The sequence below is a fragment of the Protopterus annectens genome, chromosome 1.part1, assembly GCF_019279795.1.
Source record: "Protopterus annectens isolate FY-2018-M chromosome 1.part1, PAN1.0, whole genome shotgun sequence".
Taxonomy (NCBI): domain Eukaryota; kingdom Metazoa; phylum Chordata; order Ceratodontiformes; family Protopteridae; genus Protopterus; species Protopterus annectens.
This window is the reverse complement of record NC_056726.1, coordinates 1,148,816,312-1,148,888,400: the sequence shown is the minus strand read 5'-3', so window position 1 is coordinate 1,148,888,400 and position 72,089 is coordinate 1,148,816,312.

Genomic DNA, 72,089 nt, shown 5'->3' with positions numbered 1-72,089 from the left:
TGGCATCTGTTGTTTGTCAATGTCAGGACTTATTGAAGGCTGTCTATGTATTCATTGACCACATCGAGTTTGCACTCATCTGCATACTTGGTCAGTCAGAGGCTCTTGACGTTTGATTTGATGTCAGAGAAGTAGATGTCAAAAGTGAGAGGCCCCAGCACCAATTTCTCTAGTCACTGCTAGTGACTGGCCTTCATGTTGAGGTGCATTTCCCTATCTCAACATCTTCTGTTCTATTAATCAGCTCACTGCTTATCCATCAGGTGACATATGGGTTTATGTCTACTTTTGAAAGTTTATCTGCAATGCCTGATTGAGGTATACCTTGACCAGCTGTATGAAAAAGTAAATAATTAGGTAGTATGCAGTGTTTTGCCTCATCAATAGCTTCTGTAACCTTCTCAAAGAAGTCCACTAGGTTAAGTAGGCATGTCTGCCTTTAACCAAATTGAACAAGGTAGGACCTAGTGACTGTAGGTGTCATATGTCACTATTTACCAGATCTATGATAATTCTTCCCATGGCCTTGAATATGAGACTAGTCAGACTTATGGGTCTGTAATTTCCTGGGTCCATTGAAGAACCCAGTATGTGCAGAGGGGTAACCATTGCTGTCCTCCATTTGTGCATTGAAGACTGCCTGGAGCCAATGGAAAGCAGAGTGGTCTGTCTACCATATCATCCCAGGCAGACAAATACTGTACCGTCTTGAAGTGCCATCAAAAACTAAACCAAGTATAACAGTTAATTATCTTCTCTTGGTATTGAGGCATCATCCTTGGAGAAGGTAGAATGTTGCTTAATGTTACGCTCATACTGGAATGGGAGACAGAGTCCGAGGTTTCTATCGTGTCTTCCTTCACATAGTCTAGGAAGGTGCATCTCAGGTCATTTACACAACATGGACTATGATGGAATCCTACTGGCACTTATGGTGCAATGACTTAAGTACATGCATGATCTGGTGGGTCCTGGACCCTGAAGGACAGCTGATCATGACTCTCTTCTTGTTTAGCCTGGTAAGTGAGACATCTGTGTCTCACATTAGACTCTTCTATGATTAAAATATTGTGTTTTGTTGTGTTGTGTGGTAGCTTGCCATTTGGGCTTAGAGGTTGAGGCAGCTTGTGATGATGCTATCTGTGTCTTGGTGCATGTTGTCTTAGCAGATATCTCTACATTTTGCTGAGGATACTTATTTTGTATGATACTATGGGATGCCTTTGAGGATCTATGTGTCTGCTGTAGTGGGTATGCTGTGTGTACGATACTGACAACCTATTTGGTGTTATTTATACTGGCAAATAAGAGCCTTGCCTCTATATCTTTCACATACCACATTGCTTGCTTTAGAATAAGCTGGTTGTCAGTAAGCACAAGACAAATTTACATTTTCTTGAACACCCACATCTAGCAGCATGCCTCAGATATAGCAGGAAAATGCAAGTCCAGAGTTATAGATCCTTAATTTATGCTTTATTACTTGTGGATGGTATAAGTGGGGTTAACAGCTGGCTATTAGGCTGTTACTTGTACCTGCAGGGCTGCCTCCTTAGCATGAAATGCAGTTGCTTTTTATGCAGTTAGGTAACAAGTAATTTTCTGAGGTAGTATTTCATAGGGAACATTTTAATTCAAAATATTTCTGGTTAAACTGGGCAGTATAAGGCATCTGACAAATTTAAACTCAACTAAATCATAGGTTCATAGGTCCATAATTAAGTACTAGGCTATCTGCCCATGGGCATTTATAAGCCTAGTAACAGAGTGATGGCTTTCGCCTCCCCATTAGATTAGTAACCTGGGCCTCTGTCAACAGGGCTCCTGAAGTGATCCCAGGGTAGAACTTATGATTACCCATCCACTCATCAAGATTTCTCTTGAAAAGCATCAGAGAGGAGCTCTGTCAAATATGGATTGGGATTCTATTTGAGAGTGAGGGAGGGGGGGGGGGTCACTGGGACAGGAATCTATCCCTCCAGCATGTCCTGTTTATTGTTGTACATAGGTTCAAGTCATTAGGATGAGTGTTTCTGAGGGATCTCGTTTTTTTGAGGTGAAGCATGTCCGTTAGTTCAGGGTTTGACATGGCCCTATAGGTCAGGCATAGGTCACCTCTGAGCAGACGGTAAGCAACTGAGAAGAGCTGGAGCTTTTTTAGTCGTGCTTCATAGGGTAATTGTTTAAGGCCCTTAATCCTCTTGGTGAGGTACTTCTGTGGTCTTTCTAGTTGTTGCAGGTGTCTAGTGAGGTATATCCCAAATGGGGCATTGTACTCTATTATGGGCCTAATGACTGAGGAGTAAAGGGGCACAATCACCTCCTTGGATCTGGATGAGAAACCCTTTGTGATCAGGTGTGCCACATAGAAGGATTTCCTGACTGTTTTGACTATGTGGTTATCAAAGGAGAGCATGCTATCTACTTGGGTACCCATGTCCCTAATTACTTCTTCTGTACTTAGTGGATTCCCATCTATGTGGTAGTTTGTAGGTACTTTGTTTTTCCCAAATGAGATTACTATGCATTTTTTGGCATTTAGCTTGAGGCTGTGACTTTGACACCAGGTGTTTGTCTCTGTGAGACCCTTTTGCAGGATGTCTGTGTCAGCTGGAGAGTCAACTATTGCACCCAATTTACAGTCATCTGTGAACTTGGTTAGCCACAATCCCTCCACCTTTGCCTGTACTTCAGAGAAATATATACCGAACAGGAGGGTCCCAGGACTGAGCCCTGTGGGACTCCGCTTGTGACTGGTTTAGAGTCAGACATGGCGCCTGCCACTCTTACCGTGTGGGCTCTGTCTGAGAGCCAATTGGCAACCCATCTCATAACATAGGGGTTAATATTTAAGCTGGTGAGTTTTTCTATGATTCCTGAGTGTGGGATGGTGTTGAACGCCTTAGCGAGGTCCAGATATGCTGTGTGGACCACCTTCCCTTCATCTATGGCCTTGGTGACTGTTTTGAAGAAGTCAACCAAGTTCAGGAGGCAAGATCTGCCTTTAACAAAGCCGAACTGGGAGGGGTCCAGTGTCTGGAGGTTCCCAATGTCCCTGTTAATGAACTCCATGATAATGCGTTCCATGGCTTTGCAGACCAAGCTAGTCAAGCTTATAGGGCAATATTTCCCAGGGTCAGTTGTGGCTCCACCTTTGTGGAGTGGTACGACTGTTGCTGTACGCCATTCTTTGGGTACATAGCCTGTAGAGAGGCTGAGTTTGAATAGTGATTTGAGATGGGGGTTTAGTTCATTTTGAAGCTCGTGTAAGACACAACCTGGGATAGCATCTGTTCCCATTGATGCTGTGTTTTTGGCCTTTGCAAGGGCTGTCTTTACTTGTGTGTCTGAGATATCTGGAGTGCCACATTCTTCTGGGATGGGTGCTAGCCCCTTTGGTGGAGATGGGGGGGGGGTGAAGTTTGCACTGAGCTTGTCAGCCAGGATGTTGGCAATGTTGGTTGGTTCATTGTATTTTTGGCCATTATGCACTAGCTCGGAGCATATCTGAGAGTTTGCCCCTAGACTCTTGACATAGTTAAAGAAGGCCTTGTGGTTACCCTTAGAGTCATTGGCTATTTTTCTTTTGAAGTTGGCCCTGGATGATTTAATGAGGGAGCGCAGTTTTTTACTGATGTTAATCAGAGATGCCTTCTTAGTTTGGGATTTTGTTCTATCTTGCAGGAGTTTCCTCCTTCTGTTGTAAAGTTTATTTATGGTCGGGGTCCACCAGACTGGCTTCCTCTTTTTTGAGGAGTTGGTCTTGGTTTTACTTGGGATGGCTTGGTCCATGCATTCTTGAAGGTGTTCATAGAATGCACTTGTAAAGGATTCTGCTGATGGGTCATCATTTTCCATTTGATTGGGAGCTTTGAAACTTCCCACCTCAGTCTTGAGGAGTGTGAAGTTGGCTTTAGAGAAGTTTTTACCTTGATTTCCTTGACTGGGGGGGGGTTGGGATGTGGATGTCCAGTGTGATTAGTTTGTGATCTGATCTTTCCAATGACGAGTTTACCTCAGGTGTGGAACATAGGTTCCCCATGTTGGTGATGACCAGGTCCAGTATGTTGTCACCTCTTGTGGGAGTGGTGACCAGCTGTTCAAGGGCATTTGAGTTTATAAACTCAAGGAAGCATTGGGTTAGGGCGTTTGAGCTTGAGTAGTTTTCCCAGTCAATGTTTGGATAGTTGAAGTCACCCAGTAGCATGGTGTTGGGTAGAATCTTCATACTTTCTAATGTTCTCAGGAATGCTGCGTGAGGGTCCTGAGACAAGGTGGGAGATCTGTAGCAAGCCATAAATTGAACAGTCAATTTACCCGCTGTCAATTGCACTTGGATGGTCTCAGATTCCGCGTGCTGTGCTACTAACCTGGAGTTGTGGGTGCTCTTGATGAATATGGACACACCCCCTCGTTTTTTGTTCCGGTCCTGGTTTTGGGACCTAAAGGTATGGTAGGAGTTATAGCCTGGTAGTGCTGGGGTGCTCTCTGGAGCCTTGAACCAGGTTTCTGTCACTGCACATACGTCGATTTCTTCCATACTAAGGAGAGCCTTGAGTACGTGCATTTTGAGGTTTAGACTTCTGGCATTGAGCAGCATTACCCTCAGTTTTTGTTTATTATTGTTGTTTATGGAGGCGTGTTTGTCTTTTGAGCCTTGCCTAAAAAAGGCAGTATTGGGGAAGCAAGAGTCTTGGCCAGTATTTGAAAGCCCAGGGGCAACAGGTGCAAGCCGTCTCTGGCAAAGCAACGTGGCTTGTCAAGCATGTCGTCCCAGGCTGACAAGTACTGGATCCCATTTGAATGACACCAGTAGTTTAACCAATTGTTGAAACTGACAATTTTTTCTTTGTATGCTGGCATCATTTTGGGTGAGGGCAGGATGCTACTCAGACTCAGAGTCATACCAGCCTGGGCTACATGGTCAGAGAGCTCCTACATGAGTCTTTTCATGTAGTCCAGGGAGCTACATCTCAGGTCATTTACGCCAACATGTACACTGACAGAGTCATATTTGTACTTGTTGTGGAGTGACCTGACTGCATGTGTTATGTGGCGGATTCTGGCACCCGACAGGCAGCTTACGGTAACCTTCTCCTTGTTCAGTCTAATGAGTGGGACGTCTGTGTGCCTGATGATAGAATCACTGATTACTAGTGTGTTATTTAGCCTTAGGGGAGGTTTCTGCTTGGCACACTGACATTGTGATGTATGTGTTAGCTGGTTTCTGTTGTGGGGTGGGGGTTGCTTGGGTGTATGCTTAGGAGGTCTCTGTTGTTTAGGCAGGTTCTTATTTAGAGCCTCCAAGTATGTTTTTGCGTGTTTCTGAGAGTTGTTTTCTGGTGCAGCTATGGCTGGTCTATGTGAGTCTGGTAATGGGGTGCTAGTGTTGTCCTTCTCCTTGTGACTGGTTGATCCAGTCATGGGTTGAGAGAGCTTAGCCTCCAGTTTGGCTGTGTAGCTGCATCTCTCACATATGTTTGTGTTGGTTGGGAGGAGGAGGGGGTTGTCTGTGTACATGAGGCAATTGTAACATTGCCTCAGGATGCCCAGATTCACTAGCTGGACTGGAGAGCACATCTGAAGCTGTCCCTTGAACATGCCTGCATAGATGGTTGGGACTGTATTGCTGATTGGATGAGTAAAAAGCCTTATACTTCCTGAGTATAGGGCTGAAGTGCAAGTTGTAACCTAGTGCTAGTTTTAGTGAGTTTTAGTAAGTGCCAGTCTTAAATTGCCTTATTTCTAGTGCTGGGTTGAAGTGTTTCAAGTTTCAAGGGAAAAACTGAAGTGCAGACTTTGTGGAGCCTGGAATAGTTTAACCGCAGCTAAACAGCGCTGCGCGGTGTGCAAAACCACGCTAAGCGGTTTTCATACCAGGGAGATCAGAATGGATAGAAATTAGCCCAAAATGGCCAATGAGCTACAAGTTGCTGGGCTGGGACCACTCCTACAGGGACAGATAGGCTACTCAGAGTTCCCTCTCTCACAGTGAACAAGGAGGCCACCTAACTATCCAAGTATGATATGGGCAACACAGGAACCTTTACCACTGTCCTGGATTCAGCAAAGCCTGAAAACTGGACTAGACTAGTTCAGAAAGGTGGGAAAACAAGGATTTTTTTTTTCATAAATAAATCAAAACTGAGTATTTTAATGCCCAAAACAATCAGCATCAAACTCAGTTTTCAGCAATTTTATCAAATGTCCCTTACCCTGGTGAATAGCTCAAAGGGAGACCCATTGCAAAATGATGTTTATATGTTTACTGTGAGCTGTCAATTTGTGGGGAAAGGGATCATCACAATCATCATCATCATAATCATCATCAATCCCCTTTTTACCATTTTCTACATGGGTTTGGGGTGTTGTGTCAACCGCCACCCTCCTACCTTCTTTGACAGTTGTACCTGATTGTCACAAGTCTTATATCACACAGTCTATCAACCACTTTATTGGATATATTTAATTCCTCTTGTCTTCTTCCTGTCTCCCAAATCTTCTTCAAACTGTATTTTGCTTTCTTGTACATGTGCCGAAACCACTGTAATCTGTTTTATTTGAACATCTCTGCAACTGGCACTACTTTGGCTTCTGTTCTGATGTTATAATTTCTTCATCTGTCCCACAGTGTTTATACTACCACCTGTCTTGGGCATGTTATCTTCATCTAGCTTCCTCAATTGCTCTGTCATAACTGCCCAGATTTATGTCCCATATCGAAGTAATGATCTCATCTCTGTTTTGTACACCTTACTTTTCAGCTTCTTTTGCATTCAGTTGACTGCAGGGCATCTGGGTCTAGCTTTAATATCCTCATTCAGATTTCCCTTCTCCTCAGTTACTTCCCAGATGCCTGAAGGTATTAACCTGTTTAAAAATGTTCCCCTTTATCTCAATAGTTACTTCCTTCTGCTGATTTCTCCCATTTGTTGCCATGACAGCTCTCTTCTCTGTGGTCAGTTTCATCCCCACATAATTTCAGTTTTCTTTCTGTTACATTCCATTCTTCTATTATTTGCTCAAATTCCTGTTCAAAGTCTACCTGTAATGCCACATTATCTGTGTACAACAGCTTTGTTGATCTGTCCCTATCTGATCTGTTTCTTAATATAAATGAGTACCGGTAAAAACATCAGTGAGCTTAGAGCTGAACTCTAAAGCACAACCACTCTTACTGGAACTTCCTCTGTGATTTTAAACAATGTTTATATTTGTGCCATTGTCTCACACACTTACCCCTAATATAACACTAAAAAAAAACTTTGGCCTTAAACCCTTGATTTTGCTACAGCTGCATGTCACACACAAAGTGCTTCAATACTTCATTCATGACCACAAATACAGTATCAGCATTCATTTCAGAATGCTGGTATCACCCTACCTCACAGTCAGCATCTTGAGATCACACTCTTTAATGCCTTTACACCCCAGGCAGCTGCCCTCTTTGCCCCACTCTAGCTACATCTCTGGTATCAACGTATTTTGTTATAAAAAGAATGTTAATGTGTGAATGTGTCTACATGAAAAAGTTTAATGATGCAGTTAGGAGAAAGGGATGCAATCTCTTATTTTTGAGGCTATTTCATCGAAGCTGAAAAGTGCCACCGTGTCCTCTACATTAGGCATTCCAACTGTATTTTAGCAGATACCCCTAGACATAGACAGTCAAAATGTATCAGCCTTCATCATGCTGACTAGAAAGTTTTGTTTCAAAAGATTGACGTTTGGAATAAAATCAGCACCAGAAATATTTCAGTGTGATATGAGTAATCTGCAGAAAGGACATGGAAATTCTGCTGTTGTCATGGGTGACATACTACTGTATGATCCAGATAAAGAGACACATGATTTGAGAATGAAGGAAGCACTTCAAACTACTAAAAAAACTGAGATTTGAAGATCAATTGAGACAAATGCAGTTCTGGAAAGTCTGAAATCCCAATATCTTGTTAACAGCATAACTGATAATGGAATCAGCCCAAATTCAAGCTAGGCTAAAACCATATCAGAACTGAAAAGAACTACATACGTAACTGTCAGGCTCTATGCATGATAACTTTATTTATTTTATTTATTTTTTATTTTACATTTATTTACCTGGAGAGTCCGACTGGGCATAAAACCCTTTTTCAGTGGAGGCCAGGGGAGAAAAGCTCCATTGTTACTAAACTATTTTGTTAGTAGAAAGAAAATTGTATAATACAATAAAGAAAAAAATAGTAACAGACATTCATAACGGTAAAAAGACGAGAACAGAATAAATTGGTCAAGTGGGAGACAAGACCAGTCATCTTATATAACAATACTTCTAGAAGACAGTTCTTACAGTAGTAGCAGGTAGTGACATTGTATACAACGAGAGTGCAATTATGATGCTTAGTCTTATATACAGGTAGCACAGAAAACTGAAGACTTAATATCTGATAGATATTAACAGTAAGAAAGAAAAAAAAATATTAGGTAGTCATATGACTTAAATTCAATGCTCATTACATATGCAATTAAAATTTTAAAATCAGCTAGCTCAATTGTTTGGGCTACCCATGCCCAGTACATGTACAAGTCCAGGAACTGGTGAGGTGGGTTTTAATGTGATGCTTGAAATTTTTTAAACTAGTTATAGTTCTAATTTCAAGTGGTAAGGCATTCCACAGTTTAGCAATGTAGTAGGAGTATAGAGAGTCACCTGAGATATTTTTACTCCTGGTTACTTCAATTAGAGCTTTATTAGTGGATCTTAATGGATGGGTACTTATATGGGGATTGAGGAGGCCTTGTAGAGCTGGTGTTTTATTCGGTGTACAGTACATTTGGTGGGTGGTACAGAGGTGCATGAGAATGAGTTAGTAGGGTAGTTCTAACCAAGATAGTGGTCTTAGGGCCTTACAATGATGGGTTCTAGGAGGACAGCTAGTGGCAAATTTAGCTATCTTATTATAGCAGGCATTTAGCTTGCTTAGGTCTGATTTGGAGAGGTTGCTAAGGATGGGTGAGGCGTATAGTAAAGTTGACAGAAGATGAGTTCTGGCTGTGGTTATTCTAGAGTTTGTGGTTAGGTAGTATCTGCATCTGTATAAGGTACCTATTTTCTTGTGTACTTTTTTTACAGTCTGGGCAATGTGTAAGTCAAACTTCAGATTTTGATCAATAACACCAAGAAGTTGGGTGGATGGTGCTGGTTTGATCAAAGTCTTATTACTGGATTTGATGTTGAAGTAAGTGGATTGGGTTTTGAATTTAGTGGAGTGGAAGAGCATGAGTTTAGTTTTATTTGGGTTCAAAATTAATTGGGCATCTGATAACCATGATTCAATAGCACTGAAGGATGGTTGGGTTAAATTCTGTAGTTCAGGTAGAGCTGTGGCAGAACATATGACAGTGGAATAATCTGCATACTGTATAAGGGTGGCTAGAGTTGTAGCATTATGGAGATTATTTGTAAACAGGTTAAAAAGGAGGGGACCAAGAAAAGACCTTTGAGGCATGCTGGTAGTAAGGAAGAAAGAGCTTTGTTCCACCATACCGCTTGTTGATGATCTATGAGGTAGTACTAAATCCAGGCTAGAGTGAAGTAGCTTAGGTTCAGTTTGGACAAGGCAGTCAGCAGTTTGTTATGAGACACTGTATTTAAGGCTTTTGATAAGTCTAAAAAGATTGCTAATACTAGCTCACCTTTATTTCTAAGTTGACTGATGGTGTTAGTGAATCTAATAAGGGCTGTGGTAGTACTATGGTAGGGGTGAAAGCCATGCTGAGTATTTGTAAGTAATTTATTGTCTAGGAGATGGTTAAGTATTTGGGTGTGAACACACCTTTCAAGGATTTTTGATAGAGGGGATAGGATTGCTATGGGCCGATAGAGAATTCGGTGGAGGGACCTCTTTTGTGTAGGGGTATGATGTGAGCAATTTTCCAGAGACCGGGTATGCATTGCTCAGATGTGGAATGGCTATTTAGTAGGGAAATGGGATAGTTGATGGCTTCAGTTGCTATTTTTAAGTATGTTGAGGTTAGGTTGTCAGCTGCCAGGGTTGTGGGTTTTAGCCTGAGCAAGTATTTGTGTATGTTATGGGTTGGGACTGGTTTTAAGGAGAATGTGTAGTTACTATCAAATAGAGAGATTAGATTGATGGGCAGTGATGGGAAGTTTTGGATAGTAAGGATTTTGATGAAGTCAATGAAGTATTTCTTAAACTGGGTAGCAATACATTCTAGGGGATTACTTGCTGTTGGTTGAGGGGTCTTAGTTTGACCTGGTCGTAGTATTTTATTTAAAGTGGTCCAGAATTTTTGAGGATTATTTTGGCATTTAGCTTCTAAGCTAGTATAGTGAGTCTTCCTATCAAGTCTTATTTGGGTTTTGGCTTTGTTTCTTAGCTGGAGATACTTCTTGTGAGTAACTATTGATTTTTTTGTGGGTCCATTCATGCCACACTTTATCCTTCTTTTAGGACTGTTTTTGTCTGTTTAGAGAGCCAAGGAGAGTAATTAGATTTTGCTCATATTGTCCTAATAGGAGGCATGTTATTTAAGATATTTAAAAATGTGGTGTTAAAGTAGTCGACTGCACTGTCCACGGATAAAGTTTTGAGGGGTTTCCAGTTCCAGAGCTTAAGGGATGTTATGAAATCTTGAGGCCTGAAATTTTTGGTGTTGTGAATTTGGTAAGTAGATGTTTTTTGTAGGATTTACTTGATAACGTATAATGTATGTTGGGAGGTGGTCACTGAGTGAATTGGGGAGTGTAGCAGAACTATAGAAAAGTGTGGAGTAGTTAGTGAGAATCCAGTCAAGGATAATTTCCTTTGTAGTAGTTTTATCAAACCTTGTTGTTTGAATTAATTGGGTAAAGCCGTAGAGGTTGATATGGGTGGTAGGGTGGTCAGAGTTGCAGGAGTACCAGTTAATATTAAATTCCCCTAGTATAATGGTCCCTTATGGGAGGTTATTGGATGACCATTGTAGGATGGTTTCAAGTTTGTCTATGTTGTTGCCAGGAGGAATATATATACCTATGATGTTGATATTTTTATTTTGGTTGAGTTTTATTTTAGCCAAGAGTATTTCTAAGTTGGAGATATTGGGGTGGGGTGTTTAAGGTTAACTCTCTCTAATGTAAGATGGTTTTTGAAGTGCAGGGCTATACCACTACCCTTTTTTGTTTTCATATCTTGCCTGAGAATGCTATAGCCAGTGGGAAGAATTTAATTATCAAGGATATCTGGTTTGAACCAGGTTTCTCTCAGAAGGACTATGTCAGGGGAATATAGAAATAGGCTTGTATGAAGTTCCTGTATTTTGTTTAAAATGCTTCTTATGTTTAAGTTTATTATGAGTAGATCATTACTATTTCTGTGGATATTAAGAGAGTGGTTTTGAGCACTGATTGTGTTGTCCTGAAAGGGTGAGGGTCTGGGGTTGAGGTGAATGCCTCCACTAAGACTGAGTAGGATGGCTGTTAAGTAGTTGTTCTTTAGGTATTTGAGTATTAGTTTATTGTATTGCATGGTTACCTGTAGGTAGTATATTGGGGGAACCATTTGAGGGGCAGAGATCTAAAGCTGTGTAGTTGTAGATAGCTGGGTTAATGGCAAATTTAATTGGTTTAACTTTGAATGGATTATATAGGTGATGGAAGTAAGTGTGCTGGGTGTACCTTAAGTTTGTGTGATAGGATGTAAGGTAGGACAAGGTGTTAAGAGTGAACAGTGCTACACAATGAAGGATGAGCATGGTGTAGTAGAAAGTCAGTGAGTATGGTAAGAATGAGGTGGGTGGGTATTGGTTGGCAAGTGTATTTTGGTTGAATAAAGTGTGATGGAGTAAGGAGAGGTGATTATGGAAGTGAAAACAAGGTGGGATATGATCTTAATTAACTAGAGAATGTGTCTAAGGTGTGTCCTATGAGTGGATAATTGGTGAGGAGTGCTGAGGAATTTTAATTGGGTGAGAGAAGCAGTGGCTGTGGTTGGCTAGGAATAAATATAATTGATTAGAGGCTTGGTGGGAATGGAGATAGGGTAGGGAAGCGAGTCAGGTAGCACTCAGGAGAAATTGAGCAGCAAATGCTACAAAAACAATATATAGACTGGATTTCAGCTGCATCCTTTCTGGGTAGATACCTAGTTTGAAGGAGACAAAAAGTGGAAGTTTAAGTACCTTTTTGCCTCTATTTTACAAGTGGCCAATTCCAGTGTATCTACTGGGTTACCTTTTTTTTTTGCCTAGAGATTTATCTTGGTTTACTGATAACTAAAAAGAAAAAAATTAACTGGGGAATGTATTTACAGCTGATGGTTGGGAGCAGCTGCTGTCATTAGCCTTGGGTAGAGCCAGTTAATTCTGCTTCAGACCAGGTACTTTCTACAGTAGCAGGCTAAGAGGGAAATGTAGCATGTTTGTACCAGACATGCCCACAGTGCTATGTCCACTGAAAGATTTGTTCAAAATGATGTACCCTGAACATGATGAAATGCCTAAGTCCTAACCTTTAGTAAAGATGAACAAACACTCTTGTCTGCTCCAGTACTCATGCACAATGTCATCATAACAGCCACCACAGTCACTGAACACAAATAAATCCAGGTCCAGGAGGAAAACTAAACCAGTTTAATATTTCGCAAACACAGAAATCACAGTAACGCAATCAACTTCACGTTTTCGTCTTCAACTTTATCAGCTATAACAACCATAATAAAACACATCCATTTTATGCTTCCCCACACAAACACAAATTCAAAAGCACCAATCAGATTCCACCTGCCTTAATTGTTTCTTAAAGAAACTTTTGTTTAAATACACAACACTTAAAAAGGCAGTAAACAAATAACATAGACAGTGGATTAAATATAAAAATCCATAAAAGGCTGTACAGTCTTTTGATTTTGTTAAATTTTTTTTTTTTTAAAAATGTTAAAAACATTAAATAAACCATTATACAAAATAAGCTAATATCAGTTCAGTGAGACCTACATAGTAGGTGCTGTTGGTGTGGTGTCTAGCACCATCTGGTGGTGTTTCTTAAAAACTAAACCCTTAAACAATATGTTTTTTGTCATCAGATAAGGTAACAAAATGAAGCTGTTTCATTACTTAAATATAATATTCACTAACCAAAATGTAATCATAAAACTAAAAAACATGTGTGTTTAAAGTTTTGCAGCTCTTAGTTTTAAGACTGGTGCTAAAGACACCATATCTATATTACACCCATAACTATATTACTACCCGCTACCATAAAAAGTTTAACCCAACAACCTTTTCAAACACTCTAAAAGCAATAAGCTGGAACTGCCTAAAGACATGATCCTTAGATAATGCAGTTGCCCACTTCAGCTCAACATTCTTAAAACTACTAGACTCCCACGCCCCTTTAAGGACAAAGAGAATAAAAACTAATTCCGCCCCGTGGCTTACCAAAAACACACTAGTAACCATGCGTCATAGAGATAAACCCTGGGCACTCTATCAGAAAAACAAGACCCCCCCAACGCCACATTGAATACAAAACTCTATGAAATAAAGTAAAAAAGCGTATTATCTCCGATCGGCAAAATTACTTCTCTACACTCCAAAATAATAATAAAACAAACCCTCAGAAATTCTGAAAAGGTATCTCTACCCTCCTTAACCCCAGCAAACCACACACCCCTACCCCTGACCCAAATACCCCTGATCTAGACTTAGCTACTTAATTTAATTCCTTTTTTATTGAATCCATTGGCAAACTAACCTCCTCATTCTCAAGTTCTACCTCATTCACTAATACACCCCCACCCTCCCCTGCTAACAATCTACCCTGCACTACTGCTCCTTCCTCCTTCCTAGCTACTAACTCTCTATCCTCCACCTCTTCCCCTACTCTCACTTCCACATCATCTTCACAACCCACTAATGCTCCCTCTGCCCACTCACCTCTATTCTTATTAAAACCTATACCTACCTCCACCATAAAGAAACTCCTTCTGAAATTGAAGCCATGCACTAACGCACCTGATAACATCCCCTCTTACTTTCTAAGCATAGCTGCAGAAGCAATTGCCTATCCCATAAGCATTTTAATCAACCACTCCATCCAAGAATGTACAGTACCCCAAATCTGAAAACAATCCTTTATCATACCTCTGCATAAAGGTGGCAACAATTGCAATATTAACAACTTCCGACCCATTGCTATCCTGTCCCCCATTTCTAAACTTCTAGAAAAGTGTGTCCAACTTCAACTCTTACCTCATCTCTTAGATAATAACCTTCTAACTCCCACACAACATGGCTTTAGACCAAATCATAGCACCATGACAGCCCTCCTCTCCTTTCTTGAAACTGTAAATAAAGCTTGTGACTCTGGCAAAATTGTCTCTACCCTACTACTTGACCTCTCTAAGAACTTTGACACTATCTCACATAGCCTGCTCTTAACTAAACTCTCCAAACTTAACCTATCTCCCTCCTCTTTGAACTGGTTCTCCAGCTACTTATCCAATAGATACCAAGCAGTAAAATGGAAAAAGGCAACCTCTTCTTTTCTTAGTACCCCCACCGGAGTTCCCCAAGGCTCCATACTAGGTCCTCTTCTTTTCAATATATTTATAAATGATTTCCGTAAATCTATTCCATTCTCTAATATTATCCAATACGCAGATGATTCTACCATTATCTGCTCTGCCACATCTACCCCTATACTCCTAAAGCTTACACAAGAAGCTTTTTCAATCACTGAGCAATGGATGAAAATTAACCACCTAGCACTCAATGCTTCCAAAACTAAATTAATGGTAGTTACCCCCTCTAAAGTTACTCCTTTCGATATAAATACATTCCTGATTACTAGTCAAAATAACTCAATTCTGGAACTGGTGTCAGAAGCCAAGTTACTGGGGGTCCAGATTGACAACCAACTTAATTTTAACTCCCACCTACAATTAAATATCAAAAAAACCCATCAAAAACTAGGTATGCTCTACCGACAAAATCAGTACCTTACAACCACCTCTAAAATCACCCTCTCTTCTTCCTTTCTTATTCCATCCCTTCTCTATGGAGCACCACTCTTAACTAACCTTCAGTCCTCTCTAAAAAAACAACTTTCCTCTTGCTACAACAAAATCGCCACGTTCGCTAACAGCCATAGATCCACCACCCACCACTGTTCCTCTCTCCAAAAACTTAACTGGCTGGAACTATCCAGTCATCTCAGCTATACTCAGCTAACTCTTGCCCACAAGCTCATTTTCAACCCCTCTCTCTGTCCCTCCCTGTCTGCTGCCTTTAAGATGCACCTACCTGATAGAGTTCTAAGGTCCAACAATCAAAACCTATTAGAAGTGCATAAACCAACTCGTCCCCCAGGCAAAAACCTATTATCCTACAACCTAGCACGGCTTTGGAACTCACTACCTCCATCCATTCGCACCACCTCTAACCATTGTATGTTTAAAAAATCTCTTCACGTACATCTAGTGTCCCAATGGGAATGCTCTTGCTCCCACCCATCATAACTAAAAATGGCATTTTTTATCTTCCTTTATCTCTCATGCTCTTCAGCAACCTTTCCTTATTATATCCCATAACTCACATTATTTTTCCCTGGTATCTGCAAAGAATATATTTGACTGCACCTTCTAAAACTCATGCTTCTTACAAAATAACTTCTATGTATCCTATGCAATATTACTTTTCACAGACTATAACACCTCCAAGTTTCATCACTAATCATTATTGTTCTAAATGTTTCCAGAACTTTGAAACTAAATGCTTGTATCTTTTACATTGTATAATTACTGTATCTGTATATTAGTACTGTATGTTTTATATTGTATAATTATCAGTAGTAATCTATTGTATGTACCTAGCTGTATGTTTGTTTGTCTCTGGAGCTTTTCTCCCCAGGACTCCATTGAAAACGGGTTCTTTTTGGCCCAATGGACTATCCTGGTTAACCAACTGCAATAAATAAATAAATAAATAAATAAATAAATAAATAAATAAATATCATTAAGCCCCACATTTCTACTTGCATCTAAAACCACTTGCCAGTATAACTCACGATATTCTATAAGGGTTTCCCACATGCCTCCCCTAGGATTCGTGGGTACTACCTCCAATGCAAAGAATTGATATCCTGCAGTTCCACATTTCAAAGCATGTTTACATAATGCATTTGTTTCGTTCTTAACTCTGATATCATATACATGCTCGTAAATTCTCTGCTTGAGCTTCCTTTCGCTTTTACCTATATAGAATGCATCACACTTTTTGCAAGTGGCAATGTAAATTATACCTTTGCTGTCACAATTTACAAAGGTGTTCAAAAAAATCTTTTTACCCCTGGCTTGCAGATAGAGATAATCCCCACAAGCTAAGTATGTACAATAACTGCATCTGCCACACTTAAATACCCCTTTTTTTGATTTGTTATTCTTGTTCCTGAACTCAGCATTAAAGCCATTTTCCAGCATATTCTTAATGGTCATTCCCTTTCTATAAGTGAAAGTTAATTCGTTTTCAAAGATGTAATCTAAATCAGATATTGCAGAAAAGTTATTCCACTCTCTCGTAAAAATATTTCTAATGAATGCTGACTGTCCATCAAAGGTAGTAACAAGACCTGCCCCATATTGATCGATAGTCTGCTTTTCTGGTGTTTCTGGTTTAATAGTGATAACCTTACCTAATATAGGGGCAAAAGTATCCTCCCTTTTGATGTTAACTTCTTCAAAAATGTTGTCGAATAATTCCTGTGGATACCCTCTGCTGATAAATAATCCCCTAAGATAGTTGACCTCTTCCAAAAATATTTGGTTATCAGATGTCATCCTACTTAAACGCACTAGCTGCCCCTTCACCACACCCTTCTTTTGGTGGGGTGGATGGCAACTAGTGTAGTGTAGGTAAGAGTTGGAAAATGTGTCCTTTCTATGTACCCATGATGTAAATGCGCCATCCATATTACCTATACAGACGTCGAGGTATCTCAATTCCTGATGATCAAAATGTTGTGTAAACTTCAAAAAACTTGTGGTCGTGTTGACATAGTTAAAAAGTTTGAAAAAATCATCTTGATCTCCATACCAGAGAAAACACAAATCATCAAGGAATCTGGTGTACAAGGCCCATTGATTGCAAAAAGAAGAGTTGAGTAGAAATTTGTTCTCCAAATACACCATAATTATATTGGCATAACTCGAGGCACAATGGGCCCCCATGGCCACACCTTTTTCCTGTTTGAAATACTCACCCTGAAAGTATAAGAAATTGTTCTTTAACACAATTTCCATCAGGGTGAGTATATTCCTAAAATCTTTTTGCTCCAACTTCTGACTGTCGACAAGCATTTCTTCAAACCAAAGTAAACCTACCTCGTGTGGAATACATCCAAATAAATCTGTTACATCCATAGTACCAAATGAAAGATTCTCAGAAAATATCAAAGGTTGCAATTTCCTTAAGAAATCCCAGGAATCCTTTAAAATGTGGTTGATGCCTTCTAAAACACTTTTTACTTTTTGGTCCACAAATTTTGCTAAAGGTGCAGTCATGGAACCTTCAGCTGATACAATAGGCCTTAATGGTGGATCAACACTATCTTTGTGTACCTTGGGAATACCAAAGATACAAGGTATTCTTGGTTTTTCCACATTAAGGTACTTGTATGTATCACTGTCAATAGAACTATCCAGTAACATGTCATATAACATAGTTTGTATCTTTCTGTGGGCAATATTGATTTTGTTTATAGAAACCCTTGAATATTTGTCCATGTCATTGAGCAAGTTCATCATTTTACCTTCATATAGAATTGATTCCATCACTACCACTCCCCCGCCTTTATCAGGTTTCATAACTCTCAAACCATGATTATTACTAATATCTTTTAGTATACTCATTTCTGCCGATGTTAAATTGGAGTGTGTGTATTTACCTGCGACACATGCTCTTATTTCATTTTCCACTTTCAACTCAAAATTTCTGAGTTGGGGGTGTATGGGTGGATTGAAGGTACTTCTACGCCTTAAGTTGCCCATTTCAAGGTCCCATATTCTACCTTTGAAAAATAATTCCAGATTTTTCTTTCTTATGAACAATTTTATGTCTACCAAAAGCCTAAAAATGTCTGTTTTTTGTCTAGGGATGTAAGTAAATCCCTTGGAAAACAAGTCAAACCAAGATTTGTCAACCTTAACATTTGAATAATTAAAAATGTTGAAATCATTTTAAGTCCAAGTACACATGACATTAGTAATAGCGTCAGTTACTGCCAGGCTTGATCCCTTCTCACAAACGGCCTCCACCCTCTGCCCCTGTAGTTTTTTGAATTGTACACAACTCTTTCCTGGTTCATTAACCTTTCAGATCTTCTTACGGGGGGGGGGAGACCTCGGTGTCTGTGACCTGTTCTGTGTTTTCCTCATTAGTCCATCGCTGCTCATCATTTTGCTCCCTAGCCCAGTTACCAAAACCTTTTCTGGCTGGGGTTTTAGGTTTTGGATTGTGTGTTTTGTTTTAGTATTCATCCAGATCCCTTTTAATTTTCCCAATTTTTCTATCTTGTACTTCCTTACATTTTAATTCAACATTTTTAAGTAAATTGTGGTATTTGACCCTCTCTACTTCTACAGTATACATCAAGTCCCCCAGTATAGCTTTGTTAATGTTGTCTATATCATGGTGCAATTTGTCCATTAGTATTTCATTGTTCTTGATGATAGCTTTCATAATGTCAAAACCGCATTTATCAAAAATAGCAATGAGCTCATTGAAAAATTCTGTCCCCTCAAAAACATTGTTCGGATATTTGCACACTCTCAACCCCTTTGGAACAATATTCAATGATAGACAGTGCTTTAAGTATGCATTATCCATATCAAGTGTTTTGTATTTGAAAAGAAAAAAGTCCAAGTCATTGAGCATAGTGCTATACCCTGCACTGTATTTGGAATTACCCTGCTCGTGATTAAAGTCATAGTTGGTATTTAAAATGTCAGATACTAATTTCTGAGTACCTGTATTGGTCTTGTCATTGGTTGGCAGTCTCTGCGATTGACTTCTTTGGCTCCTCGTTCTTGTCACCATAACATTTCCTTCATTAGAATAATCCAAAGTAATATGTGGAAAGCCTTCAAGGCTGGTGTCACAACTCTCAATCTCTTCAGTACCAATATTGGTTGGTTTGAAGTTAGCACCAGTGTTCTTTCCCCTCGCGCCGGTTTGATGCATAGCTTCCTGGTTCCCTGGGACCAGAGTCGGCGAAACAAACTTGACCATAGATTGGCTGATGGGCGTTAACAATTCCACCAACTGTGTTAACTGCCCAATCAATTTGCGAAGTTCTCCTGTTTACGAACCCCTGAGATCGTGATCTGCGCCCGGTGGAAGCTCCATCAAAACCAGTAAAATCAAAATATAGCAAGTGGTAGAGATCAAGATGATTTTTTCAAACTTTTTAACTATGTCAACACGACCACAAGTTTTTTGAAGTTTACACAACATTTTGATCATCAGGAAATGAGATACCTGGACATCTGTATAAGTAAGATGGATGGCGCATTTACATCACGGGTACATAGAAAGGACACATTTTCCAACTCTTACCTACACTACACTAGTTGCCATCCACCACACCAAAAGAAGGGTGTGGTGAAGGGGCAGCTAGTGCATTTAAGTAGGATGACATCTGATAACCAAATATTTTTGGAAGAGGTCAACTATCTTAGGGGATTATTTATCAGCAGAGGGTATCCACAGGAATTATTCAACAACATTTTTGAAGAAGTTAACATCAAAAGGGAGGATACTTTTGCCCCTATATTAGGTAAGGTTATCACTATTAAACCAGAAACACCAGGAAAGCAGACTATCGATCAATATGGGGCAGGTCTTATTACTACCTTTGATGGACAGTCAGCATTCATTAGAAAGATTTTTGCAAGAGAGTGGAATAACTTTTCTGCAATATCTGATTTAGATTACATCTTTGAAAACGAATTAACTTTCACTTATAGAAAGGGAATGACCTTTAAGAATATGCTGGAAAATGGCTTTAATGCTGAGTTCAGGAACAAGAATAACAAATCAAAGAAAGGGGTATTTAAGTGTGGCAGATGCAGTTATTGTACATACTTAGCTTGTGGGGATTATCTCTATCAGCAAGCCAGGGGTAAAAAGATTTTTTTGAACACCTTTGTAAATTGTGACAGCAAAGGTATAATTTACATTGCCACTTGCAAAAAGTGTGATGCATTCTATATAGGTAAAAGCGAAAGGAAGCTCAAGCAGAGAATTTACGAGCATGTATATGATATCAGAGTTAAGAATGAAAAAAATGCATTATGTAAACATGCTTTGAAATGTGGAACTGCAGGATATCAATTCTTTGTATTGGAGGTAGTACCCACGAATACTAGGGGAGGCATGTGGGAAACCCTTATAGAATATCGTGAGTTATACTGGCAAGTGGTTTTAGATGCAAGTAGAAATGTGGGGCTTAATGATATGGTGTCTTTAGCACCAGTCTTAAAACTAAGAGCGGCAAAACTTTAAACACACATGTTTTTTAGTTTTATGATTACATTTTGGTCAGTGAATATTATATTTAAGTAATGAAACAGCTTCATTTTGTTACCTTATCTGATGACAAAAAACATATTGTTTAAGGGTTTAGTTTTTAAGAAACACCACCAGATGGTGCTAGACACCACACCAACAGCACCTACTATGTAGGTCTCACTGAACTGATATTAGCTTATTTTGTATAATGGTTTATTTAATGTTTTTAACATTTTTTAAAAACAATTTTTTTAACAAAATCAAAAGACTGTACAGCCTTTTATGGATTTTTATATTTAATCCACTGTCTATGTTATTTGTTTACTGCCTTTTTAAGTGTTGTGTATTTAAACAAAAGTTTCTTTAAGAAACAAGGCAGGTGGAATCTGATTGGTGCTTTTGAATTTGTGTTTGTGTGGGGAAGCATAAAATGGATGTGTTTTATTATGGTTGTTATAGCTGATAAAGTTGAAGACGAAAACGTGAAGTTGATTGCGTTACTGTGATTTCTGTGTTTGCGAAATATTAAACTGGTTTAGTTTTCCTCCTGGACCTGGTTTTATTTGTGTTCGCTGACTGTGGTGGCTGTTTTGATTACTAGTTGTAATATCTACCACTTGCTGTATTTTGATTTTACAATGTCATCATACCAAGAGCAATGACTGCTGCTGCCTCCCAGCAGCTAAGAAATGTCACTGGTGTAAGAGATAGCACACCCACTTTTGGAGCAGATGACTAAGGGTTCTATTCCCACACAAAATAGATTGATTACTGACACTGGAGTACAGCATGGGGGTGGTTATAGTTCAGATGAATGTAAAGATCCCACAGCACCTATCAACTTTTGGAGCAGAAGACTATGGATTATATTCGCACACAAAATAAATTTATTGCTAACTCTGCAGTGCAGCATGGGGGGTTGGTTGTATCTCAGGTGAATGTAAAAATTCCACAGCACCTATCAAATAGGGGAGGGGTTCCTTAATTTAGATACAAAAATAACTCTTATTTTCAAAATATTTACATATTTACAAATATTTACAAATGTAAAAATATATAAATATACAAATATGTGTACACAGTCATACTACATTTTCATCCTTATTAGACTCACACTCCTTTTTCCATAACCACCATCTAATTTTACTTAATATTGTTGCTAAAATCTAATTAACATTAAACATAATTTTTTTTTTTCATTTCATATAACCCATATACCATAACATATGTGTTTATCTATTCTTTAACATATTCTTTACTTTTATTCTTATAATATCCATATTTAATCATATCCCTGTTTATTTTATCCACTTTTTTATATTTTCAAAAAAATTCTTTACATAGTTTTTCCCATAACTGTTTTTTACTCTTTTACATTTCAAAAACACATGACCCATCTCTCCTACATTCCATCTCATCTAAGTCCCCAAATAACTTCCCCCCTATGTTTGAGCTTAAACCTGTCTCCACTAACTACATAAAATTCTTCTATCCAAACTTAAAACTTGCTCCAATGCAGCTGACATCATCCCCTCTTCCTTTCTCATGTTTGCTGGTGATGGTATAGCTCTCCCAATTAGTATCCTAATTAATAGATCTATAAAAAATCCTGTGTCTATAAACTCTGGTGTTCCACCTTTATTCTTCCTCTCCACAAGGAAGGCAAAAACACTAACATTTAAAACTTCCACCCTATAGCTCTTGTCTCTCCAATTTCCAAAATCCTAGAAAAATGCATCCACCTCCAACTTATGCCTTTTCTGACTAAAAACAAATTCTTACCCCTATCCAACATAGTTTCTGACCAGGACATAGCACCATAACAGCTCTACTTTCATTCTTCAATCAAGCCCGAGATTTTGGGACCTTAGTATCCACAGTGCTCATAAATCTCTCTAAAGCATTTGATACTGTTTCCCATAAGCACCTTCTAAGTCACCTCTCAAACCTAAATCTCTCCAAAACACTCTTTCCTGGTTCTCAAGCTATCTGTCAGATAGATCTCAGGCTGTGAAATGGAAAAAAGGTACCTCACCTTTCTTACCCACCCCTACCAGAGTACCACAGGGGTCCATCCTTGGACAAAATGCTGTTTAATATCTTTATAAATAACTTTCACTCTGCTATTCCTAATGCCAAAGTAATCTAGTATGCAGATGATTCTACACTTGTCTACTCTGCCTCTGACCTCCCCGAACTCATATCTAAAACTCAGACTGCCTTCTCAACTACTGATATCTGGACGTGCCAAAATCACCTTTCTCTCAATGCTAACAAATCTAAAATACTACTAATCACACCCTCAAAATATTTGTCATTTGATAAAAACTCCTTCCAGGTCCTTAGCCAAAGCAACTCTCAGATTGAAGTTGTTCCCTTTGCCAAACTACTCGGTGTAACTATAGATGAACACCTCAAGTTCGACATCCATATTCATCAAAATATAAAGAAAACCCACCAAAAACTAGGTATGCTATATAGGAACAACTACTTCCTCTCTACTTCTACCAGGCATACTCTGGCCTCCTCTTACCTCCTTCCCTCCCTTCTGTACGGCGCCCTGCTACTAACTAACCTGTCCTCTTCCATCACTTCCAAACTTGAAAGCTGTTATAGCAAAATTTCTAAATTTGCCACCAAAGGCAAGCATTCCACTCATCACTGTGTTACCCTACAATCCCTGAACTGGTTAGAATACACACATTATTTGGACTTCCTCCATTTCACTACAGCACATAGACTAATATTTAATCCAACCAACTGCCCCACTCTAACTTACATCCTTCCCCGATACACCCCAAATAAAACTCTCAGAGCAGAACACCAAAACTTAATTACTGTCTACAAACCTAAACGTCCTGCTGGACAACTTCTCCTCTCCTTCTGCTTAGGTAAGAAATGGAACTTTCTCCCTTCCGCACTAAGGACAATGTCAAACACAAACAACTTCAAAACTTAGCTTTACACCTACCTCTCCTCCAAATGGAAATGTAACTGCATTCTCCCTACCTAAAACTCTTCAACAAAAGCCCCTGGGAGGGTAGCCTCCTGAATTCCTAAGCACCTTATAGCTGACTATAACCTTCTATAGCTAATTTCCATATGATCTCTCACACTCTATAAATAGCTTTTGACTTTTGACTTTAACTGTGTGAATTTGTTAAAATGTATCTGCACAATATGTTTCCACTATGGGCAGTATTGCTCATGCTTTGTATTATTTGGTATGTATTTGTACTTGTACTTGTACTTTTATTTTTATTGGACTGCTATCTTTACTGTAATCTGTTTCATGGAACTTTTCTCCCCGGGCCTCCACTGAAAACAGTCTCTCTGGGCCTAGTGGACTTCCCCGGTAATCAAACTGGAAGCAAATAAATAATCAGTCTTCCTCATGTACGGCATATTTCCTTTTACTGGCAAATAAAAAAACACTTGACATGATGCATTATGATTATACCATTTGTTTCTTATTTTTATAGCTTTATTTTTTTTTATCCGTTAGATTTTCCCATGATTTTAGAGAGTGTACTTTTATATCTTTTTCTATAGCATCAATTTTCATTTTCCACAAAATAATTTTTTGGTAACATTTTACTTCTTCATTTCTAAATGCTTTTTTTCTCTTTTACTCTTTTTTTACCATACGCCCCAGATTTTACTACTAATCTCTCATCTTCTTCATTAAACAACTTTAACAATTGGTACATATTTAATGAAGCAGCATATACCTTTGAGTTAATTAACCTTAAACCTACTTCTTTATTTACATACAAAACTCCTCTTTTTACTGGGTTTAATCTAGAACCCACTATAAAAGAAAAATATCTCCAATAATTCCTTTTGAAATACTGCTGGCAACATAAATACACTTGCTAAGTGTGCTATTTTCCCATCAGTATTGAATTTATCAAATAAACCTTTTTCTGAATGATAATTTATATGTTCTCCAGAAAAGACTGGTTTATTTTATTTCTTCTATTGCTTTTTCACATTGAATTGTAGTTACATTTTTATTCCCAAATGTTATGCCTAACACATAAATTTTATTAATTGTAAAACATATACCCCATGTCTTTACAACATCACCTAAACCTTTACTTTTTTCTGTATTTAAAACCATTGTTATCCCCTCTAGACCCTCATGTGCAAATTATTACTTATTTTAACCAAACTTTGTTTTTGCAGTTAATGTTATCTGTATATGTTGACAGAACTGGAATTCTTAACCCTTCAGGTATTATATTCCCCACCTCCTTCATTTTATAATTTATTTCACATACTATCACATTCATAACTAATACAAAGAGTATAAAACTCATAAAACATCCATGTCTTACACCACTCTTCATATCTACCTCTTGGCTTAACAAGTCATTTGCAAGTAATTTTACTTTAGTACTACCATATGCTGACATACACGATTTCCTAACTTTCTCACTTATATTCTTTCATTATTACCCATACAATTTCATGTCCAATTGTGTCAGATATCTTATTAAGGTCCCCTGTTATAATTGCCCTTCTTTCTATTCACAATATCATCCACAATTTCTTTAACTTAATAATTCTTGGCAACCATTCCCCATTATATTTTATGCTATATATACACGCCCCAGGATTCACGAAGCTTTAAGCCCCATGCAGGAGTAGTGTAGCCATTCCTGCATGGAGTATGGCAGTTGAGCAATCCAGGAATATACCTTTTTGATGTGCATGAGCAGCCCAACTCTGTTCCTGCAAGGAAAGCCATGCAGTATGCTAATCAGCTCATATGCTGGTGAAAACCATGCAAATGAGCTGAATTAGCGATCCAGGAAGTAGGCAGGTCTCTGTGCAGGAACAGTCAGTGTAGGGTGCAGAAATGCATTCAGCTAGTAGCCAAATACATTTCTGCAAATAAGAAAATGGAGGCATGACAGTCAAACAAAGCATGTATTCCATTTATCAGGCATGCAATGGCCAAATATATGGCCATTGGCATTAAAAATAGTTTATTTTTTTAAAAATAAAAGGGTTTTTTTGGCCGATTTCTTCCATTTAAGCATAGGGTAGCACCGCACAAATGGGAATGTGGGGAAAATAAAAATGTATCACTTCTGTGTCACTGTTAAACAGAGGCACAGTATACTAACCTGGAAAAAGGGCATAGCAAAATTAATTTAAAATGGGTGGCGAAAGCCAAACACACTCTGGCTAGGCTTATAAATGCCCTAGGGGAGATAGCCTAGTATGAACCTATGAACCTAAAAACACAAATTAATGTGAAAGCTGCATTCTGCCATTATAGTCAATGGCATGCAGAATGAAAACAATACCAGGGAACAGTGGTTGCTAAGGGAAAAGGCTCAGTGTGAGTGCAGTAACAATGGAGTAAGGGGGCAGTGGTATATGTTAATGAGGGAACTTATATTGAATCACAAATTTCTTCTAAATGTCACACTGCTTCTAACCGTGTAGGTGCTGAAACAGGGCTGTGCAAGAGTAGACTTAGAGGACATCAAAATGGGGTGTGTCATGAAAATGGTTGAGACGTAAAAAAAAAGAAATAAAGGGCAACAGCACAATAAAGGAGAAATGTATAAATCACTAATATGGGACCCTGCAACTCACTCTGGGCCATTGAAAGCACCCAGTAATACAGCTAGCAGGTGGCTGCATAGCTGAAAATGTGAGGAGATGTAAGTAAAAACAATTAAAAACGGGCAACAGCAGAATAAAGGCAATCATGCACAAATTACCACTAATGCCCTAACACTCACAGTGGCCAATTCAAAGACATGAGTAATAAGCTGGCAGCTGGAGTGTATCACAGACAGCCAATCACACAGGCAGCAGTTGCAGCACACCACTATAAAGTATGCAACCACCCCTCAGTCTGTTTTTCCCACAAACTCTGCACCTTTGGAGTAAACCTGGACATTTTAACTGAAAAATTGCTAGGGGCTGCCATCACTTTGATACATCAGTATGTGTTGAAGTCTGACAGTGGTGAGGAGGACAATGCTGACAACCACCCCGATTCAGGAGGAGAAGAAGAGTGTTCAGGCCCAGGGTAACCTACCAGGGGCTACATGACCTGGAGATATTAGAGTGTTACAGGGTGAGCAGGGACATACTTCAGCAACTTGCTGAGTTGTGCTGGCCTCACCTCAGAGCCAGAACGAATAGAAGGGAACCCATCCCAGTGGATACTAAAGTATGTGTAGGCTTAAGAATACTAGCTACAGGTACTTTCCAAAGACCTACTGGGGACATCATGGCGGTCTCACAGGCATCTGCATCCAGGGTACTCCACCAGCCAGTTCTTGGATGCCATGGTACCACATGCCCATGAGCACATATACCTCCCCCACACCCATGAGGAGATGACTGGCAATATGCACCTCTTCCACCATGTAGCTGATTACACAGAGGTACTGGGTGCTATAGACTGCATGCATATCCACATCAAAGCACCACCTGGTGAGGAGGGTAGGGTCTACATAATCTGCAAGGGCTTCCCCTCCATCAACTGCCAGGTCATGTGCAATGCCCAGGGCATTATCATGAATGTGAGTGCTGGCAGCCCTGGAAGCTATCACAGCTCCCACATCTGGCATTCCTCACAGCTGTATCAGGGATTTGCCAGGGAAGACATCCCGTACGGCCATCTGGTGGGGGATGCTGGCTATACACTGGAGCCATGGAAGATGACAACCATCAGAAATGTGCACACACGCATGCAAGAATGCCATAATGAAGCACATGCACAAACCAGGATCATCACAGAGCATGTGCTAGGGATGCTGAAGTCACAGTTCTACTGCCTGGACATATCTGGACATATCTAGTGGAGTCTTGCAGTACTCTCCAGCTACATATGCACACATGTTCATAGTATGTGCCATGCTACACAGTAAGATCCTTTGGAAACAACTGGAGCAGGAACAGGATGGGGAAAGGCCACACAGCCCCCCACAATTGCCAAGGTCTCCACAGGCACAGAGAGACTTGGAAGACGTACCCCCTGAGCTAGCCCCTGTAGGTAGATGGAGGCATGCCTAGTATGGCCTGGCCTTGGCAAAGAGGCAACGCATAGCATACACACTGACACTGTAGGCACCCAGGGACTGACACCTCCTTCTACTTGCACGCACAGAAAAAAGGGATGACACACACATCACACTACCTGTAGCTTACCATATATAGGCAGTGTACTGTATGGATCCAACATAAGTAGCCCTCAAGCTCCGTACACACAACTGCTACAGGCACAAGGTAAGTCTGTTGCCTTAACAGTAAATTAATGTATCAGTATGTTCTGCATATGTATGGTATTGTTGCATGCATGCAAGGGAATGGGGTGGACTACTGAGACAGCAGCAGGCAACTGGCAGCTATGTGGGACACCAGGAAATGTCTGCCGAATACTGACCTCCCAACACTATGCAGTAGTACCCAAGGTGGCAAATCCCACAGCAGTATATGTGTGGGGACAACTAACTGGGTGGGGGGGGGTCATAGCTCACAGCCATGGATGTTAGTGTGGTGGTCCCATACCCATCCCTCAGACCCACACAGTAAGTCAGCTGGAGAAAACAGGAGAGAAATGTCTGGCAAAGCTCTACAAATGGTAACAATGTTGAATCACCCCCCCCCCTCCACAGACCCACACTTCATAACAAAGCAGGTATTGCAATTGCAGTAAGGCTCTGAAGGCTAACAAGTCTGACATGCAAATGTATGCCATTACAATTTCACCTGTGCTCTTTACTGATATGCCTGTAGTCCCCAAGACAGGGCACAACAGTATGGTAAATGGAACCAAAATGTAAAGCAAATATCAGTACAGTCTCTGCAAAGGTCTACATTTGACAGGTGTGCCCCCCCCCCCCCATATATACCCACAGAAATGCAGAAACATTGCAGGGAAATAGCACCATAACATAGATTGGTAGGGCTGTCCCAATACACATGAAAACATGCTGCATGTGCTCAATATGCAGGGGTCAATGAACTATGTCCATGTGTGGTGAATACTGTCAGGATCTGGCCAGCATGTTCTCCTGACTGTCATCTTGTACTGCCGTGGGTACAGGCTGTCTGTTACAGGGCCATGTGCAGATAACTGCCGTACCAACGATTATGCATCTCAGTGATACTTATTGCTCTGCCACTAATATACCTGGACGTCACAGCACTATGTGGAATATTTTATTTTTATTTATTTTATTTATTTATTTTACATTTGTTAACCGGGCTAGTCTAGCTGGATATAAGTCCATTTTCAGTAGAGGCCCGGGGAGAAAAGCTCACATAGATCAATTACAATGAGACATATAATGAAAGTACAGTAAGGATATACCTTTAGTAATAAGAATAACAAATAGCTAAGGCATGCTAAAAAAAAAAAATATATATACTAGGTCATTAGAAGCGTCACAAATAAACAAGCTAAAGATTAGAAAATTTTTTGATAAACTGTTGGAAAGAATGAATTAGTACAGGACATATGAAGAGATTAATGAAGAAATACAAGGGAGGAGAAGAGTGAGACGCAAAGGTCTAGTAAGGAGAGGAGAAGGAGATGGAAAAGAGGACAGGGTAGAGAAAAGGTGGAGTGGGACAGAGCATAAGAGGAGAGCAGCAGGGCGAAAAGAAGAATGTATATTTCTGGTTAGTAAAAACAGAGAAAAGTTATGGTAGAGAAGGGGAATGAAGAAGCTTAGTCAGGAGTCCTGACTACACATATAATGGGCTTCTTTAGGGCTGTGTAGTCGATGTGCTAGGGCTTTGGTGAATAATCATGCTATTGGCAGTGGTCATTGTCTTTGTGGCTTTTTTCCTTGTTTTATGTCTGCTTTTGTATATAATGGACATGCCTGCACAGTACAATGCAGTCTGTACCTACAACCATAATGCCAAATCTCTGACAGCAACATGTCTGAGCAAGGGCAGAAGTAAATGTGGAGCAAAGGTGCAATGATAGGCATGTTTTGTAAATATTGCCCTGACATACTGAGAAAGTTGGTAGGGACCAGGTTTGCAGTAGCGGGAATTGTCTGAAGGTTATGTAGGCTGACACAGTAATGTCTGTCAATATTTTGTAACATCACTCTTTAATTATACTGAAATAACTTGCCATAAAAAACACATGTTTATGTAGACTGGACAGAACCTCTAGCCAAACACCTGGGCAATCTGCTAAAAAATGTACAGCAGAGAGGTATGGCCCCACCAGGATATGACATCTCAGGTAAAGATACCACAGAAGTAGAAGATACCCAGCCAGTATATCACCAAGTGGCTGGACTATCACTCAACTGGCTGTAGTCACACCTCCCAACAGGCCTTGTTGGGCAAGAATGTACATAGGTGCCATCATAATATCAGTCTAAACATCATACAACTAGTATTCCCGTGGTACAGCACTGTGATGATTTCAGGATGTCTGACACTAGGTAATGACACAATACATTGCACTGTCAGAATACAGGCATGTGTCTGCCAAAACAAACCATTACCCCAAGGAAAGTCCTCTGTACTCCTGAGAGGTATGTCTGTAGCACACAAATCCTTGGACACACTGGGCATGCTCCTACACATAGAGAATCACAGGACATTTTGGAACCTACATTGGTCTATGACTATATTGTGCAGACATATCTGTGCATACAGACAGCTATTTACACCTTAACTGTACCTACACACACACACATCAGACAGGATTACCCCCAGCTAGCTGTAAGTGGTCCATATGTGATATATCGCATCTGTTGTGTGACACACAAGCATACATATATGGCCAACAGATAACTAAATATGTCAAGCATACACACACATAGATGTGGGGAAGTGCCAGACAGAGAGTTCATAGGTTCATAGGTTCATAGGTTCATACTAGGCTATCTGCCCGAGGGCATTTACAAGCCTAGCCCATAGTTTTGTGGCTTACGCCACCCCTTAGGTTTGGGGAACTATGCCCATTATTTTGCTGTGCCTCTGTCGAGCAGTGACACTGAGGTAATCCCTGGGGTATACTTGCGATCTCCCATCCATTGGTCAAGATTTCTCTTAAACAAAGCCAGCGAGGTGCTTTGCCTCACATATACCGGGATTTTGTTCCACAGCATAGGGAGTCTTTGGGTAATGAATCTATCCCTTTCCTTGGGGTAATGGTTTGTTTTGGCAGACACATGCCTGTATTCGACAGAGAGACACAGAGGGACACACACAGCAGCATGAGTCACACACATGGGTACCCTGAATGGCATACAGTGATGTCCTGCTGTCGACAGTGGCATACTGGCTTTGAACAGTTGCTTGTGTAAGCATAAGAGGTGAGCCCCTTTGTGTAATAGTACTGAGGTTTGATTGTTAATATCACATCATCTGCCTGTGTGTGTGTCTCTGTAGATCTAAGTATTAGCAGACTGTTCCCACTCAATACATTTCACATTGCCCAACTGCACAAGATCTGCTGTTGTAAGTCACCTTAGAAGTACCATTGGACACCTGCTACCCCTAAAAGCTCTGTAGTGTGTGGGATATCTGCATAACACTATAGCACAAGTAAGTAGATGGCTAGGAGTTTGAAACTCAATACTGGTAACTGTGTGTGTGTGTGTGTGTGTGTGTGTGTGTGTGTGTGTGTGTGTGTGTGTGTGTGTGTGTGTGTGTGTGTGTGTGTGTGTGTGTGTATCTGTGCATGTGATAGCTGTGTGTGCAAGACCGAGGGAGTTATGTGTCTGTGTTTATAGGTGAAACAGTTTTATGCCATTCCCACCCAAAACACTTCCCACTGTCCCACTTTATCAGTCCAGATGATGCCAGTCTTTTTATCAGCAACTTCAGCCAGCTATTAACCCCATATGCTCAGTAGTGTGTGCAATAAATGCTTAACACTATAGTACAAATAACTAGTTCGGCAGGGGTTCTACTCTTGTATTTGGCAAGTGTGTGGGTATGTATGTTTATAAGCAGAAGTCTTTTGATAAGTTTAACACGTACTGCCCTACTTTATCAGTCCTGCTGATGTCATTCCCCTTATAGGTTTATAAGTGTAACACCCACTGCCCTACTTTATCAGTCCTGCTGATGTCATTCCCCTTATAGGTTCATATGTGTGTAGTAGGCTAATGTCCCAGGAGCAAGTGTGGAAGGGTCCTTTTTGTAGGACAAAGTATTTTGATAAGCTTAACACCCACTGCCCTACTTTATCAGTCCTGCTGATCTCATTCCCCTTATAGGTTCATAAGTGTGTGGTAGGCTAATGGCCCAGGAGCCTTTACAAGCCTAGCCCATAGAAGGGCCCTGCCAGCGTGCCACCCGATCTTACTTCCTAGTGCCTGTATCAAGTAGAGCCACTGCAGTGATCCTTGGGGTGAACTGTCTATTAACCATCCACTCATCAAGATTTATCTGAAACAGGGTCAGCTAGGTGCTCTGCATGACATGTATAGGAAGTGTATTCCAGGGCATGTGCAGTCTCTTGGTGAGGGACCTGTCCCACCAGCATGTTATGGTGATTATGGTAATGAGGGAGATGTCTCTGCAGTGTGTGTGGTGTGGAAGGATTGGTATGTCTTTACATGTAGCATTTCTAAAACAGCTGGGCCAGACATGGCTTTGTAAGTCAAGCACAGATAGCCTCTAACTAGCTGATATGACACAGAGAATAGCTGTAGTCTTCTGAATCTGTCTGTGTAGGATGTGTGTTTAATGCCAAGGAACCTCTTTGTGAGGTGCTTCTGTGGACTCTCCAGCTGTTGCAGTTATCTAGTGAGGTATATGGCAAATGGGCCATAATACTTGATGAGTGACCTAATGAGGGAACAGCAGACAGAGATTATTATCTCTGTCTTCCTGGATGCAAAACTCTTGGTAATGCAATGTGCCACATAGAAGGACTTCCTGACCACAGTGGCAATGTGGTGGGTGAAGGAGAAGTTGCTGTCAACCTGTGTCTCCAGATCTTTTATAATGCCTACAGGTTCATTGGGCTGCCATCAATGTGGTACTTACTGGGAAAGGAGTGCTTTACCAAAGGTGATGATGATGCATTTTGTGGTGTTAATCTTTTGCCCATGGTTTCCACACCACTCGTTGGTCTCAGTGAAGCCTATCTGTAGGATGCCTGCATCACTTGTGGAGTTAATGATAGCTCCGAGCTTGCAGTTCTCTGTGAACTTGGTCAGCCAGAGTTCCTCTGTGTTGGGCTGGACTGCTGAGGAGTAGATGCTGGACAGGACACTACCCAGTACTGAACCCTGTGGGACTCCACTTGTAACTGCTTGCCAGTCTGACTTAGAGTTTGCCACTATCACACTGTGTGTTCTATGAACCAATTTGCAACCCACCCACTGATATAGGGGTCGATGCCTAGTTTGGTGGGTTTATCAAAAATGTCTGACTGAGGAATGGTATCAAAAGCCTTGGCCAGATCAAGGTAGGCTGTATGCAGTGCCTTACAGTCATACACTGCCCTGGTGACTCACTCAAAGAAGTCAACCAGGTTGAGCAGGCATGATCTGCCATTCACAAAGCCAAACTGTGTGGGGTCCAGAGTTAGGAGATCACCTATATATTGGTCATTCAGGTCCTTGATGATGGGGTACATACCTGTACATAGTAGACTTGTCAGGCTAATGGGCCAATAATCCCCAGAGTTTGTAAATGCTACCCCTTTATGGAGAGGGATGAGTGTAGCAGTGTGACATTTTTGAGGGACAAAGCCTGAAGTGAGGCTATGACTGAGCAGGGCACACAGATGTGGTGCCAGGTCCCTTTGTACATCATGTAGAACACAGCCACAGATATGTTTGGGTCCTATGGAAGCTGTATTCTTGCCCATGGACAATGCAGGTCTAACATGACCTGCAGTAATGCTGGGTGCCTGGCATTCATCTGCAATTGTGATTGTTCCCTTGGGGGAGAGAGGGGTAAATCTGGCACTGAATGTGTTGGCAAGACTGTTGTCAAGACTGTTGCCAATATCTGTTGTCTCTGGACAGGAGTTAGCATTGTGCATAACTCACAGCACTTGTGGGTATTGCTGTGGAGGCTTCTGATACAATTATCAAAGGCTGTTGTGATTGTTGTCAGTGTCTGCTGCAATTCTGCTTTCATAGCTGCCTGTAAATGATTCCATGTGGGATCTCAAGTTGTGGTTGATGTTAATAAGGGGATTCCCAAGTCTTGGGACACCACCTTTTTCTGCAACAGTGTCCTCCTTCTGTTGTACACTTTAGGAATGGCAGGGGACCATCACATTGGCTTCCAGTGTTTGGATGACAGTGTCTTGGTTCTGTTGGCAATGGTTAGTACCATACATTCATTTACATATTTGCACAGTGCATATGTGTATGATTTGACAGTCATGCAGCTATTTTACATTGGCATGGGTGCAGTGAAATCATCCACCCCTGTTTTGTCAGGTTTGGAGAGGTTTTTCAAGGTGGTTACCTTTGTGGAGGGTGTGGGTAAGGTGTTGAGTTCCATGTTGATTACATTATGTTTGAATATGACCAAGTAGGGATTGACAACTGTGGTCAAGCAACAGTTCCATATGTAAGTAATCAACACAGGTCAAGGTTGTTGGATCGTCTACCGGGGTTCAGTATGAGCTGGTCCAGGGCATTGGAACTGATAAATTGCAGGAAGCGTTGGGCCAGTCTAATGGTGCATGATTACTTTTCCCAGTTGATGGAGGGGTAGTTGAAGTTTCCTACTATGTCAGTGATGGGTTTGACCTTCATAGATGCCAGGGTGTTGAGGAATGTGGATTGACAGTCTAAGGACATAGATGTGGACCCATAGCAGGCTATGTCCTGGATTGCACTATTTCCCAAAGTCAGTTGTATCTGAAGTATCTCAGATGCATTATACTGGGATACTAGTCTGGAGGTGTGCATATCCATTATGAATATGGAGACACCACCACCGGTGGAGGTGTGGTCCACGTTTTTGGGCTGACAGCTGTGGAATGCGTCATAGCCTGTTAGTGCAGGGCTGCTGTCTGCTGTTGTGAACCAGGTCTCAGTTACAGCACAAATGTCAATGCCCTCCACTTTGACGAGTGATTTGAGTGACTGCATCTTGACAGCTAGATGTCTACTGTTGAGCAGCATGACCCTCAGATTGCATACATGTCTAGCTGTTATGGTGATAATTTGATTTTGAACACTGCCTAATAAGGCACTATAGGGGTGGCAAGACACTTAGCCAGTATCTGGAAACCCAGGGCTGACAGATGCAGGCCATCTTTGGCAAGGCATTGAGGTATGTCAATCATGTTATCCTAAGCAGACAAATATGGGATCCCCTGAGAATGACACACAACATGTAAGGCAATGTTGTAGTCAATCATTTGTCGATAGTACTGCAACATCATTCTGGGTGATGGGAGTATACTGCTCAGGGCTACTGTCACACCTACCTGGACCAAATAATCCAAGAGTTTATCCATGTCTCTTCTCATGTAGTCCAGGGAGGTGTGTCCTAGGACATTCACAACCACATGGAAGATGACAGAGTGATACTTGTAGTTATTGTGGAGGACCCTGACTGGGGGTGTCATGTGTTGGATGCTGGCATGTGATAGACAGCTGGCTGTTACCTCCTCCATAATCAACCTAGTGAGTGGGACATCTGTGTGCTTCAGTATTGAGTCACCCATGATTACTGTATTGTGCAAGGTGGTTAGCCTTAGGGGCTTAGATTGAGAGACACACTGAGTAGGTGACATATGTGTCCTTTGGCATGTGCTGTGTCATGGTGTCTGAGTGGGTGTCTGTCTTGCTGCTCTGTGATGTTTGAGTAAATGTCCATTGAGTTCCTCTGTGAAGGTGGGTGTGTGGTTTTTCAGTGTATGTCAGGCAGTCATAGTGGGTGTTGTGGTGAGCTATGTGCTCCACATGGTGCGGTGCAGGTGTTGACCTTATCCTCTTGACCAGCTAGTGCAGTCTTCGCTGGAGATTGCATATTTCCACATTTGGTGATATAGGGGTAACTCTCACAGGTCTGAGTGTTTGGAGTTTAGTAAAGAGGGTTGTCTGTGTACATGAGGTAGTTGCAACAGTGCCTCAGAATGGACAAGTGCACCAGGTTAATGGGCAAAAACACAGAAAACCACACTTTAATCATGCCAGGAAGGGTGGTCATAACTATTAAGTACTGGTGCCAATTCTGTGAGGAATGAGTACTGCTGATGGCTCCCAGGTGTGCTACACTTATTGATACAATAACCTGTTGAAGTGCAAAACTAGTATACTATTTGATGTGCAAGACAGGACTAGCAAGATGTGAGGGAAAAATTGAAGGCAGACTTTCTGCCACCTGTAATACTTTACCTCAGTTTTGCAGTTATCAGCACCTTTGCCCAGTTGCTATACAAGTAAGCTCTGTAGCATGTGTGGTAACTGTGCAACACTATAGTACAAATAGATATGCAGGAGTTCTAATCCCCATACTGGCAACTGAGTCTGTGTGTGTGTGTGTGTGTGTGTGTATGTGTGTGTGTGTGTGTGTGTGTGTGTGTGTGTGTGTGTGTGTGTGTGTGTGTGCGTGAATCATATACTGTGTGGTTTATACCATTTTGAGTTGTGTACCACCCTTTACACTTTCCCTCATCCCAATTTAGTAGTCCTGTTGATGTCATTCACCTTAGAAGTACCATTGGACAAGGTGAAATTGTATAAACTCTGTGGTGTGTCTGATAACTGTATAACACTATAGTAGAAACAACCAGCTAGGCAGGAGTTCTAATCCTTGTACTAGCAACTGTCTGTGTTTGTGAGAGAATCATACACTGTGTGGGATATACCATTTTGAGCTGTGTCCCACCGTTTACACTTCCGCTCACCATAATTTAGTAGTCCTGTTGATGTCATTCACCTTAGAAGTACCTTTGGACTAGATTAAATTGTATAAGCTCCATGGCACATCTGATAACTGTGGAACACTATAGTAGACATCAATAGGTATACTGGTGTGTGTGTGTGTGTGTGTGTGTGTGTGTGTGTGTGTGTGTGTGTGTGTGTGTGTGTGTGTGTGTGTGTGAGAGAGAGAGAGAGAGAGATAATTTAGTAGTCCTGTTGATGTCAGTCACCTTAGAAGTACCTTTGGAGTAGGTGAAATTGTCTAAGCTCTGTAGTGCATCTGTTAACTGTGTAACACTATAGTAGACATAAGTAGATAGGTAAGAGTTCTAATCTCAATACATGTGTGTGTGTGTGTCATACCTTGTGTGGCTTATACCATTTTGATATATGTACCATACAAGGCTGGTGATCACCTCCTGATGCCATTACTTTATATAGTGTGGTAACAACATCTGCCTCACATGCAGCATGTTAAACCATTGTACAGGCCATACCAGTCCTCTGTACAGATGTGTCTGGAATATCCAGATGTTTGCAACCTATAAGTGGTCTGTGTGCCTTAACAATGCCCATACATGTGATATTGTTGTCATAAAGGCGACAATGAGTGTACTTGCAGATATGGCAGCATCAGGTATCATACCTGACTGAAACATCATGCTGATACAACATGTGCTGCCCTCTCACTTGTACAGGCTTGTAGGTGACATACATGAGTCCATATTCTTGATTTTACAAGTGAATTGATCATATTATGGGTCACATGAAGGGTTAGAAAAGGTGTGGACTGACATACTGTGGTTTCAATTTGTATATACCACAAACACCTGGCCTCTTAACAGGTTTGTGCACACATTTTATATCCACTGAATAGCAGTAATGCTTCACACATGTCCCTACCTTAGGCCATTTGTCCACCCCAGACGTCTTTCACTGACAGGTTGAGAGGTATGCTACAGGAATGTTAAATTCTCTTCAGATAGGCCCCTGAGGTGACCACTGTGATGCAATGCAGTTAACCCCACCATAAGTGAACATGCAGATAAAGCAATATGGCTATTAGTGATAGTTGTGTGCATGATAAATTGCATGCCCTTCACATGCCTGGGGTATTACCAAACCACAACAGAACAATTCCATATTCACCAGATTCAAGCTGCTGTCTTATATGCAGACCAGAGGGACCTAGGTAGTTCTGGGAGAAAGGTATTGTCAGCAAACTCGCATGTGGCCTTGGTACAGGATGGATGCAGCATGTCTGCACATTAACAGTACAACCTCCAGTACTACACAATTTACTTTCCTTCACCATAGATGTGCACTTCTGTGCATTAGAAATTCCCATCCACAACTACAATCTGACATGACACATGCACGTAGATACTCTACAGATGCAAGTATGTCTGATACAGTAGTCTACTAATCCCCACTGAGGCCTTACCTGCACAGTCCTCATCCATTGTGTCAGTGCCACCCACCTCCAGCATGTGCGGCTCTGTACCCTGGTGTTGTACTGGGGTGGGTGCCCCAAGGTTGGTGAGGAGCTCCTCAGTTGGTGTCAGTGGGGGCTGCATGTCTGGTCCCCCACCTGTGTCTGTGCAGTCCCTGGACACGGCAGCAACCTTTTGCCAGGCATGATGTATGAGGTCAGTGCCACGATGCCGGACCGGCATCTATGTACGTGCATGCAGGCCAGCATTGTTTATCCTGTGGACAGGGTCGTCCCACAGGGTGATTCTCTCCCACAGATGTTTCTGGCTTTGGTCAAACAATAGTATGTGGTGCTATATTATGGCTTTGATTATCAGTTTGCATTCCGCTGGTGAAAAGGTTGCTCGCCTGTGATGTGAAATTGCACCTGGAAGACATAAACAGGGAAACACTTCACAGGACTCCATAAATTTGGCAACAGTATGTACAGAACCTGCACATGTACCTTGAATACCAGTAGCCACCACTCACAATTAGGCCATACCCTTTTAATTTATCAGCACATTATTAGCTTGCATTGCACTCCCAGTCCTGATGAGTCATATTCCCCCCAGTCAGCACCAGTTAATTGCATATTCCTTTGTTCCTCATTCAGGTCTGTGTAGATGGATAACATTGGCCATCTTCCATACAGATGGGGTGTGGATGGGGCTGAGGCTTGGTGTGACTACAGTGTGTAATATAGCTGGGAGCACATGCCTGAATTCATGTAGGATGCTGACAGGGATGATATCATGATCCATGGATACTTACATTTGTTGCCTTTCAGTAGGCAATATGTACCTGCTCACTGGTGATGAGGGGAGGGGTGTGGGTGCTGTGCATATCCACCTATAGTGATGCTGAGCCAGAGAGGTGATGTTTGGCCTAACCCTATCTGCAGTAGGTTGCCTCTAGCTATGTTGTGTGTGTATGTGATCTGATTGACCACCATTACATGTTGGGTTAATTTGTTGCCTCTGTGATTGCAGACATATGGAAAGATGGCCTTGTGATTGGCCTTGGTGGATGTCTCCAATCTGTAGTCATAGTTAGCCTTAAAGCAATCGACCTGTGATTTTACATGCTTGTTAAGACAATGGCTGACTTGATGCCAGGTTAGTGCCTGCTCCTACTTTGTCCTGTACAGCCAATATAGGGACCAAGTCTGTGGTTTGTGTATTGCTGCTGCCCTGTAAAGGGGATTAGTCTACTTTGGTGGAGGCAGGTATGACAATTAAAGTATTGCTGAGTCCATACCACTGTTTGTAGTAGGCATGCACACAAAGTCATAACACAGTTGGACACCTCTCCAATTTCAAAATGATAATCATGCTTATTGCAGTACACATGACTGTATCAGGGCAATGCAACACAACCAGTAGCTGTAGAAATGTAACTCTTTTGGATGCACAGTAACTATGATTACACACGTGTACAACATATACCCCTTCTTTAACTGACATTTTGCATCCTATGTCTGTTGTTATGAGGTGGACACATACACCAACTCATACTGACATGTGCACAGGTAATACCTCATATACATTTCTGTTCTATGTCAGTATGGCACACTGTATTCACATTCTTGCTACCAAGTCATCCCTCTCAACCTGTAACAACAGGACATCTGTAGGACGGCACACGTACACGGGGGCAATGGAACAAAATTAGTGACACTGTCTCAATATTGCTGTAACACACTTGAGTCATTCGATAGCACAGTAGCCTTTGCATTGACAGGCATCCCCTGTAGGATGTCCAACACTCATATGGCAGGAAGAGAGGAGAAAGGCTAGGAGTATGGTAGTGAGGGTAAGAACTTTTAATATTGGCAGTATGACTGGTATAGGGACAGAGCTAGTTAATATGATGGCCAGGGGAAGGTTGATATATTGTGTGTGCAAGAGACCAGATGGAAGAGGAGTATGGCTAGGTGTATGGGAGGCAAGTCACAATTGTGCTATCATAGTGTGGATGGGAGGAAGAAGGGGCTAGGGGTTCTCCTGAAGGAACAGTATGCCAAGAGTGTTTTTGCAGGATGACATGAGTGTCTGATTGATTGATGTTTATGAAGCTGGAAACTGATGGTGTAATGATGACTGTTGTTAGTGCATATGCTGCACAAGTTGGTTGCGTGATGGATAAGAAACAGAAATGTGAAGTCAGATGGATACTGTGGTGATGACTGTACGCAAGGTTGACAAAGTGGTTATTGCAGCAGATGTCAATGGGCATGTTGGTGAAGGGAACAGAGGGGATGGGGAAGTGATGGGTATGTATAGTGTTAAAAGGAATGCAGACAGTGAGATGGTAGTGGATTTTGCAAAAAGGATGGACATGCTATGGTGAATATGTACTATAACACAAGGGAGGAGCATAGGCTGACATATGAGAGTGGCATAAGATGCACACAGGTGGAATATATCCAATGTAGGAGGGCTAGTTTGAAGGTTATTGGAGACTGTAAAGTGGTGACAGAGGAAAGTGTATTTAGGCAGCATAGAATGTTGGTATGTAAGATGGTGTTGGTGATCAAGAAGAAGAGGAGTGTGAGGTCAGCACCAAGGATCAAATGCTGTGAACTGGAAAAGGGTGGTTGTTAGGTGGAGATCAGGGAAGAGTTAAGACAGGCACTGGGTGTCAGTGATAATTTACCATATATCTGGTTAAGTACACAAGAGCTACTACATGAGAGAGCTAGAAAGGTGCTTGGTGTGACATGTGGATGGAGGAAGTAGTACAAGGAGACCTGGTGGTGGACTGAGGAAGTACAAGACAGTATACAGAGAAAGAGGTTGGGGAAGAAGGAATGGAATTGTCAGAGAGATGAGGAAAGTAGACAGGAGTATGAGGAGATGAGGTGCATGGCAAAAAGAGAGGTGGCAAAGGCTAAGCAGGGATGAAAGGACTTGTACCAGCTGGCTAGACAGATGGACTGAACTAGGAAATATTTGCAGCAGATAAGGATGATAAAGGATAATCAGGTAAATGTACTCACAAGTGAGGAGAGTGTGTTGAGCACATGTACCGAGTACATTGAGAGGCTGATAAATGAAGACAATGAGACAGAGAAGATTGGATGATGTGGGTATGGTGAATCAGGAAGTGCAACAGCTTAACAAGGAGGATGTAAGGATAGCTATGAAGAGGATGAATACTGGCAAGTCTGTTGGTCCACATTACATACCCATGGAAGCATGAAAGTGTTTAGGGGAAATGGCAGCTGTGTTTTTATTCAGCCTATTTACTGATATCTTGGGAAGTATGAGGTTGCATGAGGAGTGGAGAGAAATTGCTTGGGTACGATTTAAGGAATAAGGTTAATGTGCCGAGCTGAGGTAACTACAGAGGGATAACACTGACCAGTCACAGCATGATATTAAGGCAAGAGTAGTGGAAGCTAGGTTAGGCAGGGATGTGATGAGTAGTGGTCAGCAGTATGGTTTTGTGCCAGGAAAGGGCTCTACAGATGTGATGTTTGCCCTTAGAGTGTTAATGGAGAAGTACCGAGAAGGTCAGGAGTTGCTTTGTGTCTTTCTGGACTTAGAAAAAGCATATGACATGGTTTCTAGAGAGGAGTTGTGGTGTTGTATGAGGAAGTCATGAGTGGCAGAGACATATGTAAGAGTGGTACAAGATATGTACAAGGGTGGCATGACAGCAGTGAGGTGTGCATTGGGAGTCATGGATGTGTTTAAGGTAGAGGTGGGATGACATCAGGGATCACATGTGAGCCCTTTCTGATTTGCAATGCTGCTGGACAAGTTGACAGACAAGATCATGCAAAAGTCCCCATTGACTATGATGTTTGCAGATGACAGTGTGATCTGTATTGAGAGTAGAGAACAGATTTAAGAGATCCTGGAGAGGTGGAGATATGCTGTAGAGAGGAGAGTAGTGAAGTCAGCAGGACTACAATAGAAAATCTGTGTGTGAATGAAAATGGAGGTTAGTGGAATGTTGAGGATGCATGGAGTTGAGATGGCAAAGGTGGATGTGTTTAAATGATTGGGATCAACATTTCAGAGTAATGATGACTGTGGAGGACAGGTGAAGAAGAGAGTACAGGCAAGATGGACAGAGTGGAGAAGAGTGTCAGGAGTGATTTGTGACATATGAGTACCAGTAAAAGTGACATGTAATGTCTAGAAGAGGGTAGTGAGACCAGCTATGTTATATGGGTTGGAGACAGTAGCAATGACAAAAAGGCAGGAGTCAGAGCTGATCATGGCAGAGTTACAGATGTTACAATTTGCACTGGGTGTGACAAGGGTGCACAAGTTTAACAATGTGTATATGAAAGGGTCAGCTCATATTGGATGGTTTGGAGACAAAGTTGGAGAAGCAGGATTACATCGGTTTGGACACGTGCTTAGGAGGGATGCTGAGTATATGGGAAAATGATGGTAAGAATGTAGCTTCCAGGTAAGAGGAAGAGAGGAAGGCCTCAGATAAGGTTTCTGGATGTGTTGAAAGGGAACGTGCAGGTGGTTGGTGTGACAGATCAAGATTCAGAGGACAGGCAGAAATGGCAACAGATGATCCACTGTGGCAATCACAAATGGGAACAACCAGAGAACAAAGAAGGGATATTGTAATGTCAGTCTTCACAGATTTGCCAAGAATTTGCCAGACATAAGACAACTCTATGGGTAAATGACTACAAATATAAGGCACAGATATGGTCAGTGTGCATAACACTGGACAGTTAAATAGTATGAGCTCAGTATATCACATGCAGTTCAACACACACATGTACAGCAGTACTTTACTATACAAATATGTATAGGTCTCTTACATTTCTGAGACAAACAAGTATATCATAGTTGTATTCTCAAGTAAGATATGGATATGTACAACATCCCAGTAGCTAGCTTAGCATTGTCAAAGTCAGTATTGTTCTACACTTACTCCAGTAGCAGTCATATGTGAGCTAGCCTTTCCTGGGGTGACTCACAGGCCTGACCTATGATCTATGTCACTTCAAACAGACCCAGATGCTATGGCCATAGGTTCTGATAAGCAATATATTAGTACAGCAAGCCTTGTTGAGACATATGCATTAAACTTCCTATTTCCCATTCTTACATACCCCCTACTGCAGTCCATTACATGTTTACTTGCTTGACATACTTTTTTTTATTATTTTCAAGTGTAGGTAGCTATATCATGTTTTTCCCCTCAGATTCTCACTCTCTCCTTCCCACAGATGTAGGGTGTACATCTGTTTTGCATAAGAAGCAGCTTGCCTTTTGTAGGTAATGCTCATGAGCAGCTGATGGCCTGTGCACCAATTATTGTCCCCACTTGCTAATTGCATGCAGTGCAGCTGTGTTGTTATTCCTATAGCCAATGGCATGGCAACACACTCCTATAATTGAGCACTTCATGTGGGCATAGCCCCTTTCCCTTGCCTGTGAGGGGGACTTCATGGAGGTGTGTGAACAACAGCATCACAGAGGATATTTGGAAATACCTCTTATAATCAAAACTGTGGAGACAGGCCAACAAAATGTGGGAGGATATTCCAGACATAGTGACTGAATGTACGTATTGCTGTTATGCATATGGATTAATGCTAGTTTAATGGGGATTTTGTGAACATGCGGTTTCTGCGTGATGTAGGTTAAAGTATTTTGTGGTCATCCACAATACACCTCAAAGTACTATACTTTACAAGGGCTGCTGATGTCTCTCACCTTACAAGTATGTTGGGACACCCTTCAACCTATGAGCTCCATGGTATGTGCGGTAAATGTGTAACACTGTAGTAGCAATAACTAGATAGGTAGGGGTTTGAATCTCAGTCCTGGCAAGTGTGTGTGTGTGTGTGTGTGTGTGTGTGTGTGTGTGTGTGTGTGTGTGTGTGTGTGTGTGTGTGTGTGTGTGTGTGTGTGTGCGCATTGTTATGTACCATATCCATTGGGGGATGGGTTTGGCAAAATTTTTGCACCCAGTACATATCCAAATGTCCACTGTACAGGACCCACTGTTGTCAACCACTGTAGTGGTAGCTGTGGACACTGCAGTCCTATAAGCTGTTTGTCACATGAAATAACTATGTAACAGTACCAACACAAAAACAAGATAGGCGGGTCTTCTAATCCTGTGATACTAATCCCCACTCAGGAATCATAGACAAACACAACCATCTAGGCATCAACCCCTATGTCACTAGGTTGGTTGCAAACTGGCTCATGCAAGGGACCCACAGTGCAAAGGTAGCAGACTCCATGTCAGACTGCCAACCAGTCACGAGTGGATTACCACAGGGTCTGGTCATGGGTCCCCTTATGTTTGTCATGTATGCCTCTGACATCCAGAACAACACAAAGGGGCCCATGGCTGACTATGTTTGCGGACAATTGCAAGGTGCGTGCTATGTGTACATCCTCATTTCATGTTGACATCCTGCATAAAGACCCCACTGAGACATCCAACTGTTGTCAGAACACTGACCTTAAGCTGAATGGAAAGAAATATGTTGCAATCCCATGTGGAATCAATGTGGTTTCCATGAATTAACACATTGCTGGTAGTCCAATGGACTCTGGCCACCAAATTTCTACTGTGGACAGAAATAACTTCTATGTGGCACATCTCATAACTAAGGGTGTTTCATCCGGTAAGGAAGAGGTGAATATCTCCCTCTACTCTCTCCTCATTAAGCCAACCAACAGGTACAATAGCCCATTTACCATGTATCTCACTAGACACCAGCAACAACTGTGAAGGCTGCAAGTACACCTCACAAATAGGACCCTAGCCCTTAAACAACTGTCCTATATGGACAGAGTACAGTACCTCAAAGTAGTTTTGGCCACATCTTGGCTACTTACAGGCAATCCCTTTTTGACTGATAATGCCATGTCTGTCAGCTGTGTTAGAATGCCATACCTAGTGAAACTCAGATCTGTATGCACCACATACCATGGATACCTCAACCTCATTAACACAAACAACAGAAAATGCTGGGGGACAGGTACATAACCCAGCGAGTGGACATGTTATGCAATATATGTCGTATATATGTCAGAGCACCTCACTGGCCCTCTTCAAGAGAAATCTGGATGACTGAATGGGGAATTTAATTTTCAAGCTGCCATCACTCAAGTGGCAATAGTTGAGAGATGCACTGGGAAAAAATATCAAGTCACATGATGCCAGGGTTCTCCCATGGGGTAGGCTTGTCATGGCTCCATGCCTATTAGCCTGGTACACACCTATGAACACATGATTCTATGAATTTCAGTCCTGGAAAACATATGTGTGTGTGTGTGTGTGTGTGTGTGTGTGTGTGTGTGTGTGTGTGTGTGTGTGTGTGTGTGTGTGTGTGTGTGTGTGTGTGTGTCCACAAGACCAGTATCCTGCGTGTGTGTGTTTGAGTGAGGAATATATCCAAGTGGCCATATATTACAATTGTAGGCCATCACACTCCCAGCACACGTCCTACATTCCTCTCTACAAGGACCACTTTTTACATCAACTGTAGAGGTATCTGTACAAACTCTGCAGACCTATAAGCCCTGTGCTGTGTGCAATAGCTATGTAACAGTATATAATGAGCAGATAGAGAAGCAGGGCTCTTAATCACAGTACTGGCACACTTGTGTGTGTGCACTGGTGTGTATATCAGTGTTTGGAAGTGTGTACACTCATGCATGACATTAGTATGAAACCTGTCACACTCACTACACCACCCATTGCAATACCTTACAAGGGCATGTGATGTTACTCACTATACACGTACTTTGGAAACTCAACACATTATGAGCTCTGTGCCACCTGTGATAACTGCATAACACTGTACTACCACTAATACTGTATTATCACTGACTAGATAAGTAAGAATTTCAAACCCAACACTGGCAATTGTGTGTGCGTGTGTGTGTGTGTGTGTGTGTGTGTGTGTGTGTGTGTGTGTGTGTGTGTGTGTGTGTGTGAACAGTATTCTCTGTATGTTGGGTCAACACAATACCCTCTGGGTGTGTGGGATTTACAAATCTGAGGTGTGTTCCACCCGTTACACTTACCGTTGTCCACTATATAAGAGCTGCTGATGTCAGCCAGCATACACTTACCTGGTATACACCCCTCAGCCCTATAAGCTACATGGCACATGCAGTAACTTTTATACAGACCTGTTAATTGTGTACAGCTGTACCTTGGATATGACACACTCAATGTGTTACCATACTGCCATACCTCTTGTAGATAATGTCTGCAGGGCCACATCCTGCTGACACACAGACACCTAGAAGACAAACAGAATACTTTATGGAGACCACATTCAGACAGCATTAATAACAACAATAATGCATCATGGCTGGACAGCTACACACTCTGACATGCAACCATTAAACATGCTGGCTGACAACATTTTACAGAGCATTACATTGCTAAACTGTTCTAAATTCACCCTGTGCATCAGAACCATATTAGCATGTCACTGCTTCAATGGTATGGATGACAGGGATGTGGCACAGGTATCATCATATGCACAGGGTGTGGTTTGGGTTTGCCAGAGGCCTAGGCTGGGCCACTTGGTTGACATCATCTGTGTGTGTTTGGGGCTTGTTCATTAAATGGGCTGTGCAGAGGTTGTGTGAGTAAGTCTGGAGGTGACCTGGCTGTGATGGGGATGTGTGCGTGTATGGATGCACACAGTCACGTCATGTGGCTGCCCTGCACAGGGGGTATGTTGGACAGCTGTGGACTGTACATGGCAGGGTGTACAGTTCACTTTCTCTGGCCATGAACATGGGAACTGGGCCTGACAGGGGACTCACTGTCATGATCAGGCACAAGGCCAGATGCAGTACTACTCTCTGATGGTGACTACTGTCTGCTGGATCCGCATCCCTGTTGGGACTGGCTAGGACCAAGTGGCCATGGCCTGCTGCATTGTGGTTTGGACAGCGACCCCCGTGCAGTTGTGCTGCTAATACTGCCACTACAGGAGAGAGAAGCTGCATGGCCATGTGGACCCTCAGCTGTTCCTGCTGCTGTCATTCATCCACATGGCCGACAGACAACTCTCACCACATGCTCTATCACAGACATTCCATGGTCAAGTATTGACATTCCATGGTTGAGGATTCCCACCATCTCAACCCAACCACCTATCCATGACCTCAGCATAAAAACGGTGGGCATCAGCAAGATCATGGAAGGACGAGTGGCATTCACGACCCTGAGAAGCTGCCTAGTGTTTCATAGTTTCATAGTTTAGTACTAGGCTATCTGCCCTGGGGCATTTGTAAGCCTAGCCATAGTGATGTGGCTTTCGCCACCCCATGAAATGGTACAAAAATGCACAGAATAGATTTAGAATACTGTGCCTCTGTCTAGTAGTGACACAGTGAAGGTCCCCTTATATAACAGAATTAGTTTACTGTGCCACTGTCTAGTAGTGACACAGATGTGACCCCTGGGGTAAAGTTACGATCCCCATCCACTCATCAAGATTTCTCTTTAAGGGAGTTAGTGAGGGGCTCTGCCTAACATGAACTGGGATTCTGTTCCAGAGCATGGGAAGCCTCTGGGTTATGAATCTATCCCCCAGCATGTCCTATTCATACTTGTGCCGAGGTTTAAGTTTTTAGCTCTCGTGGTTCTGATGGATTTGGATTTTTTGAGGTGGAGCATGTCCATCAGTTCCTGATTGGACATGGCCTTGTACGTCAGGCACAGATCACCTCTGAGCAGGCGGTATGCTACTGAATAGAGCTGGAGTTTCTTTAGTCTGGCAGAATAAGACATATGTTGGAGACCCTTGATCCTCTTGGTGAGGTACTTTTGTGGTCTCTCCAGCTGTTGCAAATGCTGGGTGAGGTACATACCAAATGGGGCATTGTACTCAATCATGGGTCTGATGAGGGAGGAGTATAGGGGTACAATGACATCCTTGGATCTGGGTGTGAATCCCTTCATGATAAGGTGTGCAAGGTAGAATGTCTTTCTAACCACTTTGGCAACGTGGGTGTCAAATGAGAGGTCGCTGTCGACTTGGGTCCCTAGGTATCTGATTACTTTTTCTGTACTCAGTGGGTTGCTGTCTATGTGATAATTTGTGGGTACTTTGTTTTTCCCAAAGGGGATGAACACACATTTTTTGGCATTTAGTTTAAGGCCATGACTCCGGCACCAGTTGTCCGTTTCTGTGAGGCCTTTTTGTAGGATGTATGTGTCCACTGGTGTATCGACTATGTCGCCTAGTTTGCAGTCATCTGCAAACTTTGTCAGCCACAACCCTCCCATGTTTGCTTTAACATCTGAGAAATAAATGCCGAACAAGAGGGGTCCCAGGACAGATCCCTGTGGGACACCACTTGTGACTGGCTTTGAGTCTGACATTGCTCCAGCGATTTTAACTTTGTGGGTTCTGTCCTTTAGCCAGTTTGCAACCCATCTAGTGACATAAGGGTTTACATTTAAGCTGTTGAGCTTATCTATGATGCCCGAGTGGGGTATTGTGTTGAAGACCTTAGCCAAGTCCAGGTAGGCTGTATGGACTGCTTTGCCCTCATCAATGGCTCTAGTGACTGTTTCGAAAAAGTCAACCAGGTTCAAAAGGCAGGATCTGCCCTTTACAAAGCCAAACTGGGTGGGATCAAGGTATGTAGGTCCCCAATGTCTCTGTTTATGAGTTCCATAATGATTCTTTCCATAGCTTTGCAGACCAGGCTAGTTAAGCTTATGGGGCAGTAGTTCCCAGGGTCTGTAGAGGTACTCCCTTTGTGGAGTGGGACCACTGTTGCTGTACGCCAGTGTTCAGGTGCATATCCTGTAGTAAGGCTAAGGTTAAATAGCATTTTTTTGTGCAGGTTTAGCTCCTCTTGGAGTTCACGTAGCACGCAACCCGGGATACCGTCAGGTCCCATTGATGCTGTGTTTTTAGCTTTGCTGAGGGCGGCTCTCACCTGGACATCTGAGATGACAGGGAGATTAAATTCAGCTGGGATAAGTATTTCTTCTTTTGGGGGTGAGGGAGGGGAGAAATTTGCACTGAACCTGTCAGCCAGAATGTTGGCAATATCTGTGAGTTCAGTGTATTTTTTGTTGTTGTGAACTAACTCTGAGCATATCTGAGGGTTTCTGCCCAGGTTTCTAACATAGCTGAAGAAGGCTTTGTGGTTATCTTTAGTGTCCTTAGCGATCTTTCTCTCAAAGTTGGCCTTGGATGTTTTTATGAGAGAACGTAGTTTTCTGCTAGTGTTGATCAGTGATGTCTTCCCTTTATGGGATTTTGCTCTGTCGTGCAGTAACTTCCTTCTTTTGTTATACAATTTGTTAATGGCTGAGGTCCACCAGACAGGACACTTGCCTTTGGTGGAGAGAGACTTGGATTTATTTGGGATTGCATGATCCATGCATTCTTGGAGATGTCCATAGAAAACATTTGTGAAGGATTCAGCTGTGGGATGTGGTATCCACTGGCCCAGTGGACTTAAAGGATACCATCTCAGTCTTAAGAAGAGTGAAGTCTGCTTTTGAGAAGTTTTTCACTGTGGTCTTTTGTGCTGGGGGTGGAGGTGGGATATGTATATCCAGGGTGATTAGTTTGTGGTCAGATCTCACTAGTGAGGGGTATACCTCCGGTGTGGAGCATTTTGTCCCCATGTTTGTGATGATCAGGTCTAGTATATTATCTCCTCTAGTGGGAGAGGTGACAAGTTGTTCCAGTGCATTTGAATTTATGAAATCCAGGAACCTTTGGGCTAGGGTGTTAGGGCTAGAATAATGTACCCAATCTATGTTAGGGTAGTTGAAGTCTCCCAGTATGATGGTATTTTGTGATACATTCATATCCTCCAATGTCTTCAGGAAGGCTAAGTGGGGTTCCTGAGATTGGGAGGGTGGTCTGTAACATGCTACCAGTTGTATAGCAGTTTTGCCTATGGTTAGTTGCACCTGTATGGTCTCCGATGCTTCATGTGTTGCTACTAACCTGGAGGTGTGGTTGTCCTTGATGAATATGGACACTCCCCCTCCCTTTGTGGTTCGGCCCAGGTTTTGGGGCCGAAAACCATGATACGAGGTATAGCCTGGTAGCACTGGGGTGCTCTCAGGAGCCTTGAACCAGGTTTCAGTTACTGCACAGACGTCGATGTTCTCCATACTGAGGAGTGCATCGAGTGCCTGCATCTTGAGATTTAGACTTCTGGCGTTGAGCAGCATTACCCTTAGTTTTTTTTCCATTTTTGTTTTCTAAGGAGGTGGGTTTGTCTTTTGAGCCTTGCCTAAAAAAGGCACTATGGGCGTTATGTTCACTACGTGCTTGTGCCTTCATGATTGTCTGAAACATGTATCTGATGACACTTGCTGTGGCACTTGTGACAGGGGCATGATAAGCAGCAGTACCCCTTTGAGCACTCCTGTTTGTCCACCTGTGTGGGACCTCACCTATCTGGCTATGACTGGTGTCTACAGACAATAGTCACCACACGTGCCTGCCCCAAGACACCACCTGCCAACTGTCCATTTTCTATGGCCACTGGTGATGGGGTATGTGTGGCCATTGTGACTGTGTGTGGGGAATGGTGTGGACAACAGTGGGATGCCAACCAATGGCATAGTTTCAGCACCTGACAACCCCACCTGTGCCTCACTATGGCTATCATCATTGTCAGAGTGTGCGGCGACACTGACATCAGTTCCCAAGCAGGAGGGACCCTGACCCCCATTGCCACCTGTGAGTGGAAGACAATAAATGTAAATTAATACCTGTACATTATACTTGGCTCCCACACACAGACAGACATGCACACAGATACGCACACAGACATGCACACAGACATTTACAGGTGAGGTGGTGCAAAGCTATTACACAGACCTCACATTACCCAAAAGGTGACATGCATGACACACAGCCCTCATCATCATGCATCATGCATTGCAGCCATTCTCAATACTTGTTACTAACAATATACATCTCTGGGATGCATGAGTACTGTTAGACCGTGATGTCCATTCCCCTAGCACACACTGCATCAATGTACACATTATTGATTTTCACTTGTATAGTACAGTGGCAACTACTGTAGACCGTACCTTATAACTGTACAAATCATTGAAGAATGTGTAGATATCTGGCACATATGTTTGCTCTGTTCTTCACAACCCTTATGTGTTTGCCTGACACATAACTGGAATAATATGAGGATTGATGTCACTAATTAATGACATACATTTGATTTGCAGACCTCATCACCAGCAGTGAATGTATGTTCAAACAAATCCTGATACACCAACAACATTCTAAGCTTAACGTGGATATGATAAGTGTACGCACCCCTGTTAACATAGCAGGCTCTTGTATCATATAAAATGAGACCACAATACTGCATTCAAAAACATTACCCACCTTAAATGTGACATATTACCTGTGCAATCCAATGGAGAAACAAACAAATGTGTTTTTTGTGAAATATACTAAGTGAGATGTGTACGATATTGGTGGTTGCATAAGTGTGGACACCCTTAAACCAATGTTTTTTTTGAAACACCTGTTAAGTGAACTACAGCAGTCACTCTTCCTGGGAAGGGGAGCATCAGCATGGCACATTTTGACTTGGCATTATTTGGACAGTCTTCCCTGCAAATGCCCCCCCAACTCTGTCAGTTGGCAAGGGCAGCTCATGTGCACAGATGTTGGAGGTCACACTGGGTGTTTACTATTGGTGTTAACTCTGGGCTTTGTCTGGCCCAATGCATACCCTTGATTGTATTGAGCCATTCCTAGGTAGCTTTATATGTATGCTTCAGGTCATTGATATGTTAAATGCTGAAACCCCTCTCCATCCTCACCCATCTTGCAGACACTTGACGGCTTTGGCCCACATGTGAGTGTTATTTGAACTGTTCATAATTCCCTCCGCTTTTCCTACAGGCCTAGTTCCAGCTAATGAAAAGCAAACCCAAAGCAGGGCACTGCCACTAGTGAGCTTCAACATGTGGATGGTTGTCTTCAGGTGAAGTGAAGTGTTGCTTGTGTACCACATGTAGCTTTAGGGATACTGGCTGTAAGTTTGAACTTTGGTCTCATTATACCACAACACATTTCAACACATGCCTTTGGGAGACTTGATGTTATGTTTTGCTACTTGTACACAGCTCTTCATGGTGTTTGGTGTGGGTAAATGCTTCTATCTACTGACCCTACCCCATAGGCCAGACTTATGCAGAATCCAGGCGATTGATGCCACATGTACTACACAACCAGTACTTGCCAGAGAGTCCTGCAAGGCCCTCAGTGTTGCTGTATGTCTCCTGGCTGCCTCCATGACCAGTTTTCAACATGTCTTTTCATCTGATTTGGAAGGAGATCTGTTTTTTTTCAACAGCACTGTTGTCCCATATTTAATCTACCTTTTGATGACTGTCTCCACTGTGTTCCATGGTATATGCAATGCTGTGGTAATGTTGTTGTACCCTACTCCTGACTGATACCTTTCAAATATGAGATCCCTATGATGCTTTGTAAGATGTGTGCAAGCCATGGGTGCTTCTGTTACAGGCAACTGAGTAAATGTCATGAATACACCACTCGGACAGTGGACTGTTATTCATTGTTACATTGAGTCCCTGTACTTGATGTCAGGTGTGTACCCAAGCTGAGTGAATGCTGTCAGTACATCACAAGTTGTTCCTACAATATGTTATTTGGAAGGTGTGCACACATATGCATCCAATATATTGCTAGATTTGTATACCCCATATTTGGTAGCCTAACATATTGGTCAGTTTTACAAGATAATTATTCATGTTATGGTCATATTACAGGTTGGAAAAGGCATGGAACATAATATTGTGGTCTCTCATTGCATATATCAGAAACACTTAGCATCTTGACAGGGATGTGTACACTGTGGTATCCACTGTATAGGATTAATGTTTCATACATGTCCCTACCATAGCACAATTACCTCCCCCCCCCCCCAGTTTGTTAGTCTCTGTCCAGATGTCTTCCACTGACAGGTTATGAGGTATGCTGCAGGGATGTTACATTACCCTTCAGATAGTCCCCCCCGGTGACCACTGTGATGCACTACAGTTAACACCACCACAAGTCAACATGGACATCAGGCAATATGGCTAGGTGTGTATTGGCAAAGCACAACAAAACAATTACATACTCACCAGCTACATGCTGGTGTCCCACTTGTAGACCAGAAGGAACTAAATAGGTGTGGGAAAGAGGTACTGTCAGCATACTCACATGTGGCCTTGGTACAGGGGGGAAGCAACATTTCTGCACATTAACATTACATCACCCAATACTATGAAATATGCTTCCCAGCACCATAGATGTGCACTTATGTGCATTACCAAACCCAGTCCAAAATTACTATCTTATCTGCCATATGCATGTCTATACTTTACAGGTACAACCCCCAATACTATGAAATATGCTGCCCATCATCATAGATGTGCACTTATGTGCATTACCAAACCCCATCCACAACTACTATCTTATCTGACATATGCATGTAGATACTCTACAGATACAACTATGTGTGCTACAGTACTCTAGTAATGTGCACTAGGGCCTTACCTGCATACTTCTTGTCCATTGTACTGGGGGAACCTACATCCACAATGCTGGATTCAGCATGTTGTTGTGTGCTTGCGGTGGGTGCCCCAAGGTGGGTGAGGAGCTCCTCGGTGGGTGAAGGTGGGGCCTGTATGGATGGGCCCCCACCTGTGGCTGAGCTTTCTCTGGCTATGGCAGCAACCCTTTACTGACATTAAGTATGAGGTCATTTGCACGATGCCGGACCTGCTCATAGGTTCTTGTGTGCAGGCTGACATTGTTTACCTATGAACTAGGTCATTCCACAGGGCTTTCCACTCCAGCAGATGTTCCTGCCCACAGCCAAACATTACAGCATAGCTCTGGACAATGTTTTCCATGATTTCAGCTGTTTCAGCCTCTGAGTAGCGTGGATTTCGTGGGTGCTGCGTCCCACCTGGAAGACATAAACAGTGAAACACATCATAGCACCTCATACAGTTGTCAACAGTATGGTCAGAAATTGCACATCAAAAGTGGATATTTGTTGCCAACACTCACAACTACACCATACCACTGTAATCTATCAGCACAATATTAGCTGGCATTGCAGTCCTGGCCCTGATGTGTCATATTCTCCCCAGTGATGGACGGTTAATTGCATAAACCTCTATTCCCTGTTCATTTCTATGTAGAGGGATGACAGTGCCCATGTTCCATGTGGATGGGGTGTGGATGTTGCCAAAGCTGTGTTTGACTACAGTGTGTGATGGAACTGTGAACACATGCCTGAGTTCATGTAGGATGCAGACTGGGATGTTACCAAGCCCCACAGAGACTTGCTGTTGTTGCCTTTCAATAGGCAATATGTACCTCCTCACCATTGATGAGGGGAGGAGTGTGGTTGGATGTGCATATCTCCCTATATGGATGGGGGTACAAGGGGGTGATGTTCATACCTAACCTGTCTGATGCAGGTTGCCTATAGCCATGGCATGTGTGTATGAGGTGTGATTTACCACCAGTACAGGGTGAATTGTGTTGTTGCCTCTGAAACTGACAACATATGTGGAGATACCTTTGTGACTGGCCTTGGCAGTGTGGATATGTCTGATTTGTAGTCATATTTAGCCTTACAGGGAGTCACCTGTAACCTTACATGCTTGTTCAGATAGAGGTGGACATGCTTCCAAGTTGTTGCCTGCACATATGTGGCCATGTACAGCCAATATAGCAACCTATTATGTGTTTTTTGTATTGCTGCTGTCCACCAAAGGGGATTACTCTACCTTGGTGGAGGTGGGTTTTACAGGTAAGGTATTGTTGAGTCCATACAGTTACAGTGGATATATAAGTGTGCACACCCCTGTTACAATGCCTGTTTTTTGTGCTATCATAGCATGACACCACAATAACTCATTTCAAAACAATTCCCACCATTAATGTATCCTATTGCTTGTACAATTCTATTGAAAACATAATAATATGTTATGGAAAACATATGCGTATTAAAATCAGTACAATAAGCTGTTTGCACGAGTGTGCACACCCTTAAAGAGATATTTTGTGGAACCACCTGTTGAGATAATGACAGCATTTGGTCATCTTAGGTCGGAGTCTATCATCATGGCACATGTTTACTTAGTAATAGTTTCCCCGTCTTCCTTGACACAGCACTTAAAATATGTCAATTTGTGAGGGCATCTTTTGTGCACAGCCCTATTCAGGGCAACCCACAGATTTTCTATTGGATGTAGGTCTGGCCACTGGCTGGAACATTCCCAAACTGTAATTTTCATCTGGTGAAGCCATTGCTTTGTCAATTTGGATGTATGCTTGGGGTCATTGTAATGCTGACAGGTAAAATCCCTCTTCATCTTCAGCTTTCTAGTAGATGACTGAAGGTATGGGGACAAAAATGGTTTGTATTTGGAACTGTTCAAAATTCCATCCACCTTGACCTGTTCAAACTTATGAAAAGCAACCCCATAGCATGACACTGCCACCACCATGCTTCACGTTGGGGATGGTGTTCTTTTGGTGAGGCAAAGTGTTGTTTTGGGCCAAAGGTTCAACCTTGGTGTCATTAGACCATGACACATTGTCCAACATGCTTTTGCCAGACTTGATGTACTATTTGACAATGTTTGTCCAGACCTGGACATTTTTCTGTGTAAGAAAAGGCTTCTATCTAGCAACCCTACCCCATAGGGCAGACATATGGGGGATACAGAAGATTGTTGTCACATGTGGTACACACCCAGTACTTGTCAGGCATTCCTGCAGCTCGTTCAGTGTTGCTGTAGATCCCCTGGCAGCCACCATGGTCAGTTGACATATTGTCATTTCATCCATTTTGGATGGACGTCCAGGTGTTTACAGTGTAACTGTTGTCCCATATCTTCTCAACTGTCTGATGACTGTCTTCACTGTATTCCATGGTATATCCAATGTTGTGGACACTTTCTAGTCTTCTCCTGAGTGATACCTTTCCACAATGAGATCCCCTCAATGCTTTGTAAGCTTTCTGGCAAACATGTCTATTGCTGTAGCAGGCAACTGGGTAAATGTCAAATAAATCTGATTACAATCTGATAATCATGCCTATTCTACTACCTATATCATTGTCATGACAATGCAACAACCAGTACCTGTAAACATTTATGTCTGTTGTATGCACTCAAACTGATATTACACACAAGTAGAACATGCACAACTTATTTACATGCATAGATAAGTAAGTTGATTGCACAGCAGGCTTTGCTATCATGGTGCTAATCTGGAGGATGTCCCACTTTCATAACTAGGCTATTATGTTGCGATGTCATTGTTCACACACTTGACAATGGTTTGCCTAATATAATACAACTCTATGTGTAAGTGACTACAGATATCAGGCACACATGTACTTATAACACTGTACAGTTGAATGGTATGAACTCACAATATCACATGCATTTCAACACACACTTCTGCAACAGTACTTAACTATGCATATGCTCTGTACAGGTCTCTTAGATTTACAAGACACAAGTGTATCATAGTTATATTCACAGGTAATATATGGATATGTACAACATCCCAGTTGCTGTCCTATCAGTGGCACAGTCAGTGGTGCTTGACAGACACTCCAGTAGTTGTCAAATGTCAGCTGTCCTTTCCTGGGGTGAGTCAGGGGCCTGAGCTGTGATCTATGTTACTGCAGACAGAGCCACATGCTATGGCCATCAGTGCTATTCAGCAGTACATCAGTACATCAAGTCTTCATGAAACATATTCTTTCAAACTCCTATTTTCCATTATTACAGACCACCTACTGCATTCATTACGTTTACTTGTTTCACATACCTTTTTTTTGGAAAGTAGATTTGGTGATATACTCTTTCTGTGACTTGCAGTCAGTCAATTTTGTTAGGTTGTACTCCTGTCTATGACAGAGCTGGTTTGAACAGGTGTCAGCTTGACTTTTGTAGGTAATGATCATGACCATGTGATGGCCTGTGCACCAATTGGTGTCCCCCAGTTGCTAAATGCATGCAGAGCAGCTGTGTAGTTATTCCAATAGCCAATATCAGAGCAATACTCTCCTATAATTGAGTACTTCATGTGGGCATTGGCCCTTTACCTTCCTTGTGAGGAAGACATCCTGGAGGTGTGTGAGGTAATACCTCTTACAATAAGACTTGTGGAGAAAAGCCAACTAAATGGTGGAGAATGTTCAAAACTTAGGGGCAGAATGTGAGTATTGCTGTTATATGGTTTGAATACTGCTAGTTTCAAAGGGTTTGTTTGAACATGCTACTTTTGCAAGGGTTTCAGTCTGACAAAGGTCTGTGTCTGCATAGCTCTCAACTGTAGGGCTATCCAAATAATGGCCAGAGGCTTGTCTGTTATGTTTGGTCTGTTCCCCCAGACAGGTGTTGTCCTGGCAAATCAGTAGCATACTCTGGTGACTGCAATCAGTAAATACTAACATCCATTTGTGAGTTTGCCTTCATATCCCTCAGAAAAGATATGTTGCAACAAACCTTGTAACATCAGCAACTTTCTCAATGTATAACAGAAATATTTCAAGAATGGCTATGTTTTTTGGGCCTATGTCCCCCAATTATGTCAGACTTTGTCCAGATGTCATGCAGTAAGAGATTGGTGCGTATGGCTTATCATTATTTAGCACTGTCTTTCCTGCTGCGGGCAAAGGCTGGATAACATGTGGAACTCTGTACATTCAAGAGGTCGGTGTATAGAGAATGCTCTTAGATGCCCTTGTAACATATTTTATGTGGTGTAGAGTAAGAAGTGTTTTAAAACTAGGCTGTTAGAACATGTGAGAGATATTACTGATAAGAAAGAAGACAGTTCTATAGATGTGCATTTTTATAAATCTCACCACAGGGTCAGTAGTGGGTTACAAGGTACTGTTTTTGAAAAAGTCTGTTTCTCAGTTTGATCAAACAGTCATAAAAAAACAATTGTTATGTACAGAATCAATTTATATTTTTAAACAAGATACTTTATCCCATAGGGGGATTAATGAGGAGTGCAAATGGAGGCCGTGTATTTAAATATGTAATTATAAGTGTTAATTGCTTCTTGTGTTTAAGGCAGGTATTACTTGTAATGTTTTACTCCTTGAAGGCTTTGGCCAAGACATCAGAGTATAATAAACATGTGTGAATTACTGGCTGGTTGTTTTTGTCTTTACTATATTCAGTCATGTTAGTTTATTTGCTAAGAGGTCATTGTATGTCTGGCCATTGTGTATGGCCTATCATGTTTTTGTAGCAGCATACTGTTTACTTTGAAATATGGGAGGCAGTTGTCAGTGGCATGGGTCCTTTTGTAAACAACTGTGCATGCTGCCCCAATTATTATGGGTGGTCTATCAGCAGCATATGTTTGCATGAGCATTTACATGTATGTATGTATATATATATATATATATATATATATATATATATATATATATATATATATATATATATATATATATATATATATATATACATACATACACATCAATATTTATTGGTAATATATCTACATATTGTTATACATATATATGTATCTCCATACATATCTATCTATATGTATGTTTCTTTTCATACATATATTTGTAGATACCAATCACTCCTGATTGCACAGTGTCTCTTCCCTATCGTAAAGTGGCTATAATGCATGGTATGTTTGAAAAATCATCAGTTATTTCTGTAGCACAGATGGCTTAGTGGTAATATGCTGTTGCTATGGTGTACAGAGTCCTGGATTCAAGGGCTGATTATTTTGTTGCTGGCCAGAACAAGGGCTGTTGGATACAGGCACTTTTAAGCAGCTGTATGTGGGTTAGCATGGGCTTGTGTGATGGTAAGTGATGCCAAAACACGGTTAAACTTTAAACTGCTAAATTTGTGTAGGCATCACTTAGCATCGTGCAAACTCGCTTACTACCGCTTACTGCAGCTTACTCCCACTTAACCCTATGCTAATTTCTTTAAAAAAAGTAAAAAGTGGTAATAGGAAAATGGTGAAAAAGGGGGCATGCAGAGGGAAAACAATGTGACAGATAGCTAGGGATGTGCAGGATGGGTGTAGGGAAGGTCCATAGCTGTCCATTTCTGATACAGCAACAGCTGTGCATTTGTACAGAATTTGGAGGTGAATTTGGACACTCCAACCCCTGAGATAGGGATGAGGACAACAGTAATGTGTTGTTAAGCCAGTTAAACCAAATTACATGTCTAGTGGACACATGTGCGAAATGGACAGCTATGTATGGGGCAACATTTTTTTGTGGAAACAGATTACCCTTTTTTTATAAGGTGAGAGTGGGATGTTGGGGAAGGATAGTATGTATATTTGTGGAGGTAGTTTGGGAAGGAAGACAGACAAGACTGCAGACAGGGGTGGTATATGACACATGTGAGGGGTAAACACCTTGGACAAGGAGGGTGGTTGGGAATTGGATACCCACGAGCCCCCAAATGGATACAGTGGGAATGAGGTCCCCATCCATGGGCAGTCACTACTGCATCTTCATGGCCCCAAAAGTGGTTGTGCTGGGAGTTGAGCAGGAGGGGCAGGCTGACCCTCAAAATGCTCCATGTGGCCCTCAAGCTGGTGTAGTAGATCTCCGAACTCCTTTCAAAGCTCACTATGCACCAATTCCTGGACCTGGCGATGGGTGACAGTGTCCTGTCCATGCCCGCTCACAGGGGGGGGATGGGCTCCATCCCCTGAGATGGTTCCATGCAAATGTGGTGCAGGACCAGCAGACAAGGAGGTCCTGGGTTGGGTCCCAGATGTGCTGGGGTCCGGTGCCATGGCCAGTTAAGGCAGGACAAGTGTATCCGCTGGGATCAGCCTTCCCAGATGTGCTATGGTGTTGCAATTTTAAAACATATGTTGGTTAGTCATGAAAAACACATTCCAAGATTAGTTATAACAGCACGCATAGGTATTACCATTAATGCAAAACAACAGATCTGGAACAGTTGCATAGCAAACAGAACACATGCATATATGGAACCACAGTGGGCATTATAAAGCATGCAGGTTACATTGACAGCAACAGGCCACCATTGATAGTATTTGAACAGGGAACATTAATAGTCAAACTTTTAAATATTTGTAGAACAGTAGGACACATGTCCCAAAAGTACATTTGGTGAAAAACATGCCCATTGATTTTTGTGTTTAGATTACTGGTGCAGATAGGATGGGGGAGAGAGAGATATCAATTAACAAGTGTATAGGCTTCAGTTGCTCACAACTTTAACGATCATTACTCTAATCATTACTATGCAGGTATTACCTCACTTTACATCAATCTATGGCCTTGGTTTGGGCAGTGGTATGTTTGTATACAGTGTGTAAGTACATCCTTCTTACAGCTAAGATATACTTTTTATTACCCGGCAGACCTGTGGAGGAAATTTCTGTTAACACTACCTGACTGTTTCTACCCATATTCGCATAGTCAGGGTTACATATGTGCACTCATACTGTGTGGTGTGTGTGTGTGTGTGTGTGTGTGTGTGTGTGTGTGTGTGTGTGTGTGTGTGTGTGTGTGTGTGTGTGTGTGTGTGTGTGTGTGTGTGTGTGTGTGTGTGTGTGTGTGTGTGCTGTTGCCATACTCTGTTTGATTTTTATTGGTCACCCTGGGTATGGGCAGCAGTGATCACTAGCTGTGACAGCATGACACTTGAGGGACATTTCCTGGAGGAGACTACTAAGTGTATGCACTTACCTTGATGTCAGTTGCAGCCTTGGGGTTGGACAGTGGATGTTACACACAGTGTATAAGTATAGCCTTCTTACAGCTAAGATATACCTTTTCTTACCTAGCAGATCTGTGGAGGAAATTTCTGTTAACAGTACCTGACTATTTCTACACATATTCACATATTCCTGGGTGAAATTATGCATACAGCTTACTACCACTCTCAGGATTTGAACCATGCCTGTTTGTGCATAAAATAGAATAAAGTCTGTGTTTCATCAGAATGAGCTATTGTGAAACTGCCATCTCTTATTTGACTGTTTTCTGCTTAATACTCTTTTGGTTGTATAATCTGACCTTGTAATTCTGAGAGTCATGCTTGGAAGATAGTTCTTATACTGTGTACTCATACTTTGACATAGCACAGTCTGGAAAATACTGGTTAACAGAACATTCCTATTCAGGTATCAGATCTTGGTGCATGGAGCATTTCATATAGTTAATCTCCTGTTTTACAACTCCACAATCTTTGTCAGATGAGCCTTGATTATTTAATGCTTTCAGAGCTATAGCTGCTGTGCAGAAACTGTACACATTTTGATTCATACCACCAGATATCAAAGTAAACACAACAGTCTGGGGGTTTGAGTTTTGACAGGTACTTACACTTTTATTGATATATACCCTGTACATCACTATTACTCTGCTAATGTCTCATGTATTCAGTACAAACCATACCCATTTCTAAATACTGATAGGTGACATTCTACTCCTTTCTATTTATTTGCTCTGAATACTACAAGCTAGATTTGTACTCACCAGCCTCATGACACAGCCTTAGCAGCCTGCTGGTGTGGGTGTCCATGTTCATGGCCCTCTCATCTGCAGCTGTACAGGAGATAGGGAAACATTTATGCATACCTATCCGTCACATACACAGGCTGGACTTTGGAAAACACTTACTGATACTGATACTTACACACAGCTGGACATTCCTCGCCCATGCATCTTGGACCCACTGATCCAAGAGCTCCCTCTTCCTACACTTAAAGTCAGCAAAGTGGTGCTGGACCTGCTCACCAGTCTGAGGGATGCCAGTGGCACTGGTGAGACCACATGCGAGATGGTCCTAGGCATCTGCTTTGTATTGGGAGCCCTGTACTGGTCTTGCAACAGTCTCCCTTCATGGTCTTTTACTAGTAGTCCAACCTTGACCCTGGACTCCTGAATGCCCCAGCGCTGTGCCCAAAAATGTATATCTTCACCAACACCAGCCATAGTGCCTGCAGGGATGAGCTACAACTGGTTATGGGATGTATTCCCACCTGCAAGGTTTAAATAGGGCTGATTTCTCACTGTTTGTCATCATTGGAAGTTTTGAATATGATGAGCTAAGCTAAGCATCGGACAAACCCACTTAGCTAAAAAAAGCATTGCTTAGACATGATATGCACTGCTTACCAGTGTGCAAATCCCCTTAGCTATGCTAATTATTGCTAAGCATACAAATTTAACCAATGCTTACTCCAGCTAAGCATAGCTGAGCACAATTTAGTATTGTTTAGCTTTTATTTTATGGCCTATCAGGATTGTGGGGTTGAATCATTATTAATGACATCTTAAGATATGTATGTTTCCCTTCCATAACAACCCCCTATGTGCTTTCATTATATTATACTTTTTGTGGTTATACTGCATGGGACACTTGTGCTTATATGGGGGTTTCACATTTGTACTACACTGACAGCTCACATTTGAAACTGCAATACTACCCTTGTTAACATATATATATATATTTTTCGCTACCTATTTGTAAAAAAAGATACTTTTAGTGTTGTTTTCACATATAAAAATGAAGGGACTACATTGGGGCTTAGACCATGAACGACTGTATGCTAAGTGAATGCTCTAACCACTACACTATTTCACTTTGACTGTTTTTGCTGTATGTTTCTATTTAGCTCCTTCAGATGTTTCAGCTAGGCTATACACAGCTGCAAGACATGCACACCCACTCAGCTATGCTTAAACTTTATTGGGGATGGAAAAAAACTAAAATAAACATTTTTTTATTGTTATTATTTTATACCGTAGGGTTATGCACATTGCTTTCTGCATCTTAGGGCAGGATATCTGGACATCTAAATCATACATGGGGGAATCAGTTTAAATGTTCCTCTCAGATACATGCTTACTTATTTGGTATGCCAGCATGTACACTGGCATACCATTCTGGGCATTATCTGTGCTGGACCATTGTGAGGGGCTGTGCTTTGGTGGGGTTTTTAGTCTATTTTGTCCATGGACACTGTTATGTTATGATAACAGTGTCTGCGGACACTGTTAGCGGAGTTGGGATTTCTGTACAGCAATTCTAGTGTTCAGGGGGTGTGTGTACTGTGCGAACAATGCTCGGACACTGAACGTGTCCATGTGGAGAATATAGCAGCATGCCTTCATTAATATGCAAGGCGCATTGCTGTTCTACATGGGCACAATCCACTCCATGTAGAAATACCACTATTCCTGCATGGAGCGGAGCGTACTGAATCCCAGGAGCTAGCTCCTATAATATTTTCCAGTTTAGTTTCAAATCTTGTCTTATTTCTTCCTGAGTTCTTTCTATTTCTCATTTTACTTTTTATTATTTCTGTCATTACACTACCATCTTCCTTTACTAATCTGCTTAAGTAACTTGATACTACTCCTTTTCTTTGTTCATAGGTAGGTAGTAGGCTATCAGCCCAAGGGCCTACGTAAGCCTAGCCAACAAGGTTCCCTGGCTTACACCACCCAAGAAAGTTATTGTCCTGTGCCACTGTCGAGCAGAGACACAGAAGTAATCTCCAGGATGTATTTCCTATTTCCCATCCACTGATCATATCTTTGCTTATATAACAATTCTTTTATTTTTGCTTGATTCCTTTCATATAGTTATTTTCCTTTGTACTGTCTATCATTATGTTCTAAATCTTCCAATGCGTTGTTATATGTTCTTTTATATTTTTTTCTTTCTGTACTTATTTATTTCTACTTTTCTTTCTTCTATTCCTTTTTCCCATTGGATTCTAGTTAAATCTTTGTTCCCAAATGTTATACATAACACAGAAATTTCATTCATTGTAAAATTTATACCCCCTATCTTTACATCACCTAAACTTTTACTTTTCTCTTTATTTAAAGCTATTGTTATCCCCTCTAGATACTCATGTGCAAATTATTACTTATTTTAACCAGACTTTGTTTTTGCAGCTAATGTCATCTGCATATGTTAACAGAACTGGAATTCTTAACCCTTCAGGCATTATATTCCCCACTTCCTTCACTTTGTAATTTATTTCACATACTATCAAACTCATAACTATTGCATCCCTGTCTTACACCACTCTTTGTATGCACCTCTTGGCTTACCAAGCTGTTTATAAGTAACTGTACTTTAGCACTACTATATTTACTTTTTTATTTATTATTTATTTTACATTTGCTTACCAGGAAAGTTCAACTGAACATGGATCACATTTTCAGTGGAGGCTCTGGAAGAAAAGCTGCACAAAGATTAGTACAGCAAATGCACTAAATATAATACATATGTTAATAAAGTTTGTTACAGAGGTAAAGAATTAATAAGGTACAGTTTCAGGACCAAGAAAGGAGCATAGTGTGTTACAGTAAACAATACAACTGAAAGGACATTTTGCTCAGTCATTTTGGTTATATGCTGACACACAATTTCCTAACGTTCTTATTTATATTATATTCTTTCATTATTACCCATAAGATTGCATGTCGAGTTGTGTCAAATATCTTAGTAAGGTCCCCTATTATAATTTCACTTCTTCTTTTCTATTCATAATATCATCCACAATTTCTTTAACTATCATTTATAATTCTTGGCAATCCTTCTCCATTATACTTTATGCTATATATACACTATCTCCTATAATATTTCCATGTTAGTTTCAAATCTTGTTTGTACTATGTTTTTCTGAGTTCTTTTTATTTCTCCTTTTACATGTTTTATTTCTCTCATTACACTACCATCTTCCTTTACTAATCTGCTTAAGTAACTCGATACTTCTTCTCCTTTCCTTTATAAAAAAATCTTTGCTTATATGCAATTCTTGTATCTTTTCTTGATTCCTTTCATATAGTTCTTTTACTTTCTACTTTCTATAATTATGTTCTAAATCTCTCAATGCATCATTATATGTTCTCTTATATTTTTCTTTCTCTGCTTTTCTCACATCATATTGTCACTAGAAAAAAAAAACATTTTTACTATTTTTCCTTAAATGTCATCCACTATTTAGACCATTTTTTTTATAAAATGCCCTCATAGTAATATGATCATTCCATAATAGTACTAATAATATATTTCCTTCTTCATTCCATGCTTTCACATTTATCCTTTTATTCCTATGACTATTTTTATATATTCCTTGTTTTCCTTTATCTCTAGCCATATTATAAGATGATCAAATAATCCTGTTTCAACTACCTCCCCTTGTCCTATAACTAAATCTTCTGATTCTATAAAACAATCTACATCTATACATATCACTTTTGTAAGGACAGGAATTGTTGTCCCAATGTTTTAACTTACCACATAGGATCACATGAAGTTACTGGGCTAATGGCCCTAGGGCCCTTACAAGCCTAGCCAAGTTCTTATCCTTATTTCCACAAGCAGCATGTATTGCCTCCTGTCCAAGAGTGACACAGTTGGAACTTCTGGGGTGAATTCATAGTTACCCTTCCAAGCTTCCAAACTGTGTTTGAAGAGGGCCAATGAGGTGTTCTGTTTGACATGAAGTGGGAGGATGCTTCAAAGGTGTGGTAACCTCTGGGAGACAAATCTGTCCCTCCAGCAGGTTTTATTAATGTCACATACCAGGTTAAGGTCTTTAGAGTGAGTAACCAGTGTACCATTTAACTTTCAGATATGGAGCATTTCAAATAATGCTGGGTCAGAAATTGCCTTATATGCCAGAAAGAGATCACCTCTGAGTAGTCTGTATAAAACAGAATAAAGTGACAGTGATTTCAGACAATCCCACAGGAGAGATGATGAAGACCTTGAATTTTCCTTGTGATGAACCTTTGTGGTTTCTCCAATTGCTGCAGGTGCTTAGATTCTTTTACTACATATTATAACTTCTAATAATTTTCTTATATCATTTTCTTTCTTTTTATGCTTGCGTCTTGAATCAAAGTCCCCTGTTATTATAATATTCATATGTATTACTACATATTCTAAAATCTGATGAAATAAGCTTTTTCTTTCTCTACAGTATAAGCATACAGTATTATAATTCAGTAGACTTGTTCTTGCCATTTTAAATCTACAATGATTAATAATCATATTTTTGCTAAAGTTGCATCTTTACTGCATTTCAACAGAATATGGCTCTTCCAGAACATGTCTTATTTCTCATATTCCACGTTATCTTTCCTCCCCATAGTTTCTCTGTTTGTAATTTTTCTTCATTTTTGAAAAATTTTGTGTCTTCTAATATAATTACATCAATATCACATGAATTACACCACTCCAAAATTCTTATTCTTCTTATTATATTCTTAATACTATTCACACTTACGGAAAGCACTCTAAATTTTTCATTTTCATTTTTCTTTTGTTTTATGGTTTCATAAGTTCATAGCTAATTATTAGGCTAATTTTCTTAACAGGCCATTCTAAGCATATCTAATTTATTTTCCAAAAGCTTAAAACCTTAAGCATTATAACAACTCCAATCGCTAGATGTGTATCCTTATTTCCTTTCTTTGTTGTACTTATCTTTTTACATTTTATTTTATTGTCTATTTACCCTTTTACAAATATTGTTTTCTTTTACTAATTTCTAATTTATGACTTCATCACTTATTTCAGAAACTTCTATGTCCCCTTTATTATCTTTGTATCTATTTTTCTTCTATTTCTACTACTTTTACAATTTCTTCTCTTTGTTCATTTTCTTCTCTTTCTTTTTCTTTTTCCTTATTCATATTTTCATTTTTCCAATCCATCCATAAATGTCCAATTTTGTTACGTTTATGACATTCAAATTCATATTTTTGCATCATATCCCATTTCCCCAAAAATAGAACATTTTTGTCAGAGTTACTTACCAAATGTCCTTTCCTCAATAAAAACATGTTTTGGGTTGTTCCCATTATTTTATGACACCCCTATTTCCCTCCACATTTATTCATGCTTGGTATATGTATAAATTTTCTCTTTCTATTTTTAGCAGAATATTACACTCCCAGCTATCAGTCTATAAACCCATTTTGTCATTAACTTTAACAATGTCCAATACTTCTTAACATACAGTTTTCAAATGTTATTTCAAAGTCTCTCTTTCTACTTCTGTTCGAAATTGTACATGGATTTTCTTGTTTCCCTGTTAAATGCTTTTATCATATAAAGATTCCATGAGTTACAGTATTTCATTTTTTCATACCATCCAAGAAACGTTTCCATTGAAACAGCAGTCTCAAATATAATGTCATAAAATGTCTCTTTGCTCAAAAGAATAAATGCTCTTGCCTCATATGCTTTTACACCCAAAAGCACTATTGAATTGTCCCACACCATACCTGTCTTTGCCTTCTTTAATTTGAATCCTTATCATGTACTTCTATTTTTCATTTTCTTCTGCCTTCTTTTCTGCTATTTCACTTTTGCTTTGTTTTAATTTCTCTTTATATATTTTCTTTTCATTCTCACTAGTATTCTTCAGGATTGTCTCCGCATCCCCCTTTGTTATTTTCTCCATGATGTTCCCTCACAGGAAACATCTCCTTCATTTCTGTCTCAATCTGAATCAGAATTTCTTTAAATAAATTATCCTGCATCCCTCCTGACTGGAGGGTTGTAATTATGCACCCATCATTTATTGACTCATCTCCATCAAACAGATTTCTTTGAAACATTTCCTCAGAATCCTGCACACATTCTCTGGTCTGGAAATTAGTTTTTTCCTCTATTTCTTTCACCATTCCATCATCTCCTTCTCATTCCATCTGACTCTCTGTTCTTCTGGGCCACCTCTGAGCATGGAATGGAAATAGGAAGTGCTCCTCTAAAATGGGTCCCACTCACAGCAATGACGAGTAGAGAAAGTTGCCCTATGCTCTGGCCAAATTTCCCCCAGTAGTATAAATATTACCTTGAGTGTCTCCTGAAAAGAGGCTATTAGCCTAGTGGGACTAACCTGGTCAAAAAAGGTAAATAAAAAATAAATAAAGGACTAGGTGCTGCTTTACTCCAGACTGATTCGCAAATCTTAAGACTGATGGCCTCTTGCAGTAGAATGCATACTGAAAAATAGCAAGTAATTCACTAACAGAAAAACGCTGCTTTGTAAAAATTGAGAATAATATCAAAATAGATTTATTAATGGAAATAAAATAAGCAAGGATAATGATAATACCAGCGACTATCACAAGGTCCGAAGCCACCCAAAAGTCAAAGGTTACCATGATACCTATTGGGGGTACAGAATTTCTCACTCCAGTCTGATCATAAGACACATAAATTATCCCAGATTGGAGAACCATTGTACTGATTAACTCTGCCATTTTTACAAAGTATTACCTAGTTTGCAGAAGATACTTATGCGTCAGAGCTATTGTAATGCCAAAGCAATATGTGAGTCTAGAATGTAGTTAACTGAAGCTGAGATACTGTCAATAAACCAGTACCTCACCAGACTTTATCTGATACTGAATAAGCCATTGTTGCCTCTTCACAGAGCATCATGGCAAATGAGCCAGCGTTAACAAAAAGGGAAGAAAAAATTGAACAAGTTACCAAACATGAGAATGAACTATAAACGGTCATTAAATATGCAAGGGAAAAGGTGCTCAGTTATTGGACACAGATAAAATATACAATGTACAAATGCCCTACCAGAGCATAGTTGTCAGATCACAATGGTCTGCTGCTACAGCTACGCTGAATTATTGTACCTTCTGCAGGATGCAACAATATCCTTAAACAAATACACACAGGATACCAAGTCCTCACTATGTGTTGCACTACGTGTCGCACTACAAAATGCTGGCATGGTTGCTCATCAACATGGACATTGCAAAGCTTAAGTCTACATGCATGTTTTGCTTAATACATAAGTTATCCCAGATTGGAGAACCATTGCTACCAACTAATTATAAGGTCCTTGGCAGAAAATTTCTGAAGACTTAAGTGTTTTTGAAGGATGAGATATTTTGGAGTAGTGGATGTTGACATACTAGAAAAAGGGCTTTCACAAATGATTGGTGGCAAAGTCACAGACTTAAAATAAATACAAAAAATGTGTTATCATCCTTTTCAGCAAAGGAGAAGTCCCTGCAAATTACAATATTAACAGTACCCCCCTTAGCTCAACCCCTATGGTGAAAGATTTCAGAACACAGCTTGATAGTAACCTTAAATTTGATCATCATGTGTGCACAGTGGTAAGGTGGGCATTCTATGCTGCACATCTCATAAGTAAGAGCATCACATCTAGAGCTAAGGATGCCATAACTTCCCTGTACTCATCCCTCATCAGACTACTAATACAGTACAATGTTCACTACTGTATATACCTCACCAGACACTTGCAGCAGCTGGAGAGACCTCAGAGGTCTCTCACCAAGAACATTCAAGGCCTTCAACACATGACGTACATGGGCAGACTGAAGCCCTGTCACTCTACTCTGTATCTTATAGGCTGCTGATAGGTGACTTGTGCATGGACTACAGAGCAGTCTCAGACCTTGCCCTTATGGAAATGCTGCACATCCACAAGCCAAATGGGACAAGATTCACTCCCTCTAGGAATCTTAACCTGGCCAGTGACATTAACAAGACATGATGGAAATATGTCTCTCAGAGATTTCCACAAATCTGGAACAAACTCCCAATTCATGTAAAACATAGCTTCTATATTACCATATTTAAGTGTAACTTAGACAAATGATGGGAGACCAAAAATTTACCCCTGGGGTGTTACCTATGTCCCTCTTGGACAAGGGCAGCCACTGCTGATCATAGACTAGTGCTGCATATATAGACCATACAACTTGGTCAATAAGAGAACAAGGGTATAACATGGCCTTTAAAAGGACCTAGGGCCAATAGCCTAGTAACCTCCTATCAACCTATGAACCTACATTCAATGTATTATTTATTTATTTATGACGTGTTTACTGGGAATGTCCACTGGGCTTACAAGAGCCAATTTTCAGTGGATGCCCTGGGAGAAAAGCTCCAGTAGATTAATACAATAAGGAAAACTACTTTACATTCCAGAGGTAATTACTATACTTACAAGAGTTACAACAAAAATAAATTATACCAGTAATGAGGTACAATTTACACAGAAAAACTGATTCTTACATAGAAAAACTGCATAATAATACAGAGGTGGCTACCGCAAGGTAGTTACAATATTTACAATGGTTTCTACCATACAATAAATCAGTGAAGTGGTACAGCTTACAGCTATAATACTACTATACGAAGATATCAGTGCAGTGGTACAGGTTACTGCTACAAAATGTAGTAGTAGGATTAAGCAACATGACAGAGATGTGATTTTAGAGGCAGCAAAGATCATAAGTTAATTAAGAAAAGAGCAATACAAGGAGAGCTAATAAAGGAGAGGGGTCTATATTAGAATTTTGAAGATTTAATGTTTCGAATCACTAAAGATCGAACTTTAGTGATCAAAACAGTAAATCATTGAAATTCTAATAAAGGCTGTAAAAAAAAAAAAACAAGTAAAGGGTGTTTATGCGGGGGGGGCAAGCCCCCCTGCACCCCCTACACCCCCACTATTTAAATATACCAACTCTGAGATCGCACTTTAATGGAGTATGGTGCGGAAAGGGAAGATTTCCCTTTCCTACACTGTAGCGCGATCTTGGAGTTGGTATATTTAAGTAGCGGGGGCTGTGGAGGGTGCAGGGGGGCTTTCCTCCTTGCCTACACTCATTAGTTTTTTTTGTTTGTTTTAAATTTTTTTTTATTCGATTGTTTAATGGTTTGATGCATAAAGTTTGATCTTTACGCATTCGATCCATTAAACAGTCGAGATTATAATATAGACCCAAGGAGAGAGGGTTAGGTAACAGCATTAGAGAAGGTACAGCAGTTGCAAATCCAGTTAGAATGAAGATGATTTTGGAGGGCAGTTTTGAATTTGAAGGTGTTTGTTCAGAACGTAACGAGGAGGGGAGATCATTCCAGTGCCTGGCCATAGTCCAGGAGTATAGAAGTTTACCAACTGGAAGGTTTGGTTTATGGACTTGAAGTAAGTTTTGATTTTCTGATCATAATGACCTAGTGGGGGAATAAGGGGTAAATAAGGAGCTGAGTGCAGGGCAGTCTTGTAATTTGTATATTAGTCTATGAGAAATAGTTAGTTGGAGATGTAGCAGGAAATGTGGGAATTCGAGCCAGTGGAGATGCCTTAAGGCAATACAGTGATGGGTAGAATAACGACAGTTAGAAACAAATTTGGCAATTTTGTTATAATAGGATTCTAACTTCAGTTTTAAAGAGGAAAGTAGGTTAGTTAGTAAAGGAGCACCATAGGTTAGAGAAGGAAGCAGGTAAGAGAGGGCTAGGGCTTGTTTAGTAGCAGGGGAGAGGAATTTATAGTGCCTGTATAGGAGGCCAAGTTTTTTGTGGGTTTTAGAAATGTTGGATTGGATATGAAGATCAAAATTTAGATTGTTGTCTATTATAACCCGCAATAGTTTGGTATTAGCCACAAGTTAGATCTTTGTGGAATTCAATGAGAGAATGTTAAAGTCTTGTAAATTGATAGACGTATTCTTTTTAGGAGTGAACAACAAAAGTTTTTTTTTTTTTTTGACATTTAAGGACAGGTGATTTTGGTGCAGCCAAGATTCAACAGTAGAGAAAGCTGTTTGGGTCATTTGTTGCAGGATGGTGGGGTTACGTGCAGAACAGTCTATGGTCGAGTCATCAGCATATTGGACTAGGGAGAGGTGAGGTAAAGCTTGGTGTAAATTATTAATGAAAATATTAAATAGCACAGGGCCAAGAAATGAGCCTTGGGGGACATTGGTAGGGTTGTGGAGGTATGTTGAGATTGAGTGCTGCCATTTGATGGTGTGTTATCTGTTATGGAGATAACTTTCAAACTAGGCATGGGATGAAGAAGACAACCCGATGGAAGAGAGTTGAGAAAGAAGGATGGAATGGGATATGGTAAAAAAAGCCTTTGATAGATCTAGAAAAAGGGTAGAGGCTATATGGCCAGAGTCACAAATTTTGTGAATGATATCTATGAAGGGTAGGAGAGCAGTAGAGGTATTGTGGCCAGGACAGAATCCATGTTGTGTTGGCGAGAGGATGTTGTTATTTAACAGGTAGTTAACTAGTTGTTTTTGGATACATTTCTCGAAAATTTTGGATATGGGGGAAAGAAGAGCAATAGGTCAGAAGTTAGAG